This window comes from Terrapene carolina, unplaced genomic scaffold (genome assembly GCF_002925995.2).
Source record: "Terrapene carolina triunguis isolate 2854851 unplaced genomic scaffold, T_m_triunguis-2.0 Scaffold55, whole genome shotgun sequence".
NCBI lineage: Eukaryota > Metazoa > Chordata > Testudines > Emydidae > Terrapene > Terrapene triunguis.
In genome coordinates, this window is record NW_020664406.1 from 306,933 (window position 1) to 379,021 (window position 72,089).

Consider the following 72,089-nt stretch of genomic DNA (forward strand, 5'->3'; position numbering starts at 1 on the left):
AGTAGAATGAGGGTTGCAGCAGGGAAGAACAGGGTCTAGGAGCCCCAGTCACAGACCAGGACCCCACTGCGCTAGATGCTGTACAACCACAGAACAAAAAGACAATCACTGCCCCTAGAGAGCTTACAAATCTTAGGCTACATCTACACTACACACCACTGGTGGCAGTGCATAGGGTACGTGTAGCTACAAGCCACAGTGAAAAACAGGCTATGTCCACACTGCAGTGTGTAGCAGCAGAGACAGGATCCCCACTGCCTCCCCCGCTGGGGAGTCTCTCTGTGCCGCGGGGGAAGGCTCCAGCAGTGGAAGCCTCCTGTGGTGGGGAAGGACCCCAAGATCAGGGAGCTGCCAGAGCCTTTCGCTGCTGCCTCTTCACTGCTTCAGTGGGGAAAGGCTCCAGCAGTGGGGAGCTGGGTGGAGCCTTTCCCTGCTGCCAGAGCCCCTCCCCGCTGCTCAAGTCTTGCCTTGCAGCTGGGAAATGCTCCAGCAGCTGAGAGATAGCAAAGACACTACATGGCTAAAAATAGCAGTGTAGACAGGAAGGCACCGCTTGGGCAAGTAGAGAGCCATGTAGAGCAGTGGTTCTCAACCAGGGGTACATGTACCCTTGTGGTATGCAGAGGTCTTCCAGGGGTACATCAACTGGTCGAGATATTTGCTTAGTTTTACAACAGGTTACATAAAAAGCACTAGCAAAGGCAGTCCAAGCTAAAATTTCATACAGTGACTTGTTTATATTGCTCTATATACTATACTATACACTGAAATGTAAATACAATATTTATATTCCAATTGATTTATTTTATAATTATATGGTAAAAATGAGAATGTAGGCAATTTTTCAGCAGTTGTGAGCTGGGACACTGTTGTATGTTTGATTTTGTAAGCAAGTAGATTTTAAGTGAAGTGAAACTTGGGGTGCGCAAAGCAAATCACACTCCTGAAAGGGGTGCAGTAGTCTGGAAAGATGTGAGCCACTAGTGTAGAATATGCACGTGGGTACATATTCACACCATTCAGGCATGTCTGTACTCTGCTTGTGTGTACTTAAGCACGTGCAGGGGGGTGGGGGGACTACCTGAGTATATACTCTACGCACCACTGAAAGAAGCATGCAGCATAGACATAGAACCAATGACACAGAAGGGGAAGATAACATGGAGGGATATTTTGAATACTAAGAACTTGTACAGCATAGTCAGAACTGGTCAGGATTTTTTGTTTTTTGTTTACAAAAATGAAAGTTGTTCATGTTCATTGAAATATTTCTTGGAAATTTTTCAGGTTTTTGTGAAAAGCAGAAAAAACTTTTGTTTCTGTCAAACACTGACATTTTAAAAAAGAAGTTTTGATGGAAAAAATTCAGTCAGCCCTAATGATAATGCGTTCCGTGCAAAAAAACCTGTCATCTTTACTTGGAAAGCCTATGTCACCTTCTGTCTAGAGACCATTTGACTTTAGTTGCTAAGTGGAGGGAGCACTGACATAACAGGTTGCGAGAGAGACCAACGGTGCTAAGCTTAGTAATTTGGAGTTGGTTCTTGGATAGACAATCTAAGCAGTCTAGCTTAATTTTAAGAATGCTCATAGTCCCCCTTATTTCAGTGGAACTACTCATATGTTTAAAATTAAACACATGCATAAGTGGAGGCAGGGTTGTAGTTCCAAACATATGGGCTATACTGGAGACAATATTGCTTCTGTATTTGGTCATATGCTACATTAAATGTGTATTTGTGTACCTTTTTCTCCCATGTAGCTCTAGAGCTTCTATTTTAACGTTAAAGTTATCATTTTCTCCTCTAACCTTTGCTTATTGTTCCTCCTCTAAAATTGCATGATTTGGACTTGTATGGAAAGAATGGCAAATACCATAGATGAGCATTATACTATGAGTTATAAATGACCATGTATGACCAGGACTTGGTCAACTTCCAGAGAAATCAGCACCATGCTAGTTAAACAATACCCTAACATGAAATCTATTTCCATGTGAAAAAACTAGTTTACAAATTCAGAGAAATAGAATTATGCCAAATGAGGCCTTTCAACTCAGGACCTCAAAATGCTTACCTGGGTGAACTCCTGGCCTCATAGAAGTCAGTGACAAAACTCACATGTGTTTATCAATTAAAAGAGACAGCTCTCTGTGTCAGCATTATTGGCCTCATTTTATAGAAGTATCACTTGAGACATGGAGAAGTTAAGTGACTCATCCAAGGTCGCACAGTGAATCAGTGGCAGAGTTAGGGATAGAACTAAGAAATGCAAATTCCCAGTTCCGTGTTCTAACCACTAGACATACACCCTCCCAAGTCTCCCCTAAGCAGCAAATCATGTCAAATATCAGGTATAAACCCAGTCATTTTTGTTATCCTGTGAAAATGAGCATTTAGATTTTTAAATCACCTTCTTTGACTGCAGTTTTCCCAATGCCACCAGGATTAGAGTGTCACTATAGTAAATCAAGAAACATCTGTTCTTTGTTTTTATTATCTTAAACCTTAATATCTTGCTTTCAATAAAGATATTCATTTGAAAAACATGCTTCAGATCCTCAAACAGCCTTTCTAGTCTTGTGGCCAGTTCATGCTGACTAGGTTATATATTTTATTATAATGATGAGTATGTGTCCACTGCAAAAAACAAAACAAAATCAAAGGTGTATTTTTAATTCTGGTTAGCTAGCCTATGCTAGCTAACTCTGGTTAAAGTAGCAGTTAATAGTTAACTTGGATTAGCAACTCAAGTTAAAGCAGTAGAATAGTCAAGGGTAGATATGAGTCAATGGAGTTTAGCCACTTCTCATTTGGAGAATATGGAGTTTAGATTAGTTTACCCACTTCTATTTTTACCACTACACCATTGAGTTAAAGCCTATAGGGGCCCCTCAGGTTGAACCCGAGTTAACAGTTGAGTTGCCGTATCTTCACTGCTGTTTTAATCCAAGTTAGCTAACATGGATTAGCTAGCCTGAGTTAAGAACACACCTTTTTTGGCAGTGTAGACACGCCCCAGGAGAGCACCATATGACTCCTATAACTGTTCTGAAGTCATAAAATGAAGATTTAGTTAAAAAAAAAAAAAAGTTGTTTTAAAATTATATGTACTACTAAATGACACTATGGATATGACATGCATACAATTGGTCGGCCTCTACTGACCACATAGTAGTAAATACTCATTTGGAAATCAGCTTGCTGTGTGCTGCTTGCTGTTGGGTGTTGCCTGAATTCATACACTATACACACAACATTTCCCATCAACAAAGTCTAAGATGAAGCATGTATGCCAAGATTGTACTAGCTGGGTTAAGTAGTTTGTTCCCTTTTTATCTGGGCTTATACGAGTATGAGTGAATCTCGCTAAATGACTCTTAGGTTCCTTCCCTTTGAAAATTGGGTTATTTTTATTTTTTTTAAATTTCTGTGGCCAGTACTTTAACATCCTTCCTGCTCTTTAACAAGCTGCTTAGCGTGGGGAGGGGAGAGTGAGGCAGTTCAACTACAATCCCGAACTAACTGAACTTCCTTGCTGTTAAATGTTAGACTGGTTGGAATACTAACCTTCATGTCTCGGTTCCTAGCTTCTTTCAGTGTTGAGGTTTGCTTTGGTTTTCTTTTCAGAAGCTTACACCTTTCTCGAACCGTGAGTCTGATTTGGGTTTTTTGGACATGCCAGTGTTTTTTTTATAAAACCCTTTAACGCGCTAATCACTGATACATGATTTCAACCTTGACTCCAGCTTCACAAAGGTTTTGTTCATTTTGTCACAGGAAAGTGCTTTGTGTTTTGAAAAAGTAACATGGTGTAATAGAATAAGATAGACAGGGGAAAGTCATTTTAAGTTTGGGAGCCAAATTGTGCCATTTGGACCCCAGCCTAGGTTGGGTAAAGTTCGGCTTGCCCCACCACAGTCAAGGCTCAGGGAAGCGTTGCCCCTCAAGGAAGCACAATAGCATGCAAGCTATACTGTCCTTTAAAGTAGTGCAGCCTGCTCCTGCCCTGCAACCAGCCCACTCCAAGGGTCATGGGGGAGCGCAGCACCATGGTCCCACCTGCTCCCCACAGCATTTGAGGTGATATGCATCCCCAGAACTGCATTGCAGTAGTTTCTGTGGTGTGCTGAAGCAGAGAAAGCATGCAAGTGTATGGGGCAGGAGGAGAGTGAGTGTTGGATGAATAATTTTATAGATAGTAATCAGTGATTGGCTTGTGCCCTGAAGCACAAGGTTTTACATTAGTTGCCCATTTTTATCCTATCTAACTGTGGATATTCTCATTATCCATATAAATGTCTAGGCCATTTTTATTCTACTAAACTGTTGGCCTCAATAATACCTTGTGGCATTGAGTTCCACAGGTTAATATAAACAACTGTTTCCTTTTAGCATTGTTTTCCTTTATGTATGTATGCCATATAGCCTGTTTTGAGAACTACCACAAAATTCATGAAGAATAACCATAATTATTATTAATAATTTATCATTAATAAACATGTTATTTACTTTGAGGCAGAATCCTGATGGTCCATAAATGATCTAGCCAGCACTAGATAACCTAATCTGTCTTTTCCAATTTAGACCAAGTCCGCAGGTGGTGTAAATCAGCTAGACTGATTTAAAGCAATTGAGGATCTGGCCCAAAGTCTCCAATGAGTGCCTGGAACTCTCCTATGTGACTGTGACCTCCAGGTACCCGTTTGACTTGTGGATCTTATAAAATGTGAAGTATTTTTGAAGGCTCTTGTGCTGTCTGTTCCAATGGAAAAAAATATCTGTAGCTTTTCCTTACTATTCTCTGGACATCTCACCTCTGCCACAGGCAACAGAGGAAGAGAACGACAACAGAGCCCTGGCAACAGAGAGATGTCATCAAAGGAGAGAGAGCGAGAAGACCCAGAGAAAGGAGCACGCACGCAGCTTCTGGGAGTATGCTGCTGGGGAGAGAAATCCTGCAAGTAGGAAAGAAAATTAATGGCAAAGAGCATCAGCAATAAGCAATCCTGGGAGATTGTCTCAGCCAAGGGGTTGTAAGGCTTGTGATGTGATAATCATTTACACCCAGATCCTCAAAGGTATTTAGGTGTTGGACTCTGGTCCATATGCGCTGATCTAACCACATGTAGCTTGTGTGGACTAGTGTGCCCATTCAGAGTTCCACTGAAACTGGCGCCCCATGTGACTGCAGTGGGTCTCCCTACTTATTGTAGGATGCGGGCTTTACACTTTTTAAATTTTTATTTTCGTTAAGAAGCAGCCAATGAAAAGTACAAAAAGGTAAATGACCTATAGCTTGTGTCTGTTTCCAAATACCACACACTTCACAGAATGGCTAACAGAATTGTGGAATTAAGCCGTTTTACAACTTGACAAAGCTAGTCAAAGAATGCCAGACCTCCATACCACCTAACCCCTCCTCTTTTTCCTTCTACCACCCTTCCTCTCCCTATTCATGCATGTCTTTTCTTGTTTTATTACTGTTACCTCCCACCTTAAGCCTATCTAGTATTTTCTGGGTTTGTATGGTCTGATCTTGCAGCTTTGACACTTCTTTTAGTTCCACAAAATGTACCATACAGTGTTTGCTATTAATTCGGAGAGGGGAAAGAAATACTGGGGAAGAAGAGAGTGATTAAAATGGTTTCAGTTGTTTCCTTATAACCATATAGAACTTCTTGACAAGTTTTAGAAAGTACTTGAAACTCAGATCTTTTTGCTACGAAACCCAAAGACCAATGACTCACTTGCAAAGCTGATTTGGATAGTCTCTTGTTCCTCCATAACAATTTCAGTGATAAGAGTAAGATGTTCTCATGCACACTTCATGGAAGCCAGCTCAGAATAAAAGACAGCTCTTCATTTCAGGAAACCTCATTGTTCATTTGTAAAATGGAGCAGTAGACACTTCCATTCACTTACAGTCAAAAAAAAGTTTGTTTGGGTTTTTTTTAAGAAAGAGGGTTAGTTCTTCACTGTCATGGCAAATAAACTGCAGACAATAGTTTTAATGCTTTGAAAATGTAAAGACTGTATTATAGTCAGGGCTGATTGCACTACCTATTATTAAGGTTGCTTGACACTTCCCATTATAAGATCCTGTTTTCAGTTTATTATAACTTGCTAAACATTAATTGTTAGGCCTGAAATTTTCCATCCTGATTGTCTGTCTCAGGCTGAATTTTTTTTTCCTCAAGCTTTCAGCCAAAATCATTCAGCTGCTTCCAAGAATGTAGCTAAGAAAAAGTACTTGGTTTCATGTCAAAAAGTTCTGGTGACCTTTTCTTTGCAGCAGTGACTTGAAATTTGATGGGGGAGAAGGGGTGAGCTTTGTGTCAGGGATGTGTGTTTTATCATTGCAGTGAAAATTTGTCTAAATTTGCCCAAGTTATAAGCCTTTGAAAAATCAGGTTCCACATGCTCAGTGGAGATTAGCTAGCGCTTAACAACTAAAATTTCCAAAGTTTCTGTCATCACTGACCATGTTCTATCTCCTCACAGCTCTTACATGTGGCCAGACTGTGCATAAACCCCCCGCCACACACACACACACGCACACACACCCCGCACCAGAGCAACTGAACATGCTGCACCCAGCTGAAGCCTACAGGCATAAAGCTGGATTTTCCCTGTAATAGCTGCTGTCAGCTGTTCCAGACTGGGGTGGGACCAGGCACTGGAACTAAGAGTGGGAAGCCTGTCCCTGCAGTGCTACATGTACGTGCACACACACACACACACACACACACACTCTCCCTCTCTCTCTCACTCACTCTGCTGCCACCCAAGCAGCGTGGAGGCGGAAGCCATCTGATTTGAATGCATAAGGGACAAGAGCCTAAACAGGGGGAGAGACAGGATTAGATCAGGTCAAAGAGTCTGGGTCTAGAGGGATTGGAAGGGAGGAGAGATGCTGATTGAGTATGGGGGGCAGGTTTAAGATTGGTTGGTCAAGCAGACTGGGACTGTAAACCATGTGATGGGGAGACTGGGAGCTGGTGAGGGAAACTGGGGATGTGGGCGGGGGGACACTAAGATTGGACAAGGTGCTGAGGAGAAGTGGTTAGACAATGAGACTGGAGACAGAAGGGGGGACAGGGCTCCAGGGAGGGGGTAGGAAGGACAGAGATTACCTGAGGAGCTGAGGGAGAGAGATTACAACTGGGAGCTAGAAGTGGGAGAGGGGAGAATCAGATTGGATGAGAGGCTGGGAAGGGGGAACTAGGACTAGTTGGGCAAGGAGACTCGAACTCAATGTGAGAAGGGGGAGATTGGGACTCGGACACTGAGCACAGAGGACTGGCTGGGCATGGAGCCTGAGACTGGGATGAGGATCCTGATGATTGGAGAGGCAGGGATCCAGGAATGGACAAGAGACAAGACTGTGACAGGTTGGAGAAGAATGGGGGAGACGTGATCATGATTGTGGGAGAATGGGCAGAAGAGTCTGTGCCCACTAGAGCACTCTCCCCTCCCGAGCCTAGAATGGAACTCAAGATTCCTGACTCTCATCATTTCTCTGCTGTCAGCAAATAGTCTTGAAACTCAATGGCATCTCATCCCCAGCAAATGCTGGATAATATAGGGGATGACAACCTGCTACTGCTACCAGTCACTCTGTTAGCTCAAGTGACTGAGGTCTATGCAGTCGATCTAAAGGTTTCATCCCTGCTGTTGATCCATGTGTGTGTCAATATGATGCTACCTGAGGGAATTTCAGGTTTTTTAGATTGCTTTTTTTTAAAAACTAGGAAATTATGGACATGCACGCACAATGAGGCAACCTTAATTCTGGCATTTCCTAACTTCCGAGCACTTGAATTTGCAACTTTCATATTGCTCTTTTAATATCGTTTTCATGTGCAATACCATGTATAAAGTAAGAAAAAAAAGCAAATAAGAGATCTGAAACTTGTGTGATTAGAGACTTCCTATGAGAGTTCAAGTTATTGCACTAACTTTTCAGCAACAAAGTGGGTTTGTAAATAAGGGTTGGTTTGTTTATCAGAAGGACTGAACACCCACGTGTTCAGTCAATTGCTGCTCCAGGTGCCCAGTGCCTCTGAAAGTCAGGCCCTAATGCTCTCTGTAACATCTGAAACCTCTTGCTCACTGGTATCATATCCCTGCTACTCTTTCCCAATTAAGCACTGCAGAGTTTTGTGCACTTGTGCCTGAATTTCTCCTCACCCCTGCCCCTCAGCTGCATCTGTTGAATTAATCTGTCTCTTTAGTATTTCTTAGACTAGGGCTTCCCATTCTTTTGGGGCAACTGTGCCCATTCCTCAGGCTAAGGTCCTGACGCTGCACTACTTTTAAGCAAGCAGGCCTCCTCCCTGTGCCGATTCCTGGCATCAGTCAATGGGGGGTCCCTGTGTCTGCCTGGCACTTACTGTAAGAAGCTTGGCATAGATCCTTAAAGTAGACAGATGCCTAACTCCCATGTTAGGCACCTAAATACCTTGGAAGATCTGGGCCCTTATGCTTAAGGCACTGGATTGGGACTCAGGAAATGTGGGCTTTATTTACAGCTCTGCACCAGGTTCCCAGTATGGCCTTTGGCTAGTCCTGGGGCTAAATCCCCAAAGGAACTTACCTGACGAGAGGTACTTAAGATGAGCATTGCACTAGCTAACTGCTAGGCAGCCTGCCCTTGGGTGGAAATCACAGCTCCGAGTTAGGTTCCCAGGCCCCTTCTACAATGGGCAGAGAGAAGTGCCCACGAGAGGAAGCATCAGAAGCCAGTGAGCTAAGCTAAGCTAACCAATAGGAAATGCTGAGGAGAGGACTGTAGCCTAAGCACCACCTCTCAAAGGAAGATAAACAGCAAGGCCTGGCTCCACTTTTAGGCACCTTGAAAATCTTTGGAATCCACAAAGCCTGAGAAGGCACCTGGGTTCCCAGCACAATGCATGGGGAGAGGTGGGCATGGGATCCGCAAAAGCTAGCATGCTAGGTGGGGAGCTGCCTAAGCTAGCCAATGAGAGAGGTGTGGCTTAAGCCCTACCCCTAAGTCCAGACTAGAGGGAGATACCTCTCTCTGCCAGCACTCTACAGCTGAGAATCATCTCCTGGAGTCAGCCAGCTTACGTGCCTAAACTGTTCTTGCAAGAGAACAGAGGACGTGATACTTCCTCCCTGCTCACTTTGATCTTGTGGTTAGGGCACTCAGCTGGGATGGGAGAGAGCTAGGTTCCAGTCCCCATATCTGCCTAATAGGGAGAAAGGCTTTGAATAGGGGCCCCATTCTCAGAAGAGTGCTGTAACTACAGAACTATGGGGTATTCTGGTGGGGGGTGGGCACCTCATCCTCTCCTGTTGAGGCTGTTTCACTTTGTATTAATAATGAAAGAGGGATTGGAGCAGGACAACCAGACCTTGGGGATCCCACCTTCATGCTCTCACCACTGGACTAGAATCATTTTTTGTCCTCTCGGTCTCACCAAGGCTATTTGTTCAAAGTGGAACAGCTTCAGTAGGAGAGAATGAGGGAGCCCTACCTCAGACTAGCCCATAGCTCAGTGATTTGCCCATCTCTTAGGGGAGTGCGCTATCCTTATTCAAATCGTTTCTCCCCATCAAGCTGAGAAGGGAATCGTTGGTTGCCGTTATGTCTGCTTTGTACTGTTGTGAGAGGCAGACAGGTGGCTTCACCAGACCAGGAAGCCCCCGTGAGCATTTGCAAGCTCAGGTTGTGCAGCATTGGTATGGCCACCTCTAACTCAAGCCTCGATGGGGCATGTCAGGGAAAGGGGTGTGGCTGGAATGCTGCAACAGAGTGGAGTGGTGGCAGATAAGAACACCTTAATGCAGGCCAGGGGCTGCTCTAAATTGCCCCCCCCCAGACAAGGGGCATAAGCCTGTCTGCAAGCCATCATTGCCCCGCCCCCCCTTACACCTGCAACTGTGTAAAGCCTGGCAGTGAGGACTGGGCCCAATGATGTCACATAAAATGGTTATGGTGTACTCCAACAATGAAGCCCTGTCACAAAAGCCTGCATCAAACAGCCCAAAACCTCAGGATAGGCTGGACTTCAGTTTGTGTAGCTTGAGCATGTCGCTGAGAGAATGGAGCTGGGGGTTAAATGTAAAAAAATCAAGCTAATTTCAATGGGTGCTGGTTAGTCTTTGAACCTCCCCACGCATGACCACCCCACTGCCATTAACTTCATTTTACCAAATGACCACACATTCATCGCCCCGCTCTGGGCTTCAATTCATACAGTAACTACATCAGTAAAATCAGTACACCTCTGGGACTAACAAGGCTGGAGCAAATGGAGGTGTCTCCTCCTGGTCCATATCTGACTCAGTGATCTGTTTTTAGAACAATGGGGTCATGCATTAAAACACTGAGCTGTATCTAGCCCCTCCCTGTGCTGCTTTCCACAATCCTTTCAGACCCGGCGAAGGCAGAGCAGAGGTGGGGGGGCGGGTCTGGAGCATGTGTTTTTTTCCCCTGCCCCAGACATTATACAGGTGGCAGAATTGTCCACGTGCTCCAGTTAAAACTGAACTCTTCCTGAATAATGTAACACAAACATTGGTCCCAACAGCTGCACTCGGAGGTGCACAGTTCAAGTCAAACCTATAGCAGAGCCCCTTGCGCTGAGTAATAGTGGTATTCACAAATGGTTTTACACCTGTTCATATAATAGAAATGCGCTAACACAGGGCCCGAACAGTAGAACTGGAAGAGGTGATACGAGTCAACCCCGCGTTGCATCAGCAAACCCAAGTACCGGGGACACCTCCCAGGAAATTGGTTAACGCTCTTGAGCTCCATGCTTGCTGGTTGAGGGGGACAGGTTTGTGTGATTTAGTGGCACTTGATTCTTTAATTTGTGCCTCAGTCTCAACCTGGTCCTGTCTGTCTGCTCAACTGCCCGCAGCTCATTGTCCTGCCTTAGCAGAATATGGTTGAATTGCTTTGGCCCGGCCCACTCCTAGCGCTCAGCTTACTCCTCCCACCTTAGCTATCCATGCTGAGCTAAGTGTCCTACCCCTGCCACCAGTGTTGGCTTGGCTGTGGAGTCCATCCGCCTCCCAGTGCAACTAGTGCCTCTGCCTGTTACATGGCACCTGTACAGAGAACAGAGACAGCCCATCACCACACAATTGTTTGGTGGGTGAACCATAGCGCCCAGAGAAAGAAGACTGGAAGAGTCGGGCTCCCTTGAGATCTAAGACAGAACCATGACAGCAATGGAAAAAGCTGTCCCTCCCACAACATCCAGCAAGGACTGGATGCACCCAGATTCCCATGATGCTGCTGTTGAAGATGAAAACAGGCTGAGACCACAGGCTATAAGAGTCGGACTCATCCCACCTAGTTGTAATTTAATAAACCAGTTGAACAAACCACAGACAAGTCACTGACGGGCAACTGTGGGTGGTGCACAGTTTCAAAACCTTCCTCCCCCCCCCCCCCCCAAAAAAAAACTGGCACGTACAACACAAATATTAGGCTTGAAAGTTTGGTTTCACTTGTTAATGCCCACCTAGTATAGCACTGATTGCCCTTATGGTGCCTGCTGTTACTGCAGACCATGTCAGCAACGCTTGAGTCAGAGCAAAAGGGAGGAAAAAGCAGTAACAGGCAATTAACAGTAGATTTTTTTTTCTTTATCCTCCCCCTTTATGAGCTAGGAAATAGGTGCTAGAATGCAGTGGTCTCATGCTGGCTCAGCGAGCGGTGTCATAGTTCCATGCAGCCTCAGTTAAATGTCACACTAAATGTCGGCTCAGTCACTGCAGCATCATCCCGCTCAGCAGCTAGGCTAGCAGCCCTAGTCGGGAGCTCTTCCTTGGCTGAGGGTGGGGTATGCCTAACTCTACATGTTGGTGCAGCTCAGCTCTAAGGCGTTTCAGCATGGGTGGCTAGCCTTTCTACTCCACCCGCGTAGCAAAAGAGGTGCCACTGTGACAGGCTCTGAGTCACAGCCTTTAGCTGGACTGAGCCCCTTGCTTTCCCGCTCCCTCCAACCCCCCATTTAATAGACTACGTTGGGGTTTTTTTAGCATCATCCCAATAGCTTATGCAGCTGCAGCAAACACGCCAATGTGAGCCCAGAGCCGCAAAGTCTTTAGGCACCTAACGCCCAGTAAAATGAATGGAAGTTAGACATGTAAATCCTGGCAAGGCGCTGGGCCATGGGCCTTATGACCAGAGCAGGCTGCCAGCATGCTGCATGGAAGGGCCTGGATTGCCCCTGTCTCGCACCCTGTGCAGTCATTTACGCCCACACACATTCCACCAGCTCAGACTCCTAGCCTTGTACACCCACTTTGCTCAGGTGTAAATGTGAAGTGGCGACTCAAGCCAGAAGTGGTTGGTGAATACCTGGAAAGATTTGCTTGGCAGTGGCCCACTCTGGTGAGAAGGCTGCTTTATCAGCACCAGTTCCTGACAGCTGAGCGCATGAGGTGACATCCCTGAGCACATCTTTGTACTGAGTAGTACCATGGGACCTGATTTTTTTTTTCCCCTTTCACTTACAGTGCTGTAAAGCAGGAGCAATTCCTTTGCTGTCAATGGAGTTACAGTAACATACGCTCGGATCAGAACCATGCTGACGATCTTTTGCAGCACAGATCATATTTAACGCCATTTTAACTATCTAGCTAGGGCAAGTACTATTAATCCCATTTCATAGATGGGAACTGAGGCGCAGTGAGCCTATGGGTGACAGGACACAAGGGTGACAGCTACATTTGAGCTGAGAGGTATGATGCCCAGCTTCTGTAGATGTACCCATGCTAGTGCTGCTTAGGCTACCAGCTAAAATAGTAATGTAGTCAACGTACCACGTGTGCCAGCTCTGGCTAGCTAGCTCAGTGCAAGCCACCCCAGCCCCTCCCTGGGTACATACTACCCAAGCTATAGTGCCATTTTTAGACACCAGCTGGAACAAAGCTAGCACGGGTATGGCCACACAAGCAGGGAATCACACCCCCAGCGTAAGTGTAGCCAGGCCCTAGGGGTGATTTTCAGTGAGACTAAGGGTATGTCTGCACCTGGAGCGGGGAAGGGGGTGTGATTCCTGGCTCAACCCGACAAATTCACGCTAGTTCTAATTGAGCTAGAGTGCTAAAAATAGAACGTAGCGCAAGTAATGGGAGGGGGTAGCCACCCCAAATACATACCATGGGTCCCTGACGGGCATAAACCCCGGCTGGCTTTTGCTTCTGTGGCTACACTCTATTTGTGGTGCACCAGCTCAATGAGAGCTGGCTTACGTCTGTCGCCTCAAGCTGGAAACCACCCTCCCAGCTCAGTGAGGAGCCAGAACCTAACGGACGGGATTGCAGCCAGTGTAGACATACCCATGCTAGCTTTACTTTACTAGCAGTGCAAGCTTGGCAGCATGGGCTTCAGAGAGGATTAGCCATCTAACTAATTACCCAGGGTCCCAGGCGGGCTTGTACAGCCCATTCAGAAGTCTTATTCTGCAGCTTCACTGCTCTCGTAGCTGGCTTACCGCTAGCGTGGGTCAAGGGCGGCAGAGCCTTCCCAAAAGTGGGGGTGGGGCAGGGGCCCCTGCGCCTCTTCTTCCCCATGAGGCTCCTCCCCCATCCTGCCCCAGCCAAGCCAGAAGCTGGAGCCAGCCCCTCCTCTGCCCGGGGGCCGAAAGCAGCTCCCTGCCCATATCCCCGACCCACAGACCCTCCCCCACCCCGCACCAGAGTGGGTGGAGGGACCCAGGCTCCCCATAGCTCTTACGCCAACCCAGCTCTGACCAGGGAAGCGGGGCCCCAGAGCCGCGTGGGCAGCTGTGGGAAGTAGCGTGGCCAACCCTCTAGGATTGGCCTGGCGTTTCCAGGAATTAAAGGTTGTGTCATACGATTACATCTCCAGGAATACATCCAAACACAATTGGCAACCCTAGTGGGTAGCTGTGGCATGGATCCTCCACCTACCCTGGATGGGGGCCTCTGGAGCAGGGCCGGCTCTAGGATTTTTGCCACCCCAAGCAGAAACAATTTTGGCCGCCCCCACCCCGTTTTTTTCTTACCCCACCCCCGGCCCCGCCTCAGCTCCGCCCCTTCCCCAAATCCCCAGCCCTCCCTCCCTCCCTCCCAGGCTCTCAAACTTGGGAGGGAGGGTGAGCAGCGGCACGTGAATCGCTGTTTCATGCGCCGCGGCCGCTCGGGATCTCCCCCTCCCTCCCAGGTTTGAGAGCCTGGGAGGGAGGGCGAGCAGCGGCGCGCGAATCAGCTGTTTCGCGCGCCGTGGCACGCGAGCGGCAGCAGCGGAGGTGAGCTAGGGCGGCCGGGGCACATTTTTAGGGGTGGCATTCTGGCGCCGGCCATGCCGCCCCTAAAAATGTGCCGCCCCAAGCACCAGCTTGTTTTGCTGGTTCCTAGGGCCGGCCCTGCTCTGGAGGGCAGGGATATGGGCCAGGGGCTACTCGGCCCCTCTCCCCCCCCTCCCGTTCTGGCCCTTGGTCGCAGTCACACTCTGTGATTGCAGTGGAGACAAACCCTTCAGCTTCTAAGGGCTAGAACCAGACAGGGATTTACTTCGCCCTTCTCAGACTCAGTGCTGCACGGCCTAGCTGGTGCCTAAGCCCTGGCAGGATTCCCAAACTTGCCTATCTTATCTGTGGGACCCAATCCAGTAGATGTGCACAGAGCATATCTAACCCTCACAAAACACAGCCTGTGTGTGTGTCTGTGTCACCAGGATAGCCCATAGCCCATAGCCCAGTGGATAGGTACTCACCTGGGATGTAGGAGGCCTATTTTCCTCTGCCTGAATTGGAGCAGGGACTTGAATCCAGGTGGCTGCCCTAACCACTGGTTTTTCAGGCAAAAGGGCCGCCTTGGCTTAGGTGCCTAACTCCAGGAGACAGTTCAGGGTTGGGAATCGCTAGCAGAGAGAGGCGCCGGCCTCTGGCCTGGAGCTAGGTGCTTAACTACCTGTGAGGGGTGAGACCTAATCCCCACCCGTGTCCTCAGCATTTCCTATTGGCTGACATGAATCCTTTTCTTAGGCTCCTAACGCTCCCTATACAATGCATGGGGTGCCGGGGTTCCTTGCTCAGGGCTGTGAATTCCACTGTGTGGCAGGGTGCCAAAAAGTTTGGCATTGCAACACCTAAGGCCGGTCATTCTAGCCCTTATGCACATTTGAAAATGGTTCCCTAAGTGTTGTCTAAGGTCACCCAGAACAGGGATTTGAACACCAGATGCCTTGAGTTCCAGCATCTTGAGTAGTGGACCAGCTCCCTCCCTAGCTGAAAGGAAGACTCTCTTTCCAGGGTCATTAGAGCACTGTTTAAAGTTACAGGGGAAATGTAAAAACATCCTCTATTTTCCCTTTCCTCTTAAAAGTCAGCCATCACCTACCCAGCTAAGCCAATGACACTGCAAATATGCAACTAATGCAAACCATCTAACTCCCCTCAGCAAACATTTTTGCATATGAAAGAGACAAAACAGTAAGGGGGGAGAAGCGGGGATGAGGAAGCTAGTTAAGTCAAACATGATAAAACAGAAAATCACTAGCGTGGAGTTCCTGATGCCAACCACAGGAAAAAAGGCACTCGTGTTTACATAAGTAAATGTGGTCAAGCATGGTGCTGTCTTTCTGTGTAACAGAGAAATGCATAACATTTTTAGCTTGAGTTAAAAGTATAAAGTAATCCTTATTGATAGTATTACAAAGCATTCGTAGATGCCACATTCCAGAGACTGTATGTCCCAGATACACGGAGAACATCGTTATAAAGAAATCAGTGACTTGATATGAAACCAGTCGTACTAGCATCTAACAAAACCAGTAACAGTTGTTCATTGTCTGTGGTTTTACAGACGGGCTGAGTGCAACGATTTGTATTAAATAAAGATTGACCTGAAGCTTACCCTACACCTTCAAACCAGCACGACCCTTGCTTGAAAAGGGTTGGTTCACTTTTTTTGCTATTCAATTTTGCTTGCAAATACACAGGAGCTGAGATTTTGACTATAGAGTGGATGAGCTGGGTGGGTTTGTAGGATGAAGTGATCAGGGAGTGACTGAAGTGAAGAGAAGAATGTGATAATTTTTAGATGACCCCCTACTCTCCTGCCCAAGTAAACTATGAGATGAGCCCTTATTTTTACAGAAAATCCATCAACTCTCCTTCCAATACGGTGCCTAATCTCCCTCCATCTCCACTCCACACGCATAGTCGCTCATTAATGCTTAATACTGGACCCTCAAAGTAATCGCATCAATCTCCTAACAAAGTCCCTCAGGAAAAAAAATCCCTCTATAGCCTCTCTGCCTCCCACACAGACATACACAACCATCTCCACTCCACCCAGTTCTAGCTCTCCCCAGCTCCTAGGAGGGGAGATGCTAAACTCCCCACTCACCTATGATGATAATGCACCTGTGGGCACTTCTGATAATGTGGCAGAGAGTTCTCTTAAAGTTGCTAGTTATAGCAGTCATTGTCATTCTCAGTCTTTCGCCAGAGACTGACTGAAAGATTAACTCACTGAAAATACTGAAATTAGGTATCTACCGCCAACTTTCTTTTAAAGTGCGTTGTTTTAGTGTCCCTTGGGCAGAGTCATCCATTGACTTGGCAATGTGGTCAGAAGGAGAACTAGGGCATTAACACCCTCCGAGCCCTGCAATCAGTTCACGTAGCGAGTAATGGGACTGATTCACCTCTGGGTTACTTCAGTTTTATGCCAGGATAATGCTATGGAAATCAATGTGCGAAACTGGGGGGGAATCTGCCTCATTGCTTGTCATTCTGCTTTTAGCTATAACAACACGGCAGTTCACTAGGGAACTGCACCGCGTACTGTGGCTCACAGCGCTTCAATACTCCCGACAGATGCGTTAGCATCACCAGTACCCTGTGTATTTGAGCATTTTGTCTTTTTTTTCTGTTTCACCCACAAGCACTTACAACACAAACACATTTGGCCTGGCTGTCAACAACAGCCAGGCACTCAGAATAGTTCCAGTGGCGGCTGCTTGGCTTTTCTTGTAAAAGGAGAGATTCAAGTAAGTTCTGACGCTTACATTCCCACCTTTACTTGACAAACAGAACAGGGAAATGCCATCAACACGCAAGCTGTTCCTCAAACCACCTTGTTTTTAGCTAGTCGTACTTCGCTGCCAGTCACAATGGAAACACACCACTTCCTCCCACATGCTCTGAAATGCCTAGACTGTTGCTCTTCTTTTCAATTCAACCAGATCATTGCTTGTCTGTTATCCTAACCAAATGCTTATGTACTAGTGACTGCAAATACCCTGCTGCAGTGACAACATCAGACAGTGAGATAATTATTTCCATGGCAAAAACGCCCCCCCGATCCTGCAAACACTTTCACTTTACTCCCATTGACTTCAATGGGAGCACTCACACGAATAAAGTGCAACACAGACGTAACTTGTTTGCAGGATTGGGGCCATATGTGATATTATGTTGCTTCACATACAATTATGGCTTCCCAACCTGTCATGGGCACAGCTTAAAATCCCAGTTGTCATTGCTTAAGTAGTTATAAACACTAGCTTGAAGACGCTAATGAATATTTCATTTGGACACATTTATAAAATGACTTGATTCAAATCTATTTAGCATCATGGCTAAACCAACAGCCCTGTACCCAGCTAGTGCAGAGCCAGGTGAGTTGAGGAAGGGTGGTCTTGTGGTTAACATGCTGGATTGGGATGCCTGAAATTATGACATCTGGGTTTCATTCCTGGCTCTGCCACAGACTTTGTGTGTGACCCTGGGAAAATCTCTCCACCTCTCTGCATCTCAGTTTCTCTCCCATCTTGTGTATCTAGACTGTAAGCTCTTATTACATGCTTAGAGTGCCCAGCAAAGGAGGGCCCTGCTCTCAGCCAGTGTTTCTAGGTGCTACTGGCATTCTACTAACAAGTCATTCACATAGAACTCCACCACTAACACTCCACTGGGATTTTTTCTGTCTGCCAACTTAAGCAAATCACAGGGCAACCTGTGAAGCAGCTGGAAGGAGACAAAGCAAAAGAGGCAGCGGCTCTGCATTCAGGTCGAGTCACTACATATGAAAAGGAAAGGAGCAAGGATGCTGGAAATGGCTGATTCAAAACAATACTGTAGATCCAGGGCTCAGTCATGCACTTCCTTTGCTTGCAAAACCGGCTTTGACTTCAGCAAAATAAATTATTCTTTTGTGCTAGATAAAAGGGTGGTGACTTTTTAGGATGTGTAGCTTCCCAGCAAAATCAGTGCGGGACCAGCACCTGACATATGATTTGAAATAAAACCAGTGATGGCGCAAGGGGCCCAGAGGGGACTATCTCTGCAAAGTGCACGAATTCCACTAGAGGAGAATAGGCTACATCCCTAACTGGCTTACACTGCCAGAGTTCCACTGAAGTCAGCAGAACTACATCAGTTTAAACCAGCTGGAGATCAGGCCCAGGAGCTTTAGTTTTCACCAGTCACGTCCTGAGATTCTTGCTGGTGGAGGGAGCAGGAGGGATGTTCTCTCCTCAGCCCAAACCAGGATCTATATCTAGCCATTTGGGGGTCGGAGAGGGTGGAAGGGGGAGAGGGCAGCGCTAGCCCCCTGAAGAATCTCTATGTCAGAAGAAGTTGCAGTTTCTTTCAGCTACGGCAACATACCCCATCCGTCTGGGGCCCGAGGGGAATTTAACCCAGTGTTCCTTTTGATCTGAAACCTATTTTAAAAAATATTTCTGACACAGAAGTTGCTTCACAGGCATTTTCTTTCTCCTGAATTGTTGCAATCAATTGACAAACTTGTATTCTTGGGACATGAGCCTGATTTCACTCATTCTGATGTCAGCAATTTTACATCTAGACAGTTAAAGTCCCTTCTGATTTGAAGTAGAACCAAAAGGGTATTTGTTAAAAATTGCTCCCATAAGTTAAAAAGAAATTCAGATGTCACTTTACACATGTAGATACAGATGGCTGTGTCTGCATAGTGTGTATGAACATGTGTGTGGTTGTGGGCAATTCTTACATGAAACCCAGGGAAGCTTTGCTCAACTTTGGTGAGGAACTGAGGAATTATTCAACATCCCAGTTTCACTAGGGCTTCACCACATGAAGACCACTTGTTAACTTTCACTCTCCTTTAAAAAGTTCTCAGTCTAAACATTACTCCTTATCTGATCTCTGGTATCTCAGTTCCCTCTCTCTCACCATCTTCTCATCTATCTCCACACCACCCTCATGCCTCTCCACCCGGCCCTTTCATGACCTCTATACCGTCATTGTCCATGATTTCTCTGCTGTTCTCTCTACCAGACTCTGCTATTGAGTTCATTCTCTCTTCCAGTTTTGGCTGTCTTGCTGCTGTCTCAGGCACAAAGTCCACCCCCCTAAACCCAATCTTGGTGCAACCCCAACATCTGATTCCGCCACTCCTCCCCAATGCCTTCTGGGAAAAGTCCTGAGTACACAGAGACTTTCTCTGGCAGTAATTAATTCTCCCTCCTTTTTTTACTTCTGTTATATTCCTTGCCAAACCACATTACTTTCCCTCCCTTATTGATTCCCATGCATGTAACCCCCTTGCTCATTTATGACCATCAGCTCCCACCTAAAAACCTCTCCTCTGTCCTGAGGCCTCCTCCTTTTCTTCACAGGACCTGCCACTGCAACCTTATCACTTCCGGCCTCCCGTCTCTCCTCGTCCCAGCATTTCCCCCTCCCACACCTCCTCCTTAGTCTCTCACTTTCCTCTGGCTCTTTCCCCTCACAGTATAAGCATGGCCCAGTCTGCCATCTTCCAAAAGCTCTCCCTCGACCTCCACTTACCTGTTCAGCTAGCATTCCATTGCCCTTCAGCACTACATTCATAGGCTGTGCCATTTATAACCATTGTCTCCCGGTCCTCTCCTGCATCTCCATCTTGGATCACCTTTCATTTAGCTTCCTCCCCCTTCACTCCACATAACTTGCTCACCAAGGGACCAAATGTTCCTGAGCCAGTCTCAAAACCTCTACCTCATCCTCCTCCTCCTTGAGCGCTGCTGATTTTGACATTGTTGATGATTCCCTCCAGCTTGACATCTTGCTCTCTCTTGGCATTCGTGATACTGATTTGGGATTCTTGAGCTCCTTCCTGCATTTCCAGCCATTTCTTCAACTTCCCTTTTTGGGGGTTCATCTCCACTCCCCCACTTTCCACAGATGAGCCCTCACTGTTCTATCCTACAGCTCCCTCCTATTCTCTCCCCCTACACCCTGTCCTAGGAGCACCTGACCCACTCACAGGGCTCTACCATTTCTAGGCATTCATACATCTACCTCTCCACTCTTGATCTTCCCCTTCTCTAGTTAAAAGTGACCCAATAAATATAAAATACAACAAATCAAATCACTTAGCTTAGTATAATGTGCTGAATAACCACCAAATGAAGTGCACCTAGCCTGTTGGGGAGATGTGTAAATTCATTTCTAAGCAACCCTTGACTGCCTTTCATCCTTTCCACTCTCTTTGTTTCTCCTGCATCCATGTGGTAAGCCGTGTCTGTATTTAGGCTGTAAGCTCTTTGGGAAAGGGGCTATTTCTTCTGCAAACGTGCTGAGTGTAATTTTGGACATTGTAATAATGAATAAAATAAAAATAATAAAACTAACTCTTTTTTTGTCTTGTGATAAGGATTCTTGCAAAGTTCAAAATCAGCAGAAGAGAACTCAGCATGAAGAGAGCTCCCTGGGCAGTCAACTGGAAGGAGCACTGGCACCACCAATCCTATGTGCACATATGTCCACCTTCACGAATGAACCCAGTCCTCTGGGTTTGTTGCCAGCCTGTGAGCTGTGATCTTACCAATCTGATTTTAGAGGCTGCATAAACTATGTCTGCCAGAAGGTGAACTTCGCAATGAGAATGCAGCTCAGCACCGGAGATCCTTGCTGAATGTCACCATTGGCCAGGGGGAAAGGAGGCATTCAGCATTGATGAGATCCCTGAAGAGATATCATCAATGCCAGATGACTCGTTCCAGTGGTCTGTGAGTCAGGGGTTGTCATTGATTATGCGTTTGTACAGAACCTAGCATAATGGGACCCACCCTGGTTGAGGGGTTGAGGGGCTACCGCCATAGAAATGTGAAATAATCATGACAATAGCATTTGTGGTGTCACAGTGGGAAGGATTAGGCACGAGGGTGGAGGGAAATAAATATTTTAACATTTACAAGGGTGGTTGCACTTTTCTTTGCTCATTGTTCCCACATTAGATGTATTCACCACTAAAAGGGTGCAAATTGGCCTACTCTCAGGTTGGCTAGGATAATGTTCCTTTAACAAGAGTCAACCAATCAAAGTTTTGGGGTCGCCTTTTCAAAGTTCTGAGGTCACCACTACTTAAGCTTCCCTTTTGTGGTTCATGTCACCTGAGCAACTTGATATATTCATTTCCTTGTAATTTACAGATAGAGATCAATGTATTCTAAATTTAAACACTGTGGATAAGGTATTTGGGTAAGCCCTTTCTTGTAGTGTACTGGCTGTAAGAAAGGCAAGAATTCACCCAAACCACTGAGGCTATCACTCTCCTGTGTAGTGGCTATTAAATGACACCCACTTCCATCTCAGACAAACTTTAAATAAATAACCAGCCTAATTATTGCATACAAACCTCCTAATGGCAAAAGGCCAGCTCAGGGTTTCTGCTACAGAGAGTTCAAACCGAAAATAATTCAAGGAAGTCCTATGGCCTGCTGGAGGTCAGACTAGATCAGTGATGCTCAGACCTCAGTGGTTCAGGAGCCAAATTAGTGACCAACATTACCCAAAAAAGCCACAATAGTGGGAATTCATTGTTTTATATATATATAATTCTTACAGCAAAATGACTGACCAACTATTATTATTTTTATCAACTACAATTGATTAATAACATAGTAAAAGCCTCCTGATTGGTTAATAATTTTGGTTAATTATTATATCACGCAGGGTTTTCATATCATGTGTTACAAAGAGCCGCAGGAGTCACATTAAAGAGCCACCTGTGGCTCGTGAGATCACTGGACTAGATGATCACAGTGGTCCTTTCTGACCTTATAATGTAGGAGAGCACCTCTCTCATCTTTCCTCCACGGAACTGTGGGACTGATTTGCCGCTCTCTTATACTGGTGTAAATCGGGCATGATGCCATTGTTAAACTGGTATGAGGTGAGAAACAGGACCTTACACGTGATCCCTCCTTTCCAACAGTACAGGTGAACTTAAGCCCAAATGCACAAGTAGGGAGTGGAAACATGCACAGGCTGGCGTAGCATCTCCACTGCATGCTCCTTCTACTTGTGAGCTCACAGAAGTTCCTCTGCAGGGCTACCATAATGTTGGGGAGCTGCAGCTGGATGGTTAGGAGGGGAGCAGCCACCTTACACATGTTCCCTTGGGACACAGAGCAGACCTCTGTGATAGAGCTGGTCAAAAACGTTCAGTCAGAACAGGCCTTCATTTGGAAAGTATTTGGTGGGTTTGGGTTTTTTTTAAATAACAAACAAAAAGAAAACCCGTAAAAAAATCTGTCTTTTCTTTTAGTTTTTCCACATCCAGCTCAATTCTGGCAACAAGCTACTGAGCTTTGTGTTTCTGGGGAAACCATTACTGTCCCCATACAACCACCACCACCGCAGTGGGGTAGCCAAGTAGCCATTGGGAGGGGAAGCCACTGGCAGAGAATGTCAACAATTCTGCAGGTTTGGTTGAAATTCTCCGGATTTCACAAAGTAGCCGCGACCTTTCCTAGATCTAGAAGGTTCCCATCCCCGTATTAAGCAGGGGATGATGCAACAGCCACGCTACATTTAGAAACGCACCATATTTTTCAAATCTCTCTCTCTCTCTCTCACTCACTCTCTACCCCTCCCATGCGTTTTTCCATGGGAGGGGACAATCATGAAGAGTGATGAAGCTCTTGGTCATGCATGAAAAGAGGAAATGAAAATGACTTATTGGAGGTGCAGCTAGTCCTGACCCAGAACTTTGGTTTCTGAGGATATAAAGCCCTGAGCTGTATGAAAAGCTGAAACTGAAGTAAAGTGAGGACAACAGAGAAATTTGATCTTATCTCATTCTATCTACACTATCATTAGAAACTGGAAATGCTCATCCTCCACTTGTGGAGGAAAGAATTAATTCAGTCATCTCATTGAGAAAAAACAATCCGTGTGTTAGAGAAGCCTGAAATACCCTGCATATTTGGTTTCTGTGGCAATTCCAAGCATGGATGGTTTGCAAGGCCCTGCTGAGCATTTTTATGGGTTAGAAAATGAGAATCATAACCAGCAGGCCCCAAGAACTTATTACTAATAATTATCGGTATTCTGGTAGTGCCTAGAGGCCCCTATCAAAATCTGTGCCCTACTGCACTAGGCCTGTACAATTACATAGTAAAAAACAACCTCGACCATGGAAAGTTTACAATCTAAATAGACAACACAGAAATAGGATGGGAGAAGAACCCACAGAAAGGTGACATGGCTTGACCAATTTCACACAGCAGGTCAGTGGCTAAGTTAGGACTAGGTCACTCACCACTGCCTTAACTGCTGGACCATTCTGCCTCTTCTTGCAGATCCTGCATGGAGGAATAGTGCTCAGCCATCTGATGGGAGATGGAGTGCATAAATACCAGAAGGAACTAAGACCTAGAATAAATGTTGGCTTTTGCTTAGATGACTTGAAATGTCAGGGGGCACTTTCAAAAACAGGAGCAGAGGACAGAGCCATACACAAAACTGCCCAGTCCCCATTAATATGGGTAGGAGTGAGCAGGAGACTAAAGATAGCATATAACCCAAGTTCCAACCTGGGTGGCTAAACAAATGGCCAGCATTCAGAAGCACAGAGCACCCACAACTCTAATAGAAGTTAATGGGAGATGTTGAAGTTTGGCATCTCTGACAATCAGGTCATTCCTTTAGCTGTCTCATTTTAGGTGCCCAGATTTGAAAAGTTGGCCTCAATTAATAAAGTGCAAAGGAGCAATGTTTTGTGAGCAGTGATGTTTTGTGTCATTGCTTATGGTAAAGACAGCAGTGAAATACATGTGTGAACAATGTAAGTATTGCACATGAAAGTCTCCATAGAAAGGGTTTAACAGAGGGAGTTTTACCCAAAAGACTCCCATAAGGATTTGCTGCAGCAATCACACCTGGACTGAGGGGACTGCAGAACAGACACACCTACAGTCAGAAAGGAAGTTGTTTCCCAGCTACAGGATGGGACACAGATGTAAAATCCGGGGTTTCCGCAAATGAAATTGTCTTGGTATTTTTGTCATCTCTGCTCAAGGGACAGGACTGTGCATATTTTGTGAATAAAGATAGAACAAGCAATGATACCGTGAGTCTGTGAAACTAATTTCAGCTGACCTACTGCAAAGCTCCAAAATCTGCTGTCACTTGGCAAACAGACAACATCATAAAAGAGCTGGCAGGAGTTTTCTCTTGACATGACTAGGCACATAGTCTAGTCATGTTGTGCGATCAATGATAGAAAATAAAAATGTATTTGCAAAAAGATGCTCTCTGTTTCATCACAATTTTGTCCAGATATGTAATTTAAGCATATAAACCAATAGAGTAAGTGACAAGAACTCAGACCCTCAGCTGTGGCTGAAGTATGCCCAACACATGGGGATTTGTGCAAAGTTGGCTTTTTTACTCCTCCAATCCCCAGCCATCTGTGTGTTGGGCTGATCCCCTACCCTAGCTTAGAGCAACCTGAAGGCTGCTCTCAGTTACACCTGCTTCTAATTGGCTTAAGAGGCCTATATAGCAGCCAGTAACAGCAGGATTCATAAGATCCAGGGACATAAGGAAAACTTGGCCAAGTCTCTTTTCACCTGGCCAAACCCCCTATGCTCTACAGCACTGGAAGATTCCTCCAGCACTGGGATGATCCTCCCAGGGTTGCCTCCAGGGGTGCTGGAACAAAGGGTGGGGGAGGGTGCAGCAGCACCCGTTGGCTTGAAGTGGTTTCCATCATCTACAAGGTTTACAGTTGGTTCAATGGCTCTCAGCACCCCCACTATGCAAATTGTTCCAGCACCCCTGGAACCTACACCAGCTTTAGGATCACAAATTGCCAGAAGTTGAAGTGAAAAGCAGCAGCACCACACCCAGGATCAGAGCCAAGATTTCTTACCTGTTTCTGGACTCACATATGATCTGTCTATTGATTATTAAAAACAGGTGCCAACTCGCCATGTAATCATTTAAATCCTACACCAGAGTGTTTTTCAGATATTCAGATGTTTAGCCTATGGCGCACATCAAGGAATTGCTATTTTAAGATACTTTGTTACTTCCTTCTTGAATATCGCTTCGGAGAACCTAAGCCTCCGGTTTTCTGTATTTGCACACTTGGGGCCAATTTCTATCTCGCTTACACATATACAACCCCAGGAAAGTCTGTGGAGCAGCACATGTGTAAATGATATATTCATCCCTTTGTCATTTAAAGATATTTTAACCTTCAGTCTGAACCCCTTTAAAATCTAAATATCTTTTGGCTTGTTACTATGCTGCCTGATAATTCTCCAACAGCCAGCATATAAAAAAGGGTATTTAAACTACTTTTTTCTTGGATCCAATCTATCTAAATGCCACTGACCACAACAGCGTCTAAAATTAAACAACCAACCTCTTTTAAAAGTTAGTCCTTAATAAATATGAAATGGAAATCTACTATAAACTTAATAAGAAGGAGATAAGATATTTAATTCTTCTGAAAATACCATAGTGATCACAAATCCCACGCCAAGCCCAGGTAAAATTGACACAAATGGCATAAGATTGTTTCTGAGCAAGGACAAATCAAATTTATTTTTTTTTAAAAAAAGGTTATTCTTATTAAAAAGGAACCACATATGTACGGTATCTCTAGGTCTAGAAGGAGACAATGATCTACAGCACCATGACTGAATGCTTTACTTTTTCCTCAAAGCTCTCTGATCAGAATGGTGTTTCCCCACCTCCACTTTGCTGACAAATGCTGATGTAAACAGCATACGTACAAAGCATGGGGGTTTTCACGTGAATCCTGTGTTTTTTCCACAAAGCCTCTTACGCTGTACTTTGCTTAAAATATATATCTTCTCATTTCTGGTTAACCTACATCCCCACAACTGTTAATGAGCTTTTAACAGTAGACTGAGCCACTTCACAAAGTGAGACAAAGCCAATTTTTAAAGAAAGCAAATAGTTTGTGGGATTTGGACATGAAGCTCTTACAAAAGATCACAGACAGTTGTAGCAATGTTGATATATTAGAATGAGATTACAATATTGACAAATTACAATGGACTCCATTTAAAACACGGATCAATCTTTGTCATCAATCTTGCTAGGAGTAAAACATTTGAGATATAATACCACTGAAATCCTACCAGGAAGGAAGTAGACTTCAGAAGCTATAAACAGAATTTAACAGAAGTAGGAAGTAATTCAAATGCTCTCGCATTAGTGACAGGGTAAAAACATTTAATCAGAGAAAATGTTTAGGGTTTTTTTTCCCCACTTTATTTATCCATTGGTTATTTGGAACAATAGCATGTTGTCACATAAGTCAAATACAGTCTTTAAAAATCAATTTACAATGTAATTCACGGTACCATGCTAGATATTCATTGCTCTTTTTCAAAAATAGATGTTTCTGGCTTTTTGATTGTGTTAAATACATTTTCACCTGGAGGCTTTCCTACACTGTAAATAGGGTACTCATAATTAGGTCAGGATTTACGGACAGTCCTACTAGATATCACATGCAACTTCTTATTGGATGCTTTTTTTTTTTTTAAATCCCTTCTTCTTCAACAGCTGCTAACTTTACACTGTACTCCTGAGGGGAGTATAATTAAAAGCTCCAGCCAAAGCCAAGCTCAATGTACCTCTGACTTTGGATGGTAGAAGATGCAACACAAAGAGATGGATAGTTTCCCCTTCCTAAAAGGCTTAGTAGATCTCTCACAATTTGCAGACTCTCCTCTTGCTTTGCGTTACTGAGTACAATGGCATAGGCTGTTGCTACTCTACTAGGACAGTTCCTATTGTTTAATTTGATCATCTCCCTTTGGTCCTATCCCAACTCCTCTTCTCTCGCTCAAACACACACACACACCCCCCAGTACCTCAAGCTTTAGGCCCCAGTTCAGCAAAGCACTAGAATTCGGCACGCACTCACATGCTTTGCTGAGTAGGAATGGACTTAAGCACATGCTCAAACTAAGCGCTTACGTGCTTAGCTGAATTGGGGCAGTACCATTAACAGCAATACTAGGTTGTTTGCAATGAACCTGTGGCCAGCATTACCAAGGGGTTGGTAAAATCAGTGTAAGTTTGGAAAGTTCTTCTCTCCAGGGCTATAATGGGTAAAACCTGGAACACATTTTGAGAAGCTGCCTCATTCTATATTTGCAATTCCCTGCTTTCCTGGAAGGTACCACATTCCAAAACAACAAGTAGTTCAACACAATTGGCTTTTAGACTAACATGACACTAACCTATCCTAAAATATCTACCAGCAAAAAATACATGTATTTTGTAAATGAATCTACAAACTTTCAGTGTTTCTGTAGCCTTTATTCTAAAACATAGAAGCTTATGAAGCTGTGATCTTTATACTCTTGATGGAACAATCTGAAACTCCCCTCACATTCCAGAAGGATTCAAACTGATCACTTAACAGTCTGTGCCATTCTTTGCTCCCATAAGGCATCATCTGGTTCTCACTGAAGATCAATGGGACTTTCACTATTGATTTCCATGGGAGCGGGGTGAAGGGCCAACATAACTAACTTACAACCTCTTGTGTTTTCCCCAAGGAATTTAGTAATATCATCCTGAAAATAGCATATTCCAAGTCAAACTTGATGAATTGGACAAATAGTTCAATATCTTTCCAATGTGCAGTGATACTGAAAACAGATACCACTATGCCTTGATTTTAAGAATCAGGATTTCACATAAGCCATAGAAGACATCAAGGTCCAAAATCTGAAGTCAATGGGAGCTCCAGGCATCCAATAGCAGAATGTGGCCCTCAATTATTTTTATTCCCTACAATGTCTACAGTTCAGCAAAGGAAAAAATACATATTTTTCAATGCTTTGCTAAGTGAACTAACACTGAATGTTTTCATATTTCAGACTTCCTTTCTTGTGGTCTGTTCCTGCAATCTTTACATAAACAAACCTCCCACTGACTTAACTGGGCCTCTTGCCTGAGATGGCAATGCAGGATTAGGCCATTAAGAACTAACCCCACCTCAGAAAACAACACATCTGATCTACCGAACTGAACTGGTGGGGTCCAGGACTTGATTCTGAGAGATGTGGTGAGACACTCAGCAAGTGAAGCAATGACTATTAGGAAACGTTAAACCCACATCCAATACGGTATATCAGTTCATTTCTGCAGTCTTGCACACAAAAGTCCATTGATTTCAACTGAAGTGCTGCATGCTTCACTGGACTAAAATATACATAGAAGTGTGCAAATTAAAAAGGGTTGGAGGCTGACTAACGCAGAGATTTGAATGTCTATGAGCTAGAGTATTCCCCTAAGAACATGTAAGTCAGGAAAGATATTTCAAGTAAGGAAGAACATTAAAGCATAATGAACTGATAAACTGGCCTTATGGGAGGGGAGAAAAGGGGGGATATTATATCCCAAAATAGAATGCATCTTTAAGATGTATAAATTAAAGTTCCCTAGAATGTGAGTCTGCTGTCAGACCATATACAATTTTGTTCTAGCTAGAAATTCAAGCAAAATGTATTTCTAACCATGGAGAGGATCTTTCTGGCATGAGAAATATGAATTCACAGATTTTTAAGGCCAGAACAGACCATTATGATCATCTAGTCTGACCTCCTGCATAACATAGACTGTAGAATTTCACTTATATATATATATATATACACACACACATACACACCAATATTGACAGATCTCTCTCTCTCTCTTTGCCATACAAAGGAGTTCCAAGTTCATTTGCACATGCAAGCAAATAATCAACACCCCAGCATTAAAAGTTGTAAATCTCCTGAAATTATACTTTTTTTTTCTTTTTTACTTTTTAAAACAAAAGTTAGGATAGATATTCCCAGCTCTACTAATACTATGGGCCAAAGCCTGCTCTTCTTTGGATACCTGGCTCCCACTGACTTCTGCACAGGAGGAAGGGAGCTGTAGGTGCACAGCCAAGAGCAGAATTTGACCTTGTGTAAGTCAACGACTCTTTTTGTGAATATTTACCAAATCTATACAAATGTACCTTGGAAATCTATTTCATGTTACATATATGTGCCAATGAGAATGACCACCAAAAAAGAATCATATATGAAAGAATAATTATCAAAGATTACAGTTACTTTCTCAAAAACCTGTTTTATTCTAGGGTCTAGATTCAAGTCAATGGTCCCACCTGCAACACAGACAGCAAAAACTCCCAGATCTAGAGATTGTTAGAGAGAAGCATCAGTTGCCTGCTGACTCTGCAATGTTAAATGACCACCCTTCACAATGTACTACCCCAAATACACCATCTAGAGAACTCTTCTAAGTGCTGTTATGAGTATCAATCCACTAACAGCAGTAATAATGACAAAATTCACTTTGAAGAGAAATGTCAGGCATTAAAAATATATATCTCATTAGGACTGGATTTTTTAAAAAAATACACACTGAAACTTTCATAGAAGAATATAGGCATAAAAAGTTTACCACGCTTAACAATCTAAATTCTTAACCACTATTCACAACATAACATTTATGGATGCCTAGGCCACTTGTGTGCCATCTTTCCCACAGTAGCTACAGCTTCATGCTGGGAATACTGCCAATATATTTCCCTGCCCTGAGATTTGTAATCACGAATAAATAGCTCTGCAAATATCATAACATTGTAAACTCTGAATTTAAGTCTTCAGCAAGAAGTCATCCTCAAACCATGGAGAACGTTTAAACAATGTAAACATATCAAACATTTTGTCAGTTTTCACAGTTATCCCCAGCAACCGCAGAATCTATGTGAGATGTATCATCCAAATCTTGAAGCCTCGTCGTTTCTATTGTACAATACTGTTGTTCTAGTTCATTTTCCAGTCTCTGAGACTTTGTTTTCCTGAATAAATCCAGCTGTGATTTGGATCCCCAAAATGTGAACCAGCTCTGTTCTTCCAATATGCATCATCTTTACAAAGCCTGAAACACGCTCCTTCTGAGGAGATTATTCTTGAATGGAGGAATGGCGAATAGATCTGTGGTAATCCTCTGGACTAGTGACATGTTCTGGTAAATCATAGCCTCTCAGAAAATGTCCACTGTTTTGTTGAGCAAAGTAATACAGCTGCCTTGCAAACATTGGCTCAACCTTAACAACAGATAAAAATGTTATTGAAGCGTGATAGCATGTTCCATATCGTTCGTATTAGCTATTTACTCAACAATAAAAAGATGTTAAAAACAAGGCAAAATAAAACAGTTCCGCATGCCAAAATGGAAAGAAAATGCACTCTGTTCTCATTGAGCTCTGCCTTTACTTCGACTCCAGATTTTTAGAGCTAGCTGCAGTTTTTGCCGACAAATACCCATTGCATAAAGCATGCGTTTGCAAATGTGCCCTGTCAGCTAGTCCATATGTGCATGTGATGCCTGATTTGTGTGTGCCCATATTTCCATGGCTAAATTAGGCACAGCCAAATGCAGGCCCAGTTTCACATGCTTAACTTTAAAAATCTGTCCCTTATTCTGAGTCCAAGTCGAACGTTTCTAAATTTAAATATTATTGTATGTCCATTCATCCCTAACTGTATCTGTTCAGCATTGCACTGGTCTAATATGGCCAAGCTTTTGGGCAATGTTTGAGAGGCTCTACTCATTTCGCTTGTCTCACTAGCCCCAAGGGTCCCCAGCTTTGCACAGTGCCTTAGTTAAATACTTAACTTTCACTCCTAGGATATAAAAACTTGAGACTTATAGATGGGGAGCAAATATGTTCTGAGAAAAGATCCGAGATCCTCTAAACATTTAGACACATCCCTGCATAGACATCATTTTATGGAGGAAAGGTGTGTGGGTGGCAGGGAGAAGAACATGTCCTCCCTAGCTTTCAGCTGACATCGACAATGGAAGATGGGACAGGAGTTTGAGGATGATGTGACTGCAGCAATTCAGCAATCTCTCTCCACTTCCCCTCATCAGCTGTTGGACTGGTCATCTGGACAAGAAGAAGGCAGCTGCAGGTGTAGCCGCCTGCTGCTAGGGGCTGTTCTGGGCCTCTGCTGGGCAGCCATGCAACTGGGTGCTCTATGGAACCTGCTTAGTTCCCACCTTCCCCATCCTCCACCAGTTCCAAGTGCAGAACAGGGGGGCCCAAGGCAGGGGCTGAGCCAATTCCAGAGAAGAAATTGAGCTGCCAGCCAGCATAACAAGGTTCAGGTATGAGGCAGAGCGCTGGAGGAGAGAACAAACTCACTGAGAGGTGGGGGGGGCAGTGGGCACAGGCTCAGAGGAGAGTCTTTGTGAACAGGGGGGAGAATATGTTTGAGAAGAGGAGGGCTGTGGGGAAAGGGTACTTTGAAGGGGGGCCAGAAATGTACAAAGCAGATGGGAGGAGAGGGAGTGGTTGGGAAGTGGGAGGTGTTATGGATGGTGGAGAGAATTTGTACTATTGGGGGCCTAAGTAAGGAATGAGGAGGCTTGAGGTCCAATGATATCCCTGATCTTTGCTCAAATAATTACTCCATTGTATTCCTGGCCCGATACTCCCCAGCAATCTAAAGATCCAGGACTGATGTCTGGGTTAGGGGGGCATGTGTTAGAGTTAGAGGATCTCTGAACGGGAGAAAAAGCTAACCTGACCATGGGAACATTCATTCAAACAGAAGATGTCTGGGTAGGACAGCAAACTGAACTTGAAAGCTATAATCCTCCACCCAGGGGAACCACAGGGCAATGCATTGCAGGCAGATAGTGGTAAGGAAGTCACATAACTAGTAACGGGAAGGTAATTATTTTATTACAAAAATCTATGGCCCATCACCTTAGCACCTGGATGACTTACAAAATTAAACACCAATATTCTCCTACCTCGGAGATAAGGGCAATAAACTAAACCCTGCCTCTAGCTGGGCGGGGAGACCATGGGTACATCTCCATTGTGGAGCTCGGTTTTTGGAAAGCGGCTGATCCCAGCCTCCACTATTGCTTACACTGGTGCAGCTGCACTACTGCAGGGAAATGAATGTAAAAGTCGGCAGTATAGTCAAGGCCCAGAGTTATGAAGTTTACTGCCAAGAGGTGAAGCAAGAGTAACCCAAGCAGTAAAGCCTGCCTCAGTCTGCTATGGCAGTTTGCGATGCAGACACCAGAGGCTAGGAGGGGCGAAAGGGGAGAGGGTATCTCTGAGAAAGCTTAGATGCTGCAGCACACTTATGTGGCAATTTTAAAAGAATCCACAATTATGCGCCATGTAATCATATTCTATGCAAGGCCCTGCTTACTAGTGTCACATGGTTGACACTAGCCAAGCTGTTCCATTTAGCCAATAGTCATAATCACTCCTCTAAAGTGCTTTAATCAGTAGATCGCAAAGCGCTTTACAAAGAAGGTCAGTCTTCTTATCCCCATTTTTACAGATGGGGAAACTGAGGCACAGGGCAGGTCATGACTTGCCAGCGGGCTAATGGCAGAGCAGGGAAGTGAACCCAGGTCTCCCAGCCCAGTGCCCTATCCACTAGGATATACAGCATCCCTCACAGCTTACTGATGAGCGGTAGAGAAGGCTGCCTGGCAGATTCACATACCCTTCATTTTACACTAAGAAATGAAATAAATCATACTTACGTGGGCTGTAATTAGCTTCCTCTGTCTTTGTGGGTCTGGAAATTCCTCTCCAAAACACAGAGCAACCTGGAATCTAGGCAATGGACGTCCATGGTGGGCAAAAGCTTGCAGTTCTGAAGACAGAAAAGATATGTTCAGAAAATCCTCACCATCAATGGCTGAGTTCCAGAGTTAGTAATGAAGGACCTTGGAGCAGAACAGCAGACTACAGGAGCGATGAAGAGGTTCTATTGGACGACTGGCAAAAGTGATGACAGGGTCTAGCAAAGGAAAAGCGAGTCTGGGAGAAAGGAGAGATACCAGCATAGAAAAGTAATCTTGGAGATTTTGCCACAGATCAAGGAGAGAGCAAGGGACAAATAGCTGAAAACTTTGTCGTCCCCCCCAAGAGCTAAGAGACTCCAATTATTCTATCTGTATTGCATTTTGAGTAATTTCATATAAACAGCAATTGGGATTTCCTTAGATTCACACTTGTGTTTGGCTTAACAACAGAAACTTCTGAAACGTTCTTCAGGACTTTTGAACTTTGCCAGTTTACATTTCTCCTATCCACACATACATTTCAGAAGGATCATGCTATGTAAGTCACTTTGCACGGCTTCTTTCAAAAACAATGGTGCTGAGATGTTGCAGGAGGGCCTGTCACCCTTAAGAGTAGAACCGAGAGCAATTTAAGTAACAAAAGTGTTTACTCTTTGACTTCAAACTACAGTTCTGTGCCCACTACTTGTGATGACCGAACATCAGAAGATGGATTGTTCATTAGAAAGTAGATGGCGAATCTCAGGACTAGCTTACAATGCAGCTGGTACACCTTTGTAAGGGTTTGATCTTGCTCCCACTTAAGACAATGGCTTCAGTGGGAGCAGGAGCAGGCCCAAACAGAACCATGTTAGTGTCTGCATACTGTCCAATCCCCCCCCCGCCGCCCCAGGTCATGAATCCACAGGAATGTAATTAGTTCAGATCACATATTTTCTGGATGGTTTGCCTTTCTCTTCCACTACAGGAGCCAGGGTCCCTGAGATCTCATGTCAGCTCTTTCTAAGGGTATGTCTACATTGCAATCGGAGGTGTGATTACAGTGCAGGTAGACATAATCTCACTAGCAGAGCTAAAAATAGCAGTCTGAATGAGGCTGCATGGGCTAGCAATGCACATAGGTCCCTGGGGTCCCCAGCATGCTTGTATAGTCCACACTGGAGCCCCCGCTACCACATCAGTGTTGTTATTTTTAGCCATTTTAGCACAGGGAAAGCCAGTGTGGGTCTGACTACCCAAGCTGCAATCACATCTCAGATTGCAGTGTGGACAGACCCTTTGAAAAGGGCCAGGCTCAAATACAGCAACATCTGTGACCTTTCATTGCCCACCTCATCCTCTTTTCCCCTCTCTGCTGCTGTCACTTGTTGGGTCATGTCTATTTTTATACTGCAAACTCTGTAGAGAAGGCACTTTGGGTGAAATCCTGGCCCCACTGAAGTCAATGGGAGTCTTGCCATTGTCTTCAATAGGGCCAGGATTCCATCCCTTTTATTGCTCTGTAAAGCACTGAGAATTCTTTAGGCACAACATAACATCATCAAAAATGTTAGTTTATAATACAGTACAACAAAAATCTCAAAAGTGCAAATTTGGTTATAGTCATCCTCTGAGTCTAATAAACAATAACAACAACAATACCATATAGCTCTTATACAGCACATTTAATCCACAGAGTTCCAAGCACTTTACCAAGGACATCAGTATCATTATCCCCATTTCACAGATGTGGATACTGAGGCACAGAGAGGGGAAGTAACTTGTGCAAGGTCTCTCAGCAGGACAGTGGCAGAGTCAGGAATAGAACCCAGGTCTCCTGAATTCCAGTCCAGTGCTCTAGTCACTAGGCAATACTGCCTCTCAAATATATACATATTTATATTATTTATATTATTAGGCAAATTATTCCCTGTATGGGGGAGATGTTTACAAGAGGGCTCCTCTTGGGTTAAAATACATTGCTCTTTAGGGCAGGGACTGTTTCTTACTCTGTGTAAACACAGTGCCCTGCACAATGGGGCGCTAGTCTCAGTTGAGACCTCTAGTTTCTACTGAATAATAAATTATAATGATTCATGATAAATTAATAATTAATAATTAATGCAAAGAGAACTGTACTCTATTTGTAACAAAAAAAGTAGGTAATGTTCTCTCTCTCTATTTCCAACAAGCCCTAAAACCACTCACAACCTGCTAGGAGCAGAGGGGGAGACTTTCAGTTCTTCGGTATGATCATCCAACACTGCATTCACTTAGGTGTCATAAGAGAGGGCAAGGAGGAGTCTGGGTTCAGTGCAACTCCTGATTAATTAGTCCCAGAGTTACTACTGGGGAAAGAACCCCATCCCTACCCCTCTTCTGTCACAGAATTTTACTCAGGCCTTGTCTACACTACAGAGGGAGATCGATCTAAGTTATGCAACTTCAGCTATGTGAATAACATAGCTGAAGTCGACGTACTTAGATCTACTTACCACGGGGTCCACACAAGGCGATGTCAATGGGAAATGCTCTCCCGTTGACTCCCCTTGCGCTTCTCGTTCAGGTGGAATACAGGAGTCGACGGGAGAGCGATCTGCGGTAGATATAGCAGGTCTTCACTAGACCCGCTAAATCAACCACCGATGCATCGCGCGTCAGTTCCCCAGTAAGTGTAGACAAGCCCTCAGCCTCAGTGATTCTCAAAGTATTGCAGCATAATAGCCCAGGGAAGAGATGGGATAGAGAAGGGAGTTGGCCCATGAAGGGTTTCAGTAGTAAGAATAATCTTCAATATGAAAGAGAGTCAGAGAATCCCAGCTCTTCCAAACGCATGAAACATGTACTTGAGGTCCTCTCACTGCTCTGAGCATGTCACTTCGCTCTTCAACCAGCTCCACTGACTCCCTCTCATCTCCTGGATCAAATTCAGACTTCAACTGTTAGGTTTTCACATGGCCTCCCCAAATCAGGTCTCATTTCCTTCTATTCTAGCTCCAACTGCCTACTCTCCACCCATGCCTGCCTCCTTAACACCCCTTCATACCCTTCTCCTATTCCAGTCTTTGAGCCTTCTCTAAATTCTCTCCCTCTCCTGGTTTGCTAAAGTCAGTACTCAGATCTCTCCATAAGTAACCCAGACATTAGAATCTGGTCACCCCTGTACTATATGTCAGAATCACAAAGCCCAGTCTTTCAGTGAGTCCCATATGGACATATCCCTGCACCAAGACACAGCCGTATCAACTAAAGGCCACAGCCCTGGTTCTGCACCTTCCTTCTGTGAATTCTTTGGGACATGCATCTCTTAGTAGAAGTCCTGAGTGTTTCCATCCCCTAAGGGTCTGATTTCCTGACTGTCCACACCCAAATGCGCACTTAACTTGGGAGCTCACTAACCAAAATTAATATGTAGCTATGGTATGTGCATGGCAAAATAGTCACTTAAGAAGTTATCTGGCTAGCTGCACGTTACAGCCCAATTTGCACACACTATTGTGATAACTGCACACAAATTAAGCATGCAATTGTGCACATGTTTCCAGATGCATTTGCACACACATAGCTTAGAAAACTGTGCTTAAGTTAACCTTTGGGAACAGGCTTCTAAAAAAATACTGCCACATATCCTGTGAATGGTTTGGAAGAGCCAGATTAAATTTAAAGTGGCATCTGAAAAAGGAAAAGGGACTTCCAGGCACATGACTGCAGGCATAACGATACATCTTACAATTAGCATACAATAGAAGTTGTAACCCCATAAATTCAGCTCAAATTCCCCTTTTTAACTGTCAATTTTCATATCCTCTTCAGATGTGTGTTTAAATGCATATGGTGCTTGATAATTCTGCTAGGATGACACATCAAAGCCTGGAAAATGAAGTATTTTAAAGGCAGTGGCTCATTTGGGGTATTTTTTTAAAGCATTGCATTATTTTTCTACAAAACTGTAACTTATACCAATATATAGGTCTGAAAGGCAGTAAGGTGTCCTGCACAGAAGGGAGACCGTGCCACTCTAAAACTTAAGAGCTCAACTGTAGCTCTGCCACAAGCCCTAGTAAGGGGCAGCATATAATTGTGCTGCTTGTTTCTCTACTTCCCCTCCCCTGGAGTAAGGGATCTGTGTCCACCCCTTTCCCTGGCGCAGGTTGCTCACCTCTCTGTGTTAGCTCAGAAGTGCTGGTCACCATCTTGGAAATTGGAGCCAAGACTCCATCCACTCTCTTCCCAGAGCAGGAGTATCCCTGTGAGACTGTTTTCCCCTCCATTCTGCTACCCACAATACAAATAACCAGCGCAGGGGGTTGAGGGCATGCCTTCAAACATCTGACTCGCTTTTGCAGGTGTGTTGGGCAAGTTACAGTCTTGCCCTATGCCATTAGTTAATAGGATGATTGTTGAAAGTCAGAATTTATAAATTCACCCCACAAATATTTTCCCGTGTATTTGTTTAAATACAGACATACGCACACACCAAAACACAGATTTAAAAAAATATCTGTTGGGATTAATACTTGCTGATGTTTAAATACTCTGGGTCAGATTTCAGATACACACCAGCATAAGTCTGGAGTAAATCAACTGAAGACAATGAAGTTACTCAAGATTTATACCACTGGATCCAAAATCAGAATGTGGTCCCATCTACTATCCAATCTTAAGAAGGACTATTTTGTTGGGCTCCTCCCACTCAGTATAAAGTGACACAGGCCTTACCTTGTCCTCAATTGAGCATGAGTGGTTCCCATTACTTTCAATGGGAGCCACATAAGTGTATCAAAAGCAGAACTAACCATAGTAATATACAAATAAAACACTATTCCGAGACTGTGCTCTTCTAACACCTACATATAGGGCCACATCCAGAGAGCAGCTGAGCACCTGCGTCTCCCAACCACTTTGGTGGGAGTAATTTAGTGCAAAGAGCCCTTTAATAGTGCCCATCTGGAACCACAATGACAGTGATTTGGTGACATTTATATAGACAACTTGTAACCTAAATTGAGAATTACCTGCTAAAAATTGCTGAGTATCAAAAAGTTTGCAGGTCTGCTCCCTTTCCAGTTTATTTGGCCTGTCACTGCATATCGCCAGAGGTCCATCCCAGTAGATCCTGCTTTGACAAAGTCTCTTAGCATAAAGCCCATCAGGTGCCATCCAGAGTATTACTCCTCGTTCCAAGTGGCTCAGTAATTTTTCTATGTTTTTCCTCTGGCCATTATCTTCTGGATAGGGGAAGATAACTTGATCCAAGCTGCTGACCTCATAATTTTGGGCATGAGATATTCTACAGCCTTCGGGACTTGAAGTCGTCATCTCTTTCACCAGTATTTCACGGTAATATAGACAGATGTGTAGTCGACAGTCTGTAAGTATATTTCAGAAAAAAATTACTGCCGTTCAATATTGTGAGTATTTTGCATTATATCGCAGTACTATTAAGGCCAATGGGCCAGATCTTGCAAGGTACTATGCACCTATCATTTCTAATACTCAACATCTCTCAGAATTTAGCCCTGATTTAGGGAAAAACATAGATTGAATTGAAATAATGAAATATGGAAGCACAAACTCCAACACCAGCTTCTACCAATACAGGCCCCTGGAGTGGGAACCGAATATCCTGTGATGCAGACAGCAGAAAATATGCTAGATATTAATGCCTGGCAAGCTGCATATTTTCATTAGTGGGGGAAAAAGTGTTTGTACTTCACAGGCATAGTTGGAATTAAAGCTCAATCTCAGTATGTTCTCCTAGATACATCAGAAAATAGCTATGCTTCTCTCAAGATGTTGTATGTAATCTTGTTAAGCAACTGCCCACAAGACTTGCAAAAATGCAATCAGTTGCCTAATAAAAGTGGTCTTTGGCTGAAATGCAGACAAAATTATATTTGAAATCTTAGGCATAGTTTTAAAGTGGTCACTCGACACAGGAGAGTGATTGTTAAGGGCTTGATCCTGGTGCAGGGCTGTGCAAATAGACCCATTTGGGACAGCAGCCCTGCTCAGGAAGGGCACTTAGGTGTGTGCTTAACTCTGTCATTTGCCAGCCAAGTCTCTCCCCTTAATGTTGCATTGTCAATTTCTCCATATAATTTCCATTGTTAGTTTAAAAACCAAACTAGCTCCTACATTTCCACATAAGGAATAAAATAAAAATAAAAAATCCCTTAAGTCTGAACGACTGCAAAGCTGGCTGAACAGATTTCTTTTCAGAGAGTGAAAGTGCCATCACCATAGTACCGAGAGGTTTTATTTTATCAAGGATAAATAAATGCTGCAAATCCTGATGCAGTCAACAGAGAAGACAGAAAAGTATCCATAGGACAAAATGTTGAACAAAGGAATAGTATTTTTCAGAAAGGATATGGTCCAGGTTTAAAAAACCAAACAAAAAACTCTAGACCTCTGAATCCAAAAGCAATATGGCTTTGTGGTGAGCTAAAGAAGAATCTGCTTCCCCTGTCAGCAGTTGTCCTATCTGACGACCCACTGAGGAGCAACCAAGAATTTGCTTGAAATTTGCTTGAAAGAGCAAAGTACTTAAGCGTGTGTAACTTTAAGCACATGAATGATCCCATTGATCTTAATCTGAGTTACAGATTTCAGTGAGGACTACTCAAGTGCTTAAAGTTCCACATGTGTTTAAAAATCTTGCTGAACTGAGGCCTAAGTGTATATGCACAGAACTCATTTGGAAAGGAAATGTCACTTTCACTCACCAATGAAGTCCCTATAAACAGTGAGTAAACATTTACTTGGAAAATTATAAGGAGAGCCTCCTGGATGGTTCACCATGAAAGCCTGGTGTTGTAGACTTACCTGATAGTGCAAGAGCTTCACCAGACCTTATGCTTGGCTCTATTGGGATCCCAGGAGTCTGTGACTCAGATGGTGCACAAGCATAAAAGGTTCCAGTCACCTGACAACCTGTTTTCACAAAAAAAAGTCAAATGATATCTAGCTATCTAAAACCCAAGAACAAATTTAGAGTTCACAGCTATGCATGTGAGAGTTTCTGAGCTCCAGCTCTATAAAAAAAACTTCCCCTTGACCAAAACATTTTATCCACTCAAAATATTACCTAGATTTTTCTTATTTGGATTTTTTAAATGTTGTTCTTTTACCTAACCATATCAGTGCATATTATTCGCCCACAGAAATAATCTGCATTTTAACTAGATAATGGTGTTCTTGGAAGCTGATGAAAAATAATCCATTCATTCTCACAGGTCTTAAGGAGTTTTATCAAAGGCAACTCAAATATTCAAAGTCATTATGTCTTTAATTGTGTTAAAGAAAGAAGGTAATTGTAGGGAAAAGAGATTCTCCTGCAGTAGAGTATTTAATACTACAGCCAACATTAGTCCTTTCCCAAGCTATCCCTTCCTGTGAGTGAGATAATATTGAGGCAAACTGAAATGTGATAACACCTGTCCAAAGTCCCTTGAAGTCAACAGGAATCTTAGCATTGACTTCAAAGGGCTTTATATCATAAACACAATATTTATGACACAGGTAAGATACACTACTCTTTCCCATAGACAGATTTGACTCTTCTCAAAGCTACTTCACTTTTTAACTTATGCCAAGGGCATATGTGAGTGACTGTTGACAAACAAGACAATCCAGTGAGTAAGCCACTATTGCCCAATTCTCTGATACAAGCTTAATGCAGCACTTAGACCCTGAGACAGGAAAACACTTGAGAATTTGTTTACATCCATCCCTATACAAAAACACTTAAGCATGTGCTTAATTTTACGCATATGCTCACATCCCATTGACCCATTAAGCACGGGTTTAAATGCTTTGCTGCATTGGGGATTTACTCATTTTCTTTTAAGCCACAGAGATAGAAGGCCCTCCATTTCTTGTGTCTTCAGAATGCCCTCTGACCCCAAATGACACTTTTCATTTCAAAATTAGTATTTCTATTCAGCATAAGTTCAACAGATCATAAGGACCAAAACGTACATTCACTACCCCATTGAAGTAACTATTGCATGGGGTGTAAATCAGGGCAGAGTGTTCAGTTGTCAGTAGACAAGTGTAAACAGAAGTTTATTTCATTGCACTTAAACCATGAAAGGACTGCATTTTGTAGTTTTAATACCCTGTGCACTTTAAGTATTCTTTCCTCATCTCATCTTGGACTAAGGATTTCTACTTTTTGCAAGATTATTCTCATATGGATGTGTGGGGAGCTGTACTTATGGAGCAAATCCCTGCATACTGAAATGAGCATATATCCCTTGAGAGTCTGAGCCTGCAGCCATACATGGCACAATGGATGATCATGTGAATAAGACACTAGACTGCAACTCAGGAAATCCGGGCTCAATTTCTAGCTCTTCTACAGACCTCCTGTGTCACCATGGAACAAGTCACTTAATCGCTGTGTACCTCAGTTCCCCACATAAGGTAAAGACTTCCCTACTTCGCATATTTTTCAGGTGCTCAGATTCAGTGTTGCCAACTCTAACGATACTTAGATTATGTGAGAATCTCAGCTTTCCTTTGGGGGGGGGAGGGAAGTAAGTTTCTAACCTACATGATTGTGGAGAAAAACGTGAAAAATGTGAACCATAGAGACTTAAAAATCAGAAGGCAAATAAAAAAATTATCTATACATAGTCATTTATAAATCATTGGTGGGGGGCTGACTCAATTTTTGAATGCTTGGGGTTGGCAATATGAGATGCTATGGTGATGACTAAGACTCCTAGGCACTACAGTAAAACAAATAAAAGAATAAAATAAAATAAAATAAAACAACAATAAGTGTCAATATGGATGATAGTCAGAGGTGCTGATCACCTGCAGCCGTCATTGAAGGATGCTCAGAACTTCTGAAAATCAAGCCATCAATACTTATGCCACTGAAGCTATGAATAACAAATATGAAATCTGTGGTCCTTCTATGGTGGTCACATATTGTCTCTTTAGATTAGCAAGCAATTGACCTCCAAGGAGATGTTCTTACCGTTTTCACAAGCAGGACCTTGCCAATGGTGACTGCGAGCTGCAAAAGGAACACTTGGGCATTGGTAGGGGATGTCAGGGTGTGGCTGCTCTGGGGCAAAATCTCTCCAGTTACGTTCATGAGGTACCATGTAGTTTGACACCTGTTCATTTAATGAGACATTATTTTATTTGGCTGTAATCAGAATTGATGCTACCTTTTACATAATCTCCCATATTAGAAAGTTTCCTTAGTTCTGCATGAGTCCTTTTGTTATTTGTTCTCCCATATCTCTTGTAGATCAAAATATCACACAGACCACCTGGATGATATTTTGCCAAAAGAAGGAGGCTTTCAAATGAGATGCATGTCACCATTAGTGTAAACTATAAACATGACAAAATTATAATAGGCAACTGGAGCACTGTTGCAAAACATTACTGTAGAATATCTATGTTTCATCATATGTTCAATTTCTGGCACCAGAAGTACTAGGGCAATACATCCATTTTTACCAAAAATATCTAACAAAACAGAGCTGTAATTCACATTTTAAAAAATCCCAGATGGATCAGCTACCCTGTGGTTTCACATGATGAAAACATTGCTTACAGATTTCTCGGTTTCTTATAAAAAAGTCTTTTTTCCAAGCAGAACTAAATGGTGGTAGACCAGAATAGAAAGACTTGTAGTATAATACGGTCCTGCAAAAATTAGCTCAATCGGCACCTAACAAACAAGCCAAAAAATAACACATGACTGATACTGTACCTGAGCCTGTAGTGAAGTATAAGGAGAAGTCATTGTGTACGGATGGTTCATCATTATCTGTTGATCCTCTAGGCTGAGTTGTTTTGCTCCTACATACATGATGAGGATAAAAACAAAGTTACTAACCATATCTTAAAGAAACTTGAAAATAATCTACTGCAAAGGAATTTGTACAAGGGACCATCCTTAATAAGCAATCTCCTCTCTTAAGAGACCATCCTACACCATCCCCAAACACACAGGGCTTGATTGTGCTTTATACATACTGGCCTACAGTGGGAGTGATGCAGAGGGACCTTTAGGAGGAATTCTGTCTCCCAGAGCTTCCCAGTGCATGAAGAAAGAGCACCTGCTGCTCACATCCCTTCAAGGGGTGCAGCATATTTCCTTTATGTGCCCATCCAGCTCTGATGGCCAGTGCATAGGAGGGATGACTGATGGCCCTGCCTGCTGTGTGTCCTTTTGGGGGTGTCTTGAGGGTCTGGGGCTTCTAGAAAAATAGGGGCACAGGGGAGTGCCAGGACTGTGACCATACTTGACTGCTATGCATAGGCAAAGAGGGCTAGGGAGGATAATGCACTCCTCTAACCTTGCTCACCCCTGAAGTAGTCAGGCACAATCTGGCTCATAACGAGTTCAGGTCTGCTTCACCTTTATTTGAAGTCCACTTTCATTAAGCAAACTTATTTTTGCCTGTCTCTTGAGTGGTTGCTTAAGACAGGCGTCACTTTATTTAAAACTGAAATAGAGGCTGTACACCCAAGATTAAGCCCTCCAGTAATTTACACACTGCATGCCTGTACCTCCAACAAAGGAGTATTTTTTCAAATGCTACGATTCAGACTCCCACCATTCTTTTTCAGGCAATGTAAGTCAAAGGGAAATTTATCCAAATAAGACGTACTTGAGTATTGCACATCTTGTTTATTGTATTGATTGCTACCAAGTCTGACACGAGTGACTTACATCTCTTCAGTTTTTGCACACTGGAAAAGGAGACTTTAAATGTATGTAAAATCTAAGATGGCCTACCTTTTTTAGCTCCTTCTGGCACTATTCTGTACACTTTATATGGATCAGAAATATCCAGCTGGCTTCTCTCAACCAGTTCTTCAAAGTCATTGCTCTTGTTCAAAGCACACCGTAGCCTTGTCTTCCAAGTTGGGGGATCTGGTTTATCAATGCCCTCTCTGAACTTTCCTTTAAAAAGAGCCCAAGCCTGAAAACGTTTCAAATGTTCAAAAAGAAAGAGAAAAAAATCAAGCTATAGGTATACAATCACAAAAGCTGAAATAGCACTTGAGTGGAGAATTTATTCCCTATTGGTTTATGCTAAAGTATATGGGAGGTGGTTTCTTGGTAAGAACAGTATTGAAGGCAAGAGAAAATAGTAAGAGAAAGAAGAAAAGTGACAGGGTGGATGCAGAAATAAATGTTCTGTAACCATACAAATGTTTAACATTACAGTTGGGGAAGGAAGGAGGGGGGAAAGCGTTCCATATGGACTCTGGCAACTCTGTCGTTAAAATAAAACCAAACCAAACCCGAGAGGGCTTGCTGTGGAAAGCAATTTACTGCATTAATTCTGGGAGAAACTGCACAGCCTCGCTCCAGGCAACAGCCAGTAACCAATGCGCTTAAAAAAGACAGACCTGCGCCTGCCCTGACCCAGCTCCCGCTGAAGTCAATGGCAAAACTCCCATTGGCTTCTACGGTGCGGGCTGGGGCCTCGGTGGGTCCTGGCTGAAAGGAGCTCGGAGCTGGAGAGCAGGAACCCCCAGCGGCTCAGCTCGGGTTGTTGTTCAGAGCCACGTCCTGCCAAGGGGAGATAACCCACCACCCCCGTCTTCTTGCTAAGGACTCGATCCCTCCTGTCTCCCACCGGCCAGGGGGGTCGGGGCTGCAGGACGGCCAGAGACACGCCCAGAGGGCGGGTGAGTGGCCCTTGGCCGCCCCCTACCTTGAAGAGGGCGGCATCCTCCTCGCGGTTGTAGTCCTGCTTGCCGGCGTGTTTCCAGGGGATGCGGAAGATGCTCTTCTCGTCGTTCTCCCACACCAGGCCCGGGTACTTGCCGCTGTCGATCTGGTCAATCAGCCACTGGCGGAGCTTCCCGTTGCCGCAGCTCACCGAGCTCATCCCGCACTCGCTGCTCTCCAGGTTCATGCCACGCACACGCCCGGGCACCAACTTGCGGAGGGGAAGGGGGGCGGAGGGAGAGGAGAAGAGAGGCGCCCGCTATTAAACCACGCGCCGGAGTTCGCAGACCCGCCAGCTGCAGCCTCTGGCGTGGGCTGGTCCGGGCTGCTTAACTTTGTGCCCGGGCTTGAGCCTGGGAGGGGAAAGAGAGAAAGTTCCTCTCCCCGGTGCACAGCAGCCAGGGGGCCCAGCAAGAGCCTCTTCCCGGCGGGGTGAGTCGGGCAGGCCCTGCCATTCAGAGCTACTGCGCCCTCACTGCGGGGATGCGCTCCTGGGCACAGGGAGAGACAGCGACAGACGCTGTATTTATCTCTACCTGCTCCTCCCGCGCCTGTGTGTGTGTTTATGAAACAGATACTGAGAGTATAGCTGGGCATGTGTTCATGTATACACCTGTGTTCATATGTAAATACTAACCCCCCGGCACTGCTTTGAAAACCTCAACCACAAATAGTCATAAATAGCGCCTATGATCTCTAAGAGTGCGTGTGTGTGTATATACATACACACGGTGTATGCATACATATGATGGTAATTCACAAGTCCGCACAAGAAGATATATTTCAAAACCATACATGGAGGGCATAATATAGTCTACGTGTGTGTATCTATAATATTCACAAGCAATACAAGACTATACCAATCCCTATACCTAAAAGTCGATACAGACTGAGCTATCCTTCATACAAGTAAGCTGCTGTCATTTATCTAAAAGTGTGTAATAATCTGCATAGACACACATGCAAGATGTCTGTCCCCACAGACACGTACTGAACAGATCTAAAATTGGATATAGACTGAAAAGATCCTAAATGAAGGAAATTCACACGAGTTATGAGTGGACAGGGAAAATGTACGTGTGATGCATTTTTACACACAAAGACGCACACAGACACGTTGTGTAGCTGAAAGTGTGTGTGGCGCTCCCTAGCTTTGCAGTTTCCCTTATGACTTCTACTCAGTGGCCAAGTTTTTGGTATTTGCACCCACCCACTAGTGCACCGCTGCTGCCGAGCCTGGGACTTTTCCATCACTAAATTGTTCTAGTGAACATCATTTCCACGCAGCTGGTGGGGGTGGGTCTGACCGACCGACCTCGGGACAGAGAGCGGAAAAGGTCATCCTGATCTCATGGTGCTAGCGACTATTTCAGCCCTCGGAGCGCTCGCCGGGCAGAGCCCTGAGCGGTTCCACCTCCACTTCCCCGTTAGAGACCCAGCAGTAAAAGCCTTACAGTAACATTTACGAAAAGAGTGCGAATTGGGTTCCGTCCGGAGCCCGGGGTTAAGGGACAGGGATCATGACGCCCTCCCCGGCTCCCATTGAAGTCAACCAGGGCCTGCAATGCCAGCAGGCTCTTGGCATAGACTGGGACTCCCAGTAGCAGTGAGGACAGGTGTATTCCAGAGCCAGCATTACCAGAGCCTGGAATGGTAGCCGCAAGCCCTACAGCTTCCTATTAGACCACTGAGCGAGGCCAGGCGCATGTTTTAACCCAGAGCTGCCCAGCTGGCTTGGTTTAGACATTAAAGAAAAATCATTTTAAAAAGAAAATGACAGGGAAAAAACGTAACTTGATGGAATCCACCGCAAACTTTTATTTTTCCTACCTTTCCAAAATAATAGTATAGTCAGAAAAATCTGTGTCTTGCAAGACTCGTGGGCTGCTGCTGGAAAGCAGACAAGGAGAATAGGGGCCGAAGATCAAAATGTGTGATCTCCTACCAGGGTCTAGCCAGGGACAGGGTTACAGTAATGTAAGGATTGAAAAGTGTATATACACACGCACACTTCTCTCTCTCTCTCTCTCTCTCTCTCTCTCTCTCTCTATATATATATATACACACACACACACACACACTTTTCTAGAGCGAGAGAGAGAAATGAATATGTATATTTGCTTAATTACAAGTGCTGCAGTAACTCTTGTTCTCCTAGAATCACAGAAATTAGAGATTGGGGGGGGGAGACAGGTCTAGTCTATCCCCACCCCACCCCCAAAGGGAAAATGTAGGATCATTCACTCCAGCCAGGCTACTTTTAGAATGTATCATTTAAAAAACAAGAAATTCTGTAACTTTGTTTTCAATAGCAACACCCCCCCCCTTGCATCTGAATTCATTTTATGCAATATTCTCACTAAATGCCCATGGTCAACTGTAATGGTAGCTTAATACACCCTCTGTCTGAGGGACAGCTCTTCTAAATTATGTCCATTTCTAACTTCTGTTATCCCAAACAGGAATCGCTCTGGGGCTAAAGGGGTGAGCATATGGGTCGAAGAGTTCTTGCTTGAGAAAGCTAGTGTGTAAAGCAAAATGAGGGAGGGAATTTGCAGATAATGCTCATTCAATATGCTACCCTCCTAGAACAGGATCAAATCACTACCTGCTTAAATAAACAAAGGCATGCCCATTCCCCCCCGCCCAATTCTTATTTTTTACGATCAGCATTGTGGATGATCGGTCTCTTACCTCTTTCACCCAGCCGCTCAGTGCAGGAGGCAGCCTGTTTTCTCAAATGGTTAAAAAAGATATGAAACAACCAAACTGAGCGAAAGCAGGAACTTATATGACTGACGAATTGTCAGATGGGGGGGGGGGGGAGGTTGGGGGCGGAGTCTTACAGAAGTTGGACTGAGGGATGCAGAAGAGCGCGGGGGCTGCACTGAAGCGGCGCGGGCCGCTGGGGGTTTACCTAGACACCGTGACACGTGGGGAAAAGTACAGAGCCTAATAGTTTTTATATATTGTGTACATAGACATATAAATAGAACGGGAAATCCCTGACTGATCACCTGCTTTACAGCCAGCTTTATTTTACTGTAAACGATCCGTAGATCACACCTACAAGAAAATGTATGATGGTGCTGGATGGAAGGTTTATAGTTTGTGGCAAAAAGGCCTTGCGAGAGAAGGTTGTTTATCTTTGCCCTCAAAGCAGCAGGTTGAACCGAGAGACAGGAAGAGAGCTGGTTCTGAGAAAGGTAGGTGCCGCTGTACACATTGCCTGACATTCCAGACGAAGAAGCTGCCACACGTGGGCTACCCAGGGCTAGCTCCCCTTCCTAAACGCATAATCATCCCCACACGCCACTCCCCACGCCCTCTCTGGCACTTGGGATGTTTTACAAAGTGGATTCAAAGCCAAACGGTATATAAGGAGAATAAGCTGCAGTAGCCCCAAAAGTCATTTGTTCCAGAAGACACCTGCGAGTTGTGAAATAGATCTTGCGGGGGGAGGGTGTCAGATTCAGATTGTTACAATTCAAGTCTGCGGCAAAGTATTTCCAATCAACCACTCTGATAAAGCCATATGGATTTTAGAACAACGCTAATCTGTACATTGTTGGGTGACTCTTCCGAGTTTCCTTTCTCACATCGATGGATTACACGTCAGTTAATTGGATTCTGAAACGGATACATTTTTAATGCTAAAAGAACAGACGGTATGGGACAGACGCTGCTTTCATACACAGATCATGCAGATCATTCATAGCGTCAGAACTGCATGTATGCAAACAGGAGCGATCAACTTATAGCGAAAATTTTCAATTGAGCAAACCAAATGTCTCTCAGCAAGGTTCCTTTTAAACCGTGCAGCGCCTGAACTCATGATACGCAAAAAGAGCACTGGCTGTAAATGACTTGTTAATATCTTTGTTTAAAAAAATATCAACTAAGAGACAGGATAACTGTTCACCCGACTCTCTTAAACTAGGCGCGGGGAGGAAGTTCGAGGTTTGGACTAGCAACAAGTCGTTTAGTGCTGTATCTTACAGGTTTCACACACGATTCATGTAGCAGCCCTCCCCCAGCCCGTTTTTAACATTTTTAACAGACATTCACATCCTCTGTTCTTAAAGACCACATTCAAAACAATCATCGCACACTGACTTTTTTGGCTTTCTATGTATAGGATACGTACAGTGTTTAGAATATTAATTGCTAATCTTCAACGCCATCTTCTGAAATTTAAATGTAATTAATTAAAGTCAAGGGTTTTTTAAGCAATTTTAGGTTTTGGTTTATAATACAACTCAAAGCCCTGTCTAAAATAAAATTTTAGTGTGAATCGAAGGCACTCACATTCCAAGAACTCAGGAATAATTAACAATTAAGTACACTGTTCACATCTGCAGCTATCACAGTCATAGATGCCTAAAACATCAAAGCAAGATAAGATGTTCACAGCTTTAGCCATGGTTAAGCATAGCCATCTAAAGTATCCCTAATATTTTCCAGAAAAGGCCTGATTTGGATATTGTTCATTAGAAGTAAGGATGATAATGATGGTATAGAGAACTAAGGCAGAAGTTTCATTGGCTATATAAAAGTGTTGCATATTGATTTAGTTTAATTATAAATGGCAATTTGGAACCCTTTCCACTTTTCCCAGTTTGAAAGAAAGAGCGCTGTCTCAATGTGAAAAAAGTCAGTTAGAACAAGCCCTTCAGGATAGAACTAGATCCTTTCCCCAATTTGGAGTAATGTTGTTTTTTTAATCTTACTTTTCACCTGAAGTTAAAATAATTATTAGGGAAAGCCCTCACCCCTTAAGAGAAAATAAAACCAGCAGAACTTGCAAAAAAATATTTTATGAAGACAGTACAGATGACCAACAATGTTTGGTTGTCTTTTATCAACTTTGCCAAAAGCATTCTATGGAAGATTAGCCCCAATTGCCAGAATTTTCAGACCTCTATGCCTAAAACTAGACTCCTAAATGCATATTTAGGCACTTCAGTAGTAGTGCCCTGATGTTCAGATGTTCTGAGCATCTGCAGTTCATATCAATAGGAATGTGAGTGCCAAAGGTTTCATTTAGGTGGGTAATCAAAAGTTTAGGGGACTAATTTTAGACATCCAGGTTGGAAAACTCTGTCCAATAATTAAACTATGTTATTTTAATTAACTATTGCAGTATCAGACTGGTGACCTATATAATGTGCATATTGTATATGCTGGGAATCCTAATCATCCACTGATCTTGATTATGTTTTGAACAATACAGGAACCTTGCAGCCTAATCTCCCTTTCTAGTGCTCTAAATATTAATAAAAGGTCCAGCAGACCTGACACAAAACTCACATCTGGCTTCAATGGAAGTTTCCTGTATGAATACAAAATTTGCAGGCCCGCTGTCAGAAAGCTTGTATTGCTCTATAACTCCTATGTTAACCACACTTTTAAGGTCACTGACTAAACTATCTAAATGTTTGCCAGGAAAAGTGGCTGTTTCTTCTAAACAGTCATTCTCAAGTATTTCATGCACAGGGGGCTGATTCAGCTTTCACATACACACATGAAGTCCCTGCTGACTTCAGAGGGAATTGCACCCATGTATCCATGGGAAAAAATTAGGCCCATAATGTATAAACATGGATGTGTGAAATGGTGCATTAGTAAGTGTATAATAAGGTTGAGAGGATACTTGCATTAGAAAGTCCTGTTTTCAGAGGTTTCTAACTCATCCAAAAAAAATTCCTTCCAAACTCCATGGGCCCCATGTTTCCCTAGGCAAGTTATTTCCACGTGAGTGAGTGTAAAGTCACATTTCAATTGGCAGAGTTTCCCTGAAATCCTTCTGTTATAAGGGTGAGGCTTGTCTCCTGGAGAAGAAGCTGTGAGCTCTACCGCCTAAATCAGAAAGTTACAGGGGAAATGTGCTAGAGGCAAAGGTTTATTTTACTGAGGTCCCTTGGCTCCACTGCTGCTAGAGGCCCCTGCACAGTGCCATTCATTCAGGTGTTCCCCCAACTGTGACTACCCTGAAATCCCCTTAGGGGTGGTTGGAGGAGAAGGGGAGTTCCAAGCTGCACAAGGGGAACCTGTGTAAATTACTGCAGACTATGGGCCACGCTCACTAATACATTACTCCAGTTTACACCAATGTAACACCATTGGTTTCAATGGAGATGCACCAACATAAAACTGGAGTTATTACTATTAATCGTGTTTATTGCAGTAGGGATCAGTCAAGATCAGGGCCCCATTGTGTTAGGCACTATAACAGAGGGCAGTAGCTAGTCCCTGTCCAAAGAGCTTACAATCTAAGGGCAGGTCTACACTAACCCCCCAATTCGAACTAAGGTACGCAACTTCAGCTACGTGAATAACGTAGCTGAAGTTCGAAGTACCTTAGTTCGAACTTACCTCGGTCCACATGCGGCAGGCAGGCTCCCCCGTCGACTCTGCGGTACTCCTCTCGCCAAGCAGGAGTACCGCAGTCGACGGCGAGCACTTCCGGGTTCGACTTATCGCGTCCAGACAAGACGCGATAAGTCGAACCCAGAAGTTCGATCGCCAGCCGCCGAACTACCGGGTAAGTGTAGACCTACCCTAAATAAGTAAATAGGTAAGGATTAATGCAATGACAATTCAGGCTCTGTGTAGGCATTAAAGGCCCAATCCTGTACCATTTGAGTCAATACAGGTTTGGCCATTGACTTCAGCTTGAGTAGGATCAGGCCCCTAACTACTCCACTTCCCGTGAGTAGGTGTGGATCCCTGCAGAGGTGACACTGATTTTTCCTTCCCTCCACCAAATCCCATGGTGCAGAGGGAAGAGAGCAGGAGGCTGAGATCTGGTTTATATGAGCTTTGCCTAGTACTGAATATCTCTCCCAAATTTGAAAGAAAATTAAACTGGTGCAGCCATTTTTGATTTATAGCAACAAAAACGCTACCACTTAGGTTCTAGGGCCCTACCAAATTCATGACCATGAAATCTGTCTCCCACTGTGAAATCTGGTCTTTTGAGTGCTTTTACCCCATACTATGCAGATTTCATGGGGGAGACCAGCATTTCTCAAATTGGTGGTCCTGAACCAAAAGGGAGTTCCAGGGGGATTGCAAGGTTATTTTAGTGGGGAGGCGGTATTGCCACCCTTACTTCTGCACTGCTGCCTTCTGAGCTGTGTGGTCAGAGAGCACTGGCTGCTGACTAAGGACCCAGCTCTGCAGGCAGCAGCTAAGAAGTAAGGGTGGCAATACCATACCATGCCATCCTTACTTCTGCACTGCTGCTGATGGCGGCTCTGCCTTCAGCACTGGGCTCCTGGCCAGCAGCTACCGCTCTCCAGCTGCCCAGCTCTGAAGGCAGCACCACCACCAACAGCAGTACAGAAGTAAGGGTAGCAGTACCGCAACCCCATCCACTAACCTTTCGACCCCCCCCCCATGCCTTTTTGGCTCAGGACCCCTACAATTACAACCCCGTGAAATTTCAGATTTAAATTGGTGAAATCATTACATTTATTATTTTTAAAATCCTATGACCGTGAAATTGACCAAAATGGACCGTGAATTTGGTAAGGCCGCACTTATGTCACCACATTTGGAGCTTCAGTGTCAGTGCTCTTTAAGAATTCAGTTAGCTATGTTGCAAAACACCAACTATTTGGTAAACGATTTAGAGTAAATTTTCAAAAGTGCCCAAATGACTTAAGAGCCTACATGCCATTTTCAAAAGTGACTTAAGCACATAAAAAGATAAATCCCACTGACTTTCAATGCTTTTGAAAATGTTATCCTTAGGGCTTATCTGCATGAACATTTAGTTCGAGGCAAGCTGGAGCGTGAATCTGCTCTCACTAGTCTGCCTCATTCTATAGGTTCTTGTGGACCCTGCTAACATGCATTAAGTTTGTTAGTAGACTTTGATCTACCCTGCTTTGAAACAAGAGTAGAATAAAGCACACTAACAAATTGTTAGTGAGAGTCAGCAGGATCCACTGAAACAGTTAGTATGCAGCAGGCTAGTGGGGGGTAGATTCACACCGTAGCTTGCCACAAACTAAATGTTCATATAGACAAGCCCTTAGTCCTTAATGCACACCAATTCCTAGGACTAATCACGGACTATAACTATTTTAAAATAAACTTTGAGTAATTTGTCCTAGGGCGATAATCAATGTTAACAATTTTTGAAAGGTCTTGTTGGAAGAAACCATATAAAGTTATTATGGAGTGCTACTTTTATCTGCAAGTATAAAGAACGTCCAAAGTTTATGTAAGATCTTTCTCCATTTCTAGGAGTGTCTAGTTTGATTGATTACAAATTAAAAAGAACAAAATATGTCACCACACCATGCTAGCTATATTTCTAACCAATAGTACAATCCCTGGGTGCAATCCTGAAAACACGTAAGCAACTGAGTAACTTGGTGTCATAGTTCCAGAGCTACTGCACCTGTATTCCCGGTCTGCGGTCCCTTGCAGGCATCCACTCTAGGCTCAGGCTCTTTAGCCCTCACTTATCTTGGGCAGAGACCCACGTCTCTCCCTGCTGACAGGGTTTTTTCCAGATTGCACAGTTCCCTGCTTATACAGTGATATCCCTAGCAAGTCAGACTGCCTAAACAGGCCAGAATTTGATTTTTGCTTTCTCTTCAAAGGCTATAAACAGCTGTAATTGCCAGCAGTTACAAGTTATCATGCAGCCCTTTATAAGCAAGCACATTTATTCTTAAGGCAAAAGCATTACAAAGAAAACATATACAATCAATAAAAGAACCTGCACTCATGCTAAAAGCTTACCAGATGTACAGAGTCTTAAAAAGGTCAACTCCTTCCATAAGGATTGGGCCCTGCCTTGCTTGAATAGAAGGTTCTGTCTGTTTGCTGGATTAAAGAGAAGGCCCTGAGTCAACAAACTCAGGCTATTTATCTAAAAGTCCTTTCTTTGTTGGTCTCTGGAGAATCCAGTTTGAACTAGTATATGAGGGCCTCCCTAGGATATAGTCCCTCTCTGAGGAGGTTACAACCTGCGTGATTTGCCTTAACCACCACCCACTGTTTTTAGTTCCTGGAGGATCTGTGGCAGCCCTCCCTTCTGGAGGGAAACACAGCCATACATACACCGTTCATGTAAAACAATGGACTCCAAGGGGTTGCAATCTTTGTCCCATCTTCCCCATGAAGAAGTTACATACAATCAGAGCCCATAATAATACATATACTTAATACCATAGGGTCTTTTAAAGATATCACAAGAAATTGCCATATCTGTCACACTTGGGGGGCAGATTTTCAAAGGTATTTAGGCATCTAGTGGGATTTTCAAAAGTTCCTATACGAGTTAGATACCCAACTCCCAGTGAAAGTCAATGCCAATGAAACTCCCCTATGGCACTTCTAAAAATTCCACTAGGCACCTATTGACATCTTTAGACACCTAAATATGTTTCTAAATCTGGCTCCTGGTGCCTAAGGCTAATATTTTCCAAAGGCTTAAGAGTAGTTTCATTAGCCTTGACTTTCATTGGGAGCTGGGAGCCTAACTCTCTGTGGCCTCTTCAAAAATCCCAGCCTATGTGTTTGCAAGATGAAGTCCTGTAGGCTAGAACATAGCAAGATGGAATCTCACTTTAATTATGTTGGGGACTATGGTGTGGAAACCAACTCACAAGTCCTAGTTGTTTTTACAATGTAGAAAGACCCCAAAAGTTGTCAACACAATTCAAGAGTTTAGAGCAAGAACCTCACCAACTGAACATCTGGATCCTAAACATTCTCCATTGCTATATTTCTTTTTTTTTTTTCTTTTTTGCCATGAGCACTGGTGATGTCTTATTTAGACGTAGCTTCTACAGCTGCTCTTCCTGATTTTGTGACCTACTGCACTCTCCTTTCATAAAATCCCCATATCATATTATTAATTATGTAATAATTTATAACATTTAAAAGCAAAGTACCACAGAAGTAAATGTAACTAAATCCCTGCATGACTAAGTAGAAAAACCACGTGCAATTTTATATTTTCTTACAACTACTTTTGTCCAAATTTGTTTACATTCTATTTCCTTTTATTTCCCTTTGGTTTATAATCTACAGTGATCTAGAATGTTTCTCATGTCTTCATACCCCCCTAAATTAACATGTGTTCTAAAAAGAGTTCTCTCATATGTAGTAACATCTGAAAGAGTAGTTGCAATTTTTCTTTAAAAAGAAAATTTAAATGGATTTTCTTCTGATGGTGGTTACTCTTTGCCATATAGGGTGAAGTCCTCTCCTAAACTTCAGAAATGGTACATCACTGGCTGCGGAAGTTTCACTGTACTGTTTAACTAACATACCTCCCTCCTCAACTCACTAGGGGAAAAAAGGACAGTTCGGCCTCCATGTCTATAGAATCTGGCAGTGAAATCCTGACCTCAGTGAAGTCAACGGCAAAACTCCCATTGACTTCAATCAGCCCAGAATTTCACGTCTTGCCTCTCTGTTGAGAGTCAAAGAGTGGATATTAGTTCCAATTGGAATGGTGCTATTTTATAATATGGATACCTGTCCACCAGGAACTGGACTGAGACCATAACCCTCTTCACATATGATAGGATACCAAATGGCCATCATCAGCTGGTAACAAGTAGAGTTGGATGAATTATTTACAGTACATATTGTATTTTAGTTATCAAATACAGCTCTTTCTGCTGCTTGTGAATTGTCTGCAGAGAGATCACATTTTCCATAAATATATTCATTGCTCAAAATGATTCACAGATTTTACTATGCAAATATTTCAGCCTGTGCAGTGCTTGCAAATTGTTCACTTTGCACATTGCTTTGAATATTTGATATTTGAAATTGGGAATTTGAGCTGTTGTAATCTACGTGTTTGGTTAAATGGTACATTTTAACTCTTAGAATAAGATTTCTGGCCTGAATACTCGGGATTATAAGTAAAAAATTCACTTTCTATATTTTGTAATGTTTGCGTACATTTTGCTGATTAGTAAATATTTATGTTGGTAAATTTGTTCTTATAACATTTGTAAAAAGTGACCACAAAAGGGGTGTGAACACAGGTGAAGCAAATTCCTTGAAAAATGGGAATGCTTACAAATAATCCTGCATTGTTTGCCCAGTTCTAATAACTACATTTGGCTACTACCAAACTATATCTGATTATTTGAACCAATCACGTAGAGATAAGAAGCTGCATATTCATAACCCACTGACTGACTATCATGAATTCCAGCGTGAGTAGATTTTCAAAACCTCTCATTTACGCATCTCAGACCTTATCTACCCTAGAATTTACTTCGGTATAATTTACGTTGCTCAGGAGTGTGAATAATCCACATGTCTGAGTGACGTAAATTACACCGACCTAAGCGCTGGTGTAGACAGTGTGATGTCAGCAGGAGAGCTTCTCCCACCAACATAGCTACTGTCTCTCATGGGAGGTGGACATAGGCGTGCACAGCACATTTTATTAAGGTGTGCACTCAGATTTTTTTTTTTTAAGGCGAACATTTATTGAATATTTAATCATAAAGGACATTATTTTTATTTATCAAACAAACTAAAGAAACTAAAACTTAACTAAACTTATTTTTTTTAAATTAACAACTAAACTTTACTTAAAAATACAAACTTAAAAAATGAGACACAAAATACCAAATTTTTGCTGTAGTGATAACCAGGCGTATACAAAGATACAGTCAATTTTCATGATCTTTATCTTTAACCAGATAATGAGCTAACCCAAATTGACCAAAACAGATTAAGGTTTCTTCATCTTCCTGTCCTAGAGAATGAGATGTCGCTCACCAGGTGTTATGGACTTAAATTCCTCAATCACATCATTGTAATTAACTGATGAAGCCAATTCTTGTTCAATGTACAAAAGCATGAGTGAGTCGAGGCGCTGTTGGGACATTGTACTACTTAGTTTGTTTTTTACATGTGCTAGTTTCGAAAAGGCTCTTTCACATGAACAGCTTGTAACAGGTAAGACTGCAAAGCATTGAATAGATTTGTAAAAGGCCTGGAACATGGAAGACCGATCCGATTCCTTTAGCCAATCAAGCCACTCTCTGGTGGTGTTCGTAGTGCTACCTTTAGGAACAGATCCGTCATAACCCCGAAGCAATCCGACTTCAGCTTCCAACTCATTCATGGACACTTTAAATTTGTTAGCAATGATTCTCATATCGTCCCTGCCAATGTCTAAGTTCGGTAGTTTTCCCACTGCAGTCACAATTTTACAAGTCTCCTGTTCAAATCGCTGGTCAATGCTGGTAATCATTGAGTCTAGGAGTGGGTAAAATGAAGTTATTCTCTCCTGCTCCTCTTTTGTATCAAAGCGATGCTGGGACTCAAACGCATCATCAATACGAGTGAACGTTTTTCTCTTCTTAACTGGGGGAATCGATATATCATTCTCTACACACATTTTCACACTGTCATTGAAAACAGATTGAAAATATTCTGGACCACTTCTCATTGCAGCCAAAGAGTTACTCAAGCTTTTCACCCCTGTCATTGCAGTAAGTTGAGATCTGGAGCTTGAAGAGCCTTACTCACTTTTATCACCATCTGGAGAATAGGGTGCATCATGTGGAGGGCAAAGATGAACTTGAATTAATTTAGTTCATGGATAAGGCTCCTGGCTTTTATTTTAGCATCAGCAAGGTGAGTTGTTTCGATAATCTCTTGTAAAGCTTGTAAAATGATGGAGTAGTTTTGTTTTACAGCAGCCACTGTTTCTGCTCTGCATGCCCATCTTGTGTTTGACAGTGAATTCAAAGTCTTCAACTGGGATCCTACTTCTTGTGAAATCTTCTCCATTACTGCATGTCGCACAGGACTCCCCTCCATGAAGGCATAAAGAGTCTGAACACAAAAAAATCAAAGACAGTTCCGTTTTGTTTACTTGAAGTGCATGCATCTACTAGGACGAGGTTCAAACAATGTGCATAGCAGTGTGCATAGAGTATTTCACTGTTTCTTTCTTTACATTTCATTTGAACTCCCGCAATACATCCAGACATAGTAGATGTGCCATCAAAACAGACAGACATCACTGATGACCAGTCAATTTTAAGAATGCCAAGGACGTCATTTAACTGGTAAAAAATAGACTGAGAATCAACTGTTAATAGTCTCTGAACAGACACAAAATGTTCAACTGGACTATGTTTTTCATTGTCAAAATACCACACCACAACGGACATCTGTTCATGGCGTCCACAGTCAGTAGTGTCGTCGGCAATTATTGAGACCATTTTTCCATTTAGTGAAGACACAATCTTTTGTTGCACAACCTTGTGCCAGGACACAATTAAATCATTTTAGATGCGATTACTCAGATAGGTAGCGTTTCGAGGAGATTGTTGCACATGCTTTGCCATTACGGGATCATATTTTTGGAGCATATTGACAAGATTTAGAAATAAACCTCTCAAAACTGTCAGCTTTTTCATTGTGACCCCTGAATGGTCTCCCACCTTTCGCCAAACACAGAACAATGTCAATCAGTCGCTCCATTACACTTCGGTTATGGCACCGTTCTTCTTCTTGTTTAGACAGATAAACCTGCTTGCCCTCATCCAACAATACATCTATAGGTTTCCCTTCATTAAAACTTGACCATGAAGAACAGCTCAACACATGAGATTTTGACAGTTGGTGGGTTTTGAAACATTCGTTAGTCTTATGCCAGTTCCTCAATCTCTTATCAGTGTGACCTTTGTTTGCTGCATCATTAGAGGAAAAGAAACAGCAGTAAAGGCAAAATGCTGCATCCTTTGATGGGCTATATTCTAACCACCTATAATTTTCATACCAATTGGACTGAAAACTTCTTTGTTTATTCCCTATTTTACTTCTAGGAAACATGCTCAATCTAGGCTGATAAGGACCTCTAGCTAATCGAGACTGGCGTTCTAATCTATTTTTTGGACTATCACAGACCACGTCATCAGATGGAATATTTGATGGCTTTGAATAGGAACTACACTGACCTGAACTAAGAGACAAAGTCTGTTTCTGTTGGTCATTACTCAGTTTATTGCATGCACTGAAACTGGTGGTGGGATTATCTTCATGTAAGTTCTTAACCGAGGAGTCCGAGGTATTTGCACTACTATCAGCACATTCATTATAAATTCAGTTTGTCTGCTCCTTTTCTTATCTTAACAATGAACAGATCCATATTTTAAAATTAAAAGGGGGTATCATACGTTTGAAATAAAACGTAAAGCCACAGGCTTGTTATGCTATTTCAGTAGAGTACACATGACAAAGATTACAAACACTGTAGACACTGCGCTGGGCATGCCTGACGCAGCCGCTTATATAGGTCAAAGAATTTTCTAGAATAGTAGTCGGAGGGGGAGGGGAGGACCAATGGTAATGCGGTGCCGCAGTAGTGGGGACGCATGCTGCGAGCGAACACAGGCTTTCCATACATTTCTACAACATCTATATTACGCAATTCGGCACTTACTGCATAATACAACAATCCATACTTTAAAACTAAAAGAGCGTACCATGAGATTAAATTAAAATGCAAAGCCACTTTTTTTTGAGACATTAGGGTATGCCTGGGCCCAGCCGGCACACCCCGTACGCATGCCTATGGAGGTGGAGTAATTAAGCTGACAGGAGAGCTCTCTCCTGTTAGCTTAATGCAGCTGCGCCGCTGTAGCACTTCTAGTGTAGATGTAGCCTAAATCTGAAACGTGGTCAGCTCTTACACTGAAAAGAACTGAGAAGAATGGAAGTTGCTGAAGCTGAGCATTTTTGGAAATCTTGCCTTATAATTTTGTTACTGATAAAGCCAATAAAATCAATTATTCAATTTTAGCTCTTTGTTTCTCAACATTGACGTACCTTTTATGAGAGTAATACTGGCTAAAAAGCATCTCACATCCCACCTCTATTTTCTAGTTATTTAGTTTATACCTTCTTCAACATTTTAAACATTGCTGGTCACTCTTATATCAGTTCCCCATCTGTAAAAATTGGGATAAATGCTTTTCTACATCATAGGGAAGTTGTGGTGATAAATACCTTAAAGATTGTAGACCTACTGATGAAAAGCAAAATGTAAGAGCTAGACGTTATTATATGGTTATAACATCCTCCCCCATTTCCACATCATGAAGATGGTTCTGTTCTCAAACTGCTGTATTAAATTCCTTAACTGGAATCCAACTGGTTATGGTTACCAATTCAAAATGTATAGGAGACAATGTAATTAACATCACAAGAATCCTTGAATCCAGATGCAACTAAATTATGACATTTAGTATCCTCTAGTTTGCCTATATCTTGCTTTTATTCTTATAGACAATAGAGTATTATCTTTCGATTGATTTTAATATATGATTACAGTCTTTATTTATTGTTAATAAGTATTGGACACTTCATTTTCCGGACTTTTTATATCATTATATTGTAATTCAATTAGTGACAACATAAACTGTCACGCTTTTTGTATCCTGAGAGACAGAACTTTGGAACTTTCATGATAGTGACAGTAGCTGACAGGAGGTTAGTGCAAGACCCCTGAGATCCTGTCTCTGCCATGGAGCAGCATACTGTAAGACAGCCAAGGATCAAAAGCATCTATAGCTGGATATGAATTCTTTCTGGGGAATTGGGGAGGATGAATATATTGGCAATGATTGGAAATATTGCCAGAATTCTGAGTTGTTTAGTCTATAGCTTGTAGTTAATTGTCCAAATGTAGAACTGGGAATTTTTTGGCCATTTTTTTTTTTAGGGGGCAGGGGGTAGGGAGTGCAGAATCAGTGACACCATAATGAATTTTCAAAATATTTTAGTTTCACCAAATTGTTTCAGTAAAAATCAAAAAACAAAAATGAAATGAAACGTTTCAATTTTTTGGTTCATAATTTCATTCCAAAAATTCCTTTAATTTGATTTAAAAGTTTAAGATAGTCAAAAATTAAAACAAACCAAAATAGTTTGTTTGATCCAAAGTGAAATTCTCTTTGAGTTTTTGATTCACAAAAAAAAATTTTTTTTTTAAATTAAAAATTGGTTTTGGTTCAACCTGAAAGTTATTTTATTGTTCAAAATTGCCAGCAATCCATAGCTCCTTTCACATTTCCTACCAAAGTGTATGAGTCCTTTAGAATTTATATATGTTTCCCAGGGTCTTGCCTTGCCTCCTACCAAAGCATATCTGTCCATAACAGCAAATCGAAAAAGCAAATTCAGCCTGAGTGCAATGCAATTTGGGATAATGGTTTTCATCAGGCCTGAATTTAGCACTAAATGTTTAGATTTAGACTAAATTTGGATTCAAGCCAGCAGGAGTCTTTCTACTGACTTTAAGGAGAGTTGGATCTGGGATGTATTTTGTATAAATTATATATGTCTAACCATGTTTACTATATACAGTGTCTTATTGGATTCATATTTTTATTTTGCCTATGTACTTTTACAAGGTAATCTATCTAATTTGCTGTAGATATCTCCATGTCTAGCTCTATTTAAGGAATACCCACTAATTATCACTGGGAACATCTGCAATACAGCTACTATCCTGCCACTATTCCAGATGAGATTAATGCATGTATAATGTCAAGGGAAAAAATCTGTTTGGAATAGCTCATGTGCAGTGCTGAGTAATGTGTATCTCATAACCTGAGCATGACATGTATGCCACATATCTCCTTTCTCATTATTATTATATTTCTAAGAATCTAATTCTTTTTGTTTTGGGAATATTATTGTTTTTGACTTGTGCAAAACATCGTCTTGTCTTCAGGCTGACTTGTATCTAGACGTTTTTCCATTTAGGAGTTAGTACTATCCTCATCACTGCAGTAATCTGCAATTACCTCTTATAATTAAAGAATTATCCTTCATTAAAAAAATGAAAAGGAACTATATGAAAAAAAAATTGCCTGTATTTGGAGCATAGATATTAGCTTACATTTTCCTTTCACAATCAGTTTAGCTCTCTAACGTTAGGCTCTGACTTCTGCACACGTGTAATTTACCCCACAGGAGTAGTTCCACTGAAGTCAATGGGACTATTTAGGTAGCTGGAGTGAAATGTGTACAGAAGGCTATGTCTACATGTGCTATGTCTGTCTACACGTGCTCTTCCATTAGCATAATTAAACCACCCCACAAAGCAGCAGTAGCTATGTCGCCAGGAGAGCTGTCCACACTGGCACTTCTTTCGGTGAAATTTATGTCAGTCAGAGGGGTGGTTTTTAGACATCGTGTAGACATAGCCGAGTGTTTTCAGGATCTGGGCCTCTGTAAACTCCCAACTACTTGAATTCTCATATGAAACAGCCCACTAATTTTTTTCGACTCTCCTTTTCCCATGTCAAGGTACTTGACACATATCACTTGCATGTGTCACCTGCATATCCACTCATCTTTAAAAAATTCATTTTTTTTTTCTTAATTTGATTCTTGTGAAAAAAAGAAAAGCAGGATTTTTGTATATCAGGTCATTCTATATTTTTTTCCTATACGTTCAACTCACTGACATGCCCTATGAGTGCCATTACATTCTTTTCCACTCTCAGGAATATTTTACTGGTGTTTGGTCTGCTCGTCACATTTAATGCAATTGTTATCATGGCATATTATTTTTTCCCTTTATATATGAGAAAATCCAATACTATTACATTTTACTCAGATGACACAATTATATTTTCCAATATTTCCTATATGAAAGTATTAGTGCCCTTCTGCCATCTTTGATCCTAACATCAAAGTAGTAAACAGAGCTGGCGGCACCTGTCATTATGAACAACATTCTTTTGTTCTCATTTTTGACTATCTTGAACTGTTTTAAATCAAATTAAAGGAATTTTTGGAATGAGAAGTTATGAGCTAAAATAATTCTTTTTTGGATAGCAAGTTGTTCACGAATCTATCCTGATTTCCATGAATATATTCATTGTGAATAAGTATTTGCCAAATCATTTTCAGGTTATAGCTTGTTTGTGAACTCTTCACTTTCAACAATATTACAGCCCAGAACAACTATTATAATTTATTCTTGCTGTCTGCATAACACATCCTATAGAATTCCTTCTGACTATTCTTGTAGTAGACAGAATTCTTCCCTACTACATCAATGAATATTATTGAGCCAGTCATTGTGGATGAACTAAAGCCTATCTTTTAGAAAGACATGTCATTTTGATAAAAAGATCCCAAGTGATGATGAATTTACCACTTCCCTTGGTAATCTGTTCCAACGGTCAATTACCCTTGCCGTTTAAAGGTTGCATCTTACTCCCCAATATGAATTTTTCTAGCTTCAACTTCCAACCATTGGATCTTGTTATACCTTGGTCTGCATACTTCGGATATTTGTTGTCACCTAAGTCACATTGTTACTACTCCTTGATTAGATGATTGAACAGACTAACAAATAATATAAACTTTCATATCAAATTTTAGGAAAGATAATGATTTGGGCTAAAAATTCATGGACGCTTCATGATTAACATTCCTGAACGTTCACAGGTCATGTGAAAACTCACTAGTAACTAATAATAGGACCCAAGACAGCCGTAAACTAAACTAAAAGATTTTATTCACAAACATGTTTGCAAATCATGTTTGTCTTATGAAAAGAGAGAGAGAGAGAGAGGAAAAGTATCACCAGGAACAGTTTCTTCTTTCAGTAATGGCCCTCATGACTGCAAGTTGTATGCATAACAAACATAATCCTCCTGTTTTGTGATCTGGGTCGCATGACAGATTACAATTTTGCACAATTCAAGATTTCATTTATTTAAAACATTATGGTTAGGAAGAAAATGTCTCCACACTGAACTTGTGCAGTGTGAGCCTGCAGACAGATTGTAAGAGCTCCGAGAGGTGGGATCTGCCCCCTTCATCGGAACAGGTCATTAACCCTAAACCCTAATTATACCAATTTGTGTATCAACATTGTCAGCCATTTCTCAGCTAATCATTTGATCAGAAACAGCCAGCTAATACGCTGATCATTATTGTCCACAATATCCTTTCTTGTTGGATGCAATAGCAGATACTATATTGGGGGGGGGGGAGAAATGCACAGGTCTAAGCAACGAGTAATCCTGCTTGCATCTTATCACTTCCAAACGCCATCTCATATTCTAAGCACACCAGGTGAATGAACCCTTCCCCAACAGTGAAGGAGAAAAATAAGTTACCTCTTGTTTCTCCAGCCCCTACCAACACAGGGCACCAGACAATTGAAACAATACACTGCTGGAAGGCGTCTTTGCTCCCTACTCATGGGCTGTATTCTATTCTCAATCTCTCTGTAAATCTCATTGACACCTGCCCTCTTCACAGAATAGCTTTAACACACATGCTGTAGTACTTTTTGTCCTCACAGGGGTGCTGCAAAGAGGGTTGTTGTTCATACAAGGGGATTTTGGTAGGACTCGGATGTGGTGTTACTCTGCCATTATTACTATCCAAATTGGGCCTCCGATGAGAAATTCTGAGGCTGTCTATACTAGAGAGCTTAAAGTGGCACAGCCATGGGTGGCAGGTGAAGCTTCCCCTTGGGGACGCTAGCCCCCTGCCCACCTCTTCCAGCCGAGGCCTCGCCCCCACTCATTGCTCTCAGCCTCCCGCCATGGCCCTGTCGGGGGGGTGGGCTGAGAACTTGGCCCCTGCCCCCCATGGCCCCAGCTGGGAGAGTGGGGGGCTGAGAGCTCGATTGGAGCCATGGTGGGGGTAGGGGGCTGAGAGTTTGGCCCCGGCTGGGACTGCAGCAGATCTCTCAGCCCTGGCTGAAGCACCAAGCCCAGAGCCCCCCCCCATTCCGCTCACAGCCCCACCCATGGCCCCATTCCGCCATACAATTGTGACAGGCAGGCAGAGCAATGGGATGGCAAGATCGCAACTGGATCACAGGGCTCGCCGAGCACAGTGGCTGTTCTTTTAGCAGCGTAACCTTTATTTTGGAGAGCTGATTAAAAAACAAAACCAAATCAGGCTCACAAGTAATTTAACATACATAATGTGTTAAATATAGGTTAGGTGTTAAGGTGGGAATGTGTAAATCAGATTGGAGAGACTCAGGCCATGTCTACACTCCCACTTATGCCCGTGTAATTTATGTCACTCGGGGGGTGTTTTTTCATGATGGTACATATAGCTGGAAATAGTCACATTAAAGGTGCAGAGGGTCGGCTAAACCTTTTGTATGTATCCATATTTTGTCTTCATTTTAATAAGAAACGGGTAATTGCATTCTCCACACAAGATTATTACTTTTTTAATCTTTCTCCTTGTAATTTACCATTTGCGTATAATCATAAATGTTTAAAAAGAGTAAATATACAAATACCGCAACTTATAAAAATATAGCCTACCTATGGCATATGAAGAGACATGAGAACAATATGCTCTCATTTTGAGACAACCCTTTGGATATGTAAGTGAGCTGCAGAGTGGTTAAGGGTTGAGGCAGCAGTTTCCAATTCTCAGAACATAGCTCCATGTTCTAGAAAAGCCAGTGAACTCCTGCAGGCAAACAACATTTTGTTCTTTCTTTCTGGGTTAATACAATCTATTTCACTTTATATTTGGGCCTTAAATTGAGGAACACACATGGAAAGCAGGCAGTTGCTTGCTTATCTACTACAACTTGCCTAAAGTGGGCTGCAATAAAAATGGAGTTGGTATTGCTGAAGTATGAGAGGAGAGATCATAGCTGAAGTGTTTTTATAGATAATTCTAAAGTGGATACATAATATTACATGATAGTGGAAGAAGCAATAGTCTTCATTTTCTTCTAAGAGCACACACAACTTTTCAGTGAACAAAAGCTTTGCACCATGACTAAAATGATAAAATTGTGACTTGATTGAGTCATTTTATCATTCAGAGACTGAATGTGAGAGGTTCCAAAACCATCAGTTTCCATTGACCCCCCATAAGAGTTGAAGATGCCCATGCCCTGGCAACACTGTTGATCTTACTTGCATGAAGATCATGGGGGAAACCCTCAGATGGTTTAAACTGTTATAGCTCTATTGACTTCAATGGGGCTATGACAATTTACACCACCTGAGGATCTGTCTCCATGTCTGAGCATCATGAGCATTCATGAATATCTCATGGATAGTTCTTTAAATGGCTTCTGTATGCTGGTCTGATTGCTAGAAGCGTTGAGTAGAGCTAGGCAAAAAAAAATTTGGCAAATAGTAAACTTGCCAAAAAATGCATTTTGGGGCGGCCACCAAAACTATTCATAAATTTGGGTCAAATTCAGTGAATGGTTTTGGATGGATTTTTTTATTTATTAATATATATTTTTTAAATATCAAACCTTTTCAACATTTTCAAATCAACATTTCATTTAGAAAAAGTCATTTCAAATCAACATTTGAAATTTTTCATTTGAGCCCCATGAATTTTTTTCAGTTTTTTGTTTTGATTGGGGGGGTGGGAATCAGTTTTTTGTGGAGGGCGGTGTTGATTTTTCAGTTCAGCCACGGACCTGAAAAATCAATTATTTGCTGAGCTCTAGTAATGAGTCTCCACTGTTCCTCTCATTGATTCTAATGCTCAGCATCCCTGAAAGTCAGGTGACCCCTCTTCCAACATACCATTTGTGCATATCCCCTGTAATCCTTACTGAGTGTATAAAAATGTCAGGAATTTTTCCTGGGAGGAAAAAAGGAAGGGTAGTCCCCTGGATGAAATATTTCATGTACCAGTTCCAGGCTACTTTGGCCATTTTCTGAGCAGTTCAATGAGGTACATTTTTGCTTAGGGTTTTTCAGAGACCATACATACATTTTTAAAGGAATACAGTGTGTGTGTGTGTGTGTATATATCTATATCTATAATGGTTGACAGTGGACTTCTATGTTTATCCAGACTGCTGGTGGGCATGGTTTTATGATGCCTTTATCCTAAAGAGTGGATTGTTAGGCTACAGTAATTCACCCCCATTCCTACCATTACTTTTTTGTTGTTGTTGTTAACCGCACAGAATGTTCTTGTGCACAGAGATTTCAAAGAGATTATTATACACTGACTTACTGTTGGTTTCTCAAAACCCAGAAAGTAACATCAAACATTAGATCTACTGCCTTTGCTAGTAAGGGAATGCACAATGTTTTTTCAAATCCTTTAAAATCAATGTATGGGGTATTATGGTTCAGTCATCCTAATATTTTACTGTTATATAACAGCTGAGGATCCCAAAGCACTTTAGGAACACTCAAATACAACCTCACAACACCTCTATGTAATAACATTCATTTTTAGAGTTGGACAAATAATTCATACAACAAATTTAGCATGTCTTTTATTTTGTGATTTGTGAATGAACAGACTGTAGTTTGCTTGCATTTGTTATTAAAATTTGCCAAATAAGGTCATGTCTACATGGGGAAACTGACCAGAATATCTAATGCAGAATAAAATATTCTGGAATAGCCTGTTGTGTGGGCACTCTTATTCCAGAATAGTTTTTAATTCATACCCTCCCTGGACTAACTTCCTCATGCAGAAAAGCCCTAATTCTTGGTCTAGGTCATTCACAAACAGTTCACTGTATTTTCATTCATAAAGTGAGATGTTTTGATTAGACACACAAATCGCAAACTATATTTCTGTTCACTCATTTTTGAGTGTAAATTCATTAAATGCAGGGTTTTGGTGCAAATACAGTTTCAATTTTGATATTTGTTTTCTGCAAAAATTCTGTAATATTCATAGTTGAAAATCTAAATGAAGATTAGCAGATTATTTTTGCAATGTTCACCCTATCCTAATCCTATTACTGATATATGTAAACTGTGATGCAGAGAAGGCTAATGACTTACTCATGGGTACGGAGCGAGTCTTCGAAAAAGCCTTCCCACCATAAGAATGACGCTGGCAATACTGACACCCTCTTCTACACACAAATGCAAAACCAACCTCTCCATTTCCCCCAAAATTAAATTAATAAAATCATTAAAAATCAGAAACAAAACCTCCACACCAAAGTTCTTAGCCCCAAAAGGGGGACGAGCCAGAGACTCCATAAAGTCCACAAGGGACTTTGCTACTGCTATTAATTTTATGTGGTAGGCACTAGATAGTACAGTGATAGGCGTCAGCATAAAACCCTAACATAGTCAGTATGAACCTGGACTAGATCCCTGCTATTCCAACTCTCATTTTTTTTCGCTACACTTTCTCCTTTTGATTATTCTGTTTATTTGACACTCTTGAGGCATTTAATTTTTGCTAAAAATTGTTATGAACATTTGCTGTTCTTCATTTAATTTATTTTTTCATTAAAAATCTTCAGTCATCCAGTCAAGGAGCAGAAACAATGCCATGTGGTTTATGTGACCAATCATGTAATATGAATAACAAACACTGAAAGTGAAGATAAGTGGAAAACTGTTTACCAGATATAAATAATGAATACATTCACATAAATCAAGACTGATTCAAGAACAATTTACTAACCCAGCAAGAAGCTAAATTCATAATGCATATTTTCATAGTAAATATAGTCATTTGATCTATTTGCTATTTTGATGGACCTTACCTCCAATCCAGCCTTTCCATCTTGAAATCAGATAAGCCAGAGATTCTGCCTCTTCAAGGAAAAGGGCTATCACTCGGACATGAAATTTAAAACTTCTAGCTTTATGAGTAAACTGCGAGCATTTTGTTTGTTTTTAAGGAAAATGGTTAAGGAAGAAAAGCTGGGTTTGTGTTGAATAGCACCTTACCCCACAACTAGTCTTATTGAGCTATCCTGTTGAAGTCAAAGAGTAAGGAACTAATCACCATGAAAGGTCAGAAGATTCTGGTCCATAGTAAATAAAGATAAAAGGCTTAATGTGATCTATTCAGTGGTGAGCTGGAGCCAGTTCGCACCTGTTCACACGAGCCGGTTGTTACATTTTGAAGCAGTTTTAGAACCGGTTGTTAACCCACTCCCCTGCGAGGGGGCGCTGAGGCTTTGATGGGCTCTAAAAGTTTTCAGATTTTGGTTTTCAAAAGCTGAAATATTTTACCTACTTATTTATTTATTTTTGACTTCAGCAACTGATTTTTCCTTTTTTAAAAACAATAGGGGGGGGGGAAATCTCACCAAAAGGAAAATTTTCTTCAAAAAATGATCATTCTGGTCAAAAAACATCTTTCAATGAAAAAATTTCAACCTGTTCTGCCTTGCAATTTGGTACTGGCCATGAGGTGCACAAACAACATCTAAATTAACTCAGATAATAAAAACTCCATATCCCAATCACAATCCCTCTAGCAAAGACTGAAGCGCTTTCTCTTTCAGAACCAAGTAACATAACTCCTTACTTGGCCAATTGCATAAATTGCTGCTGGGTTATACACTCCTAATCCCTAGAGCAGTGGTTCTCAACCTATTTACCATTGTGGGCCACAACCAGTACTACCTCTATGGCCTTGAGGATGTCACATGGGCCGCAGCTGTGTGCTGATTGGCCACAAGTGGCCCACAGATCATGGGTTGAGAACCACAGAGGGAAAGATGCTTCTTCCGTACAGCTCCTGAACTCCTGCTGGCCTGGAAATCCAAACAGTGCCCTTATTCTAAAAAAGATAGTGATTAAAGTGGGATTTTCTTCTGAAAAGTAACCATAAAAATGGCTCCCTGTGATGCCATATTTATTGTTACCATACTCAGCATGATCATATGTTTACAGTGCAGGACCTGGCACTGAATAAAGGAAACCAAATGATAAATATTTTTTAAAACAAATAAGTAGGGTTGGCTGACATTTTTCCATTGAAACCAATTTTTCAGTGGAAAATTGGGTTTTTGAATAAATGAAATTTTTCATGAAAAGTGCTGCTTTCCCTGGGATTTTGATTTTTCATCAAACAAACGAAACACCTGATAATCAAAGAGGAGATGCATTACTGCTGATCCAATTACAGGAAAAAACTGGAGACTGGCAAAAGATTTAAAAAGTCTGATATTTTACTAATCACAAATTAAATTACAATTTTAAACAGGGAAAACACTTGTGCTAAAGCATCATAGGATGCATTTATAAATGCAATTAACACAGTCCCATCCTCATTGAAGAAAGCTTTTAGAAACACAGTAACATCAAAGCAATCTCTCTTTATGTCTCAGATATAAATAAACTAAAAGAAGTCATACATGAAATGTGACTAGCGTGAGGAACACAAGGGCAGGAAAAATCACCGATAGCAAGCTGCCAAACCAAGAATAATTTCTAATTAATAAAAGTCAAGATAAAAATAAACATTTTTCCTTTTTCTATTGGTAACAGTAAATATTTTCTTCTACTAATTTTTACATGTCAGAGTGGTATTGTTGTCGGTTGCATTAGGGGGATCTTACACCGTGATTTGGGATCTTCTGGGATCTGCAAGAATTTCCAGGAGCAAACCTGGATTAACCAATGTGAACTCTGTACATTTGCACTGGGACCCTGATCTCCAGAGGGCCCACGACCAGGTTTAGGCCTAGGGTTGCTGCCTGGCTGGTTTTTAACTGGCCTGGCCAGCTTTTCTCTAGCATTGCCAGTTGCAATATGCCTGGGGTTTTTTTCCACTTGTAACTTACAGTTACTTGTAAGTTACAGGTGAGCTCCCACCACCACCTTACATTGCAACCAGCAGCCTTTGCTGCCTGCAGGCAGGAGTACCAGCAGGTGCTTCCACTATGGCTCACAAGTCACAGAGCACGGCACTCAGGTCCTGCTCTGCATGCCACGCCCTCAGCATGCTGACACAGTGGCTGAGGTTCCCTCCTCCTCTCCGTGCTAGAAAGCAAGATGGACCCCAGGCTTGCCAGCAGGGATGGGTAATCACCAGGAACAGGGGTGGGGGAAGAAGGGGCCCCTAGGTGGGGAGGGTGGAGGGCTTCTTGGGCTGAGGCTTCTAAGAGGGGGTGGGTATAGATGCTCATGGGTCAGGAGAGTCGGAGGTTGATGATAGGGGTGCCTGGGAAGGGAAGAGGAGGATCAAGCTGGTGGTAGTGCATGGAAGGGAAGAAGAGGGTCAGGCTGGTGGGTGGGGCACCTGGGAAGGGAAGAGTGGCAAATTTTTCTGCCTCTCAGAGAGGGCATCCCTATTTGGGCCCTGACCAGGTTTGGCCCAGGTGCCTCCTCCTGAGTCATGACTCAAATGGGGCAAGGGGAGGCAGGCCAAACTTCAGAGAGTGGTTTAACCTGGCCCAGGTATGGTGAACCACACGGTTCAGGTATGGTGCTGTAGGCAGCTGGGTCACTTCTCTGTCTAGTTTAAGGAAGATGATGGGGGTGGGGGTAAGGGTTTTTCCATAGTTCACAGAGCCCCAAAATTCTTTAATCTGGCCCTGTACTGGGAGACTGCAGCACTATAGCTGCCCAATTTCTCATCAGTGAGGGAAAAAACAAATCCCCAAATGTTCCCCACTGGGATTTCCTCCCTCCACCCCACACATAAAGGGAGAAGGTGTGTAAAGGAGGCAGGAATCTATCTCCCTGCCCCCTTCAGCGTGGGGCAATGGGAGAATTGAGGGAGTCAGGCTGTGCCAGAGCAAGCTGTCACTGGGAATTAGGAAAGAAACCTAAGTCGGAAGAGATGCTGCTTTTTGACACATTGGACTTATTCTCCCTCTTTGTTAGAGCCCAGAGGCTGGTGTCCTGGGAGAAAGGTGAGTCAGAGCCCCCGTCTCCTTCCACTCTTAGCAGACTGAGGTAGCTCGGATCAGGCAAAAATGCCAGAAAGCGGGTGCTGGGAGCATTGTGCTCAGCAGGGATTTATTTTCGTAAACAACACTGCTGAGATTCTGAAGACCGAGCTAGTAGTTTCAGAGTGGTGCTGGTACGGCTATTTCTGAGCCCTGTCTGTTGGTGTAATGAGCACACCCATTTTTGAGAACCTGCTCTACCTCAGTCCTCCTGTTTGCTGCCACTGCTGGGCACCCTGGCTCACTCCCATGGAAGGTGACAGAGGGGGAGGTTGGAGGGAGCAAAGTGGGACAGGGCAGCCACAAATAGCCTAGAGCAGCCTGACAGGAGTGGGCTGGTTGTCAGGTGTGTGGGTAGGTGGTGCCAATTCAGATATTTCTTGCAGGTGTGCAAATTCTCATCCTCCCCCGTCCCCAGCAGGGCATCCTTGCTCATCCCCCCCTTCCCGCATGGACCCCAGGTCTCCCTTGGCAGGGGACTGTGTATGGAGAGGTCGGTGGGTCAAATTTCAGTGGTGTTGCAACCATGCAATCAGAGTGATGCTCCAGACCTCTCTGGCAGCAGCCATACTGCTTTAGTATGGGACCACTGCTTAAAAGTGGTCAGGGAATGCCCCCCCCCCCCGGTCTATGGAACATTGAGCAAGGGCAAAAACCTGGGGAGCAGCGGCATTCCTCTCCCCCACCTCACTCCTCCTACGTGGCACCACTGTGTGTAGGGGGTAGTTGGCAGTGGTTGATGGAGGGCTTAGGAGTTTCCTTTTAGACACCTTCGTCTGCCCCATCTTCTTCAGTATCTAGGGTTGCCATCATTGTATTTTAAAAATAAGGGG

The 72,089-nt window shown here is 42.8% G+C and overlaps 1 protein-coding gene across 1 annotated transcript; it reads right to left on the bottom strand.

The window, feature by feature from the left end:
* Positions 1-30,233: 30,233 nt before the first annotated feature.
* On the bottom strand, positions 30,234-45,191 carry LOC112107514 (interferon regulatory factor 4). Its single transcript, XM_024201246.2, is given in 9 exon segments — positions 30,234-30,377; positions 32,852-32,964; positions 37,891-38,244; positions 39,704-39,811; positions 41,868-42,009; positions 42,618-42,706; positions 43,650-43,836; positions 44,578-44,786; positions 44,789-45,191. Coding segments are annotated over 9 exon segments (1,749 nt in total).
* Between the last annotated feature and the right edge of the window lie 26,898 nt (positions 45,192-72,089).